This window comes from Taudactylus pleione, unplaced genomic scaffold (assembly GCF_031769625.1).
Source record: "Taudactylus pleione unplaced genomic scaffold, aTauple2 ptg001687l, whole genome shotgun sequence".
Taxonomy (NCBI): domain Eukaryota; kingdom Metazoa; phylum Chordata; class Amphibia; order Anura; family Myobatrachidae; genus Taudactylus; species Taudactylus pleione.
In genome coordinates, this window is record NW_028286084.1 from 626,761 (window position 1) to 698,849 (window position 72,089).

The window sequence follows — 72,089 nt, forward strand, 5'->3', positions numbered from 1 at the left end:
TGTGTCTCCTTTATTATATTGATATTGAATATTAATCCTTACACATCTCTATGACCTGGGTGTATTTTATACACTGTCTTTGTCGCATCAATACTGTTGAGTATTGTGCATTATTGTGAATGTATATTGTATTGTTTTATGTATATTTCGCCTTTCTCATAGGGATAATTATTCTCTCTTTCCCTCACATTTTCTTTTCTTACAATGTTCAGTGTTTGTTTGTCATGTGAGTCCAAGTTTATAATTTAATATTCATTAAAAGTTATATTTTAATTTTGCTTATTAGCTATAAGAGTGCTCTAACATAGAGTCTTGGATTTTATCCCGGGGGGGTGCCTAACCCTAAATCCCCACAGAGGTGCCTAATCCTAACCCCCCTATCCCTGGCTTACCTTCATACTTACCCACCATCTGGATGTTTGGGATTCCCGACCACCGGTATCCTGATGTCTGATGTCCATCTCGATATCTGCGTCGGCATTATGCACGCTCGGCGGGATTGCGGCATCTGTATTTCGACTTCCGGCAACCCGTCCATCGGAATAATAACTGCATCCCATTTGGGTCTTATTGCAACATAACCATGTCAGGAGATATTATATCCATTCATAAATGTATGGATTCCACGGTTTGTACCTAGCATTTTACTGCCCCTTATTCCTATTGCCATAAAGTCCGGACCACCTCTCTAATGTATAATACGCTGTTTCATAGCAATAAGTAAACTTAGCATGAATGGGCATGTTATTTATTTATTTTTTTAATCATTGAACAACACCTCTAGAGGAGGAAGCTGTCACCTAATGGTTCATGAATATTCATATACTAGTGAATAATCCTGTCAGAACAATGCAGAAAATGCACTATTATTATATGTACATATAGTGATAATCAATGATAAAAAGGTGGCACTCCAAGTCTGCTCTCAAATGGTGAAAAATAAGGTGCTTTTAATCGACGTTTCGGGGTCCAGTCCCCTTCCTCAGGACACACAATAGTGACATTATACATTGCAAACTTAAATACAAACAAAACAGAACTCACCCGCCTTTGTATTTGAGTTCTCTTCTACAGGGCTAATAGAGGGTGCAACCAATGCAACCCTGAGAAGCTGGTATTAAGCGTGCGCATGCGTGGCGCCACTGCCGCTCATGCCCATGCGCTGTGCCACCACCGCTCATGCCCATGTGCTGTGCCACTGCCGCTCGTGCACAGCACCACCGCAGCTCATGCTCTGGTCCTGACACCTACCAGAGTCATTGAGCAGGTGCCGGGACCCAAGCCAGCAGCAGCGGCAGCCCCCCTCAGGTAAGGGGGCAGGAGCCGCTGCTGGTGAACTATGTAAAAAGATGGGTCCTTCTGATGGAACAGACATGGCACGGTCGCCGTGTCACAGCCGGGAATATCCACTGACAAGGACGGATGCCGTGCCATGTCCGTGCCGTCAATGCAAGTCAGTGAAGTACAGTACATGTTGCTATGTTTGCTTTCACACACACCAGGTTTTCAATTATTGTGTATAATAAACTAGTATTATCTTTTTTTAGGGCTGCTGCTGTGCATGCCTACTACATTAAAAAACAAACCACAATATTAAAAACGGCTCAAAGCCGTTGCATGTGAAAGGCACTGATTGCCGGCAAAAAACCATCCGGCTTTGGACGTTTTTTGTGGTGTGTTGTATGTAAAATAGCCCATTCACATCAGTCCCTGCCCCAGTGGAGCTTACATTATATATTCCTTATCACATGCACACACACATACACACTAGGGTCAATTTTGTTTGGAGCCAAGTAACCCACCAGTATATTTTTGGAGTGTGGGAGGAAACAGGAGTACCTGGGGGAAACCAATGAAAGCACGGGGAGAATATATAAACTCCACACAGTTAGGGCTGTAGTGGGAATCAAACCCACAACCTCAGTGCTGTGAGGCAGAAATTCTAACCATTACACTGTCTGTGATGTGTTTAAAATGAGAGATTCCTCATCTGCTACCCAATATCATACCTAGGGTACTTATGGGGCAGGACAGGGTAGAGAGAGAGAGAGCAAGATAGGAACGGGTTTGTGTTATAGGAACGGGTTTGTGTTTTTTATCTATGTGATCTTGAGTCGCAATTCCGGACGCCAATGTGAGTATCTGGGGCGTATTCTGAGCTGGATTCATCTATGCCATCACAATGCTCCCAGTCCAGGGGCGGATTGGGCCGCCGGGAAGCCGGGGCATTTCCCACTGGGTCGGTCCCTTATTATATCTTTAGGGGCTGGAAGCGGCCCTTCCCTCACCAGCCCCTCTGCCGGCCCAGCTGCAAGCTGCCGCGATCGGAGCTCAGCTTTGATCGTGCAGCATTACAGCTTCCGCACATGCCAGCAACAGCCCCATTCCTCACCAACCCTTCTGATTAGACATCCCAGCTGCCACGATCGGAGCACAGACAGCTCCGATCGGGCAGCGTTACAGATGTCTGCACTTAAACAAATATGGCAGATGCCGGGGAGCTGCCGCGCATGCCCAACCTCTGCAGCTCCCCAATAAGCCCTTGCGGATGCCTGTCAGTCACTTCTGATGGCACCGCCTCCAGGCTGTCTGCGGCCCGCCTCGGCGCCTCCAGGACGAGTTATGTACACGCCGGCAGGGCAATGTAAACGCACGCATGGAACAGCAGCATCCTGCACACAGGTGCCGACAGGACAGCCTACAGACCAATTGTTACAGTAAGTAAACTATATTATTTATATCTAATATATGTCTGCCTACCTAAATATATATATATATATATATATACATATATTATGTATATATAATATGTACTGTATACAATATATATATACTGTGTGTTTGTGTATATATATATATATATATATATATATACACTGTATACATACACTGTGTGTGCATATTGTGACACAGTTAGGTTAGGGGGTCCCTCTCCTGGGTAGAGGACTCCTTCCTTACACACACACACAGCAGCAGGGAAGCAGCACACCAGTCTGGATGCAAGTACAAGCTGGTCGGCGCCAGTCTTTATTGTACAATGTCAGAAACATAAAGAAAACATAAATATAAATCCTAGCCCTGTTGGGCACTAACTTCACAGGTAGTTCCCTCACTACCAGAACCTGGCAGGGCCTAATGCCCTCGCCAGCAACAAAAGCACAGCACAACACTCACAGTTAGGTATCCAAGTGTCTCTGAGCAAACTCCCTGTCTGCTCTCCCAGGTGAGACAATCAGCCCTAAACAAACTAGGCTTATATTGGCCACTCTCAGGTGGAAAACTAACAATCCTGTTACCAGGCTGCGAGAACCAAAACCTGGAGTGGCCATGGGTGGAGCCCTCCCTCTCCTCTCACCCACAACCCCCAGGTCCCAAACCGGCTTTTCAAAAAGCCGAAACTCAAGCCTGCTACACTGCAGACTTTCTCCTGGGGGTTTAAAACACAAAAGACAGGAATCTGGGACAAGTATACCTGCCACAGACCACTTTACCAGTGATCCTATCACATATCCCCCCCCTTTGTTTCGACCTGTAGGGCGGAACAACTGAAGCCCCCAAACAATGAACGCGTGACAACGTGTCAGCATTGGCCAGCTGGCTTCCTGGCCTGTGTTCCACTGAAAATGTAAAAGTTTGTAACGCCAAGAACCATCTTGTAATTCTCGCATTACTGTCCTTATTTTCAGACATCCACTTCAGAGGGGCATGGTCAGTGATCAATTTGAACTTTCTTCCGACCAAGTAGTACCTGAGAGCCTCTAACGCCCACTTTATGGCCAACGCCTCCTTCTCCACTGTGGCATAGTTTCTCTCATGTACATTCAACTTTCTGCTAAGATAGAAAATAGGGTGTTCCTCACCCTCCTTGTTCTGGGACAGGACCGCTCCTATACCTACTTCTGATGCATTGGTTTGTACTATGAATTCCCTTTCAAAATTAGGAGTCATCAGGACTGGTTGGGAACACAACGCTACTTTCAACTCCTGAAAAGCTTTCTCTGCCTCAGGACTCCATTCTACCATGACTTTTTGTTTGCCTTTGGTCAGGTCAGTCAGTGGGACTGCCATGGTGGCAAAGTTGGGTATAAACCTCCTGTAGTACCCCGTAATTCCCAAGAAGGCTCTCACCTGCTTCTTATTCAGAGGCCGTGGCCAGTTTTGTATGGCATCAACTTTATTGAGCTGAGGCTTTATCAGGCCTCTGCCAATGGTGTATCCCAGATATTTTACTTCCTCCATGCCTAGACAACACTTTTTTGGGTTGGCTGTCAAACCTGCCTTATAGATGGAGTCCAACACTGCTTGCACCCTGGGTAAGTGAGACTGCCAATCAGGACTATGAATGACCACGTCTTCCAGATAAGCAGCGGCATACCGTCTATGGGGCCTTAGAATCCTGTCCATCATTCTTTGGAAGGTAGCAGGTGCCCCATGTAGCCCGAAGGGCAACATCTTGTACTGAAACAAGCCCTCTGGCGCTGAAAAAGCTGTCTTTTGTTTGGTGCTCTCGGTTAACGGTACTTGCCAATACCCTTTGGTTAGGTCAAGAGTGGTTAAATACCTTGCCGTCCCTAGTCTCTCAATCAGTTCATCCACTCTTGGCATCGGGTAGGCATCGAATTTTGGAACACAGTTCAACTTTTGGAAGTCATTGCAGAAACGCACACTCCCGTCGGGCTTTGGAATCAACACAATGGGACTTGACCATTCACTATGTGATTCTTCAATAACCCCTAACTCTAGCATATTTTGAATTTCTTTCGACACCGATTCTCTTTGTGCCTCTGGTAACCTATAGGGCTTTAGATTAACTTTAACCCCTGGGTCAGTGATGATGTCATGTTTAATGACCGAGGTTTTCCCAGGTACGTCAGAGAACAGCACCCTATTTCTAATCAGAAACTCCTTGACCTCTTGTTGTTGAATTGCCGACAGGGTTTTTGCCACTGTCACTTCGGGAACTAAGGGCCCTGGACTTACTGGAGGGTCTCGGACGGCCGACAGTACCGTTCTATCTTTCCAGGGCTTTAACAGATTTATATGGTATATCTGTTCCGGCTTTCTTTTCCCCGGCTGGTAAACTTTGTAATTGACCTGCCCCACTCTTTCTAAGATTTCAAAGGGCCCTTGCCATTTAGCCAAAAGTTTATTTTCCACAGTGGGAACCAATACTAACACTCTGTCCCCAAGAGCAAAGCTGCGTAACCGAGCATTGCGGTTGTATACCCTCTGCTGTGCCTGTTGAGCCGGTTCCAGGTGCTCTCTCACTATCGGCACTACCGCAGCAATTCTCTCCTGCATTTGAGAAACATACTCAATCACCGTTTTGTAAGGACTAGACTGCCCCTCCCATGTCTCTTTGGCAATGTCTAGTAACCCCCTTGGGTGTCTCCCATACAACAAGTCGAAGGGTGAAAACCCGGTGGAGGACTGGGGAACTTCTCTTATGGCCAACAATAAATACGGCAATAAGTAGTCCCAATCCCTACCATCCTTGTCGACCACTTTCCTAAGCATGTGTTTTAACGTCTTGTTAAACCTCTCGACCAGCCCATCGGTTTGGGGGTGATAAACCGAAGTTCTTAACTGTTTGATTTTGAACAGGCGGCATAAGTCTTTCATGACTTTGGACATAAACGGTGTACCTGGTCAGTTAGTATCTCCTTAGGTATACCCAGCTTGCTAAAGACATGAACTAGCTCTCTGGCAATGGTCTTGGTTGACGTATTGCGCAATGGGATCGCTTCCGGGTACCTGGTAGCGTAATCCATTATGACCAGAATATACTGGTGTCCCCTGGCAGACTTCATTAAGGGTCCAATCAAATCCATCGCTATTCTTTCAAACGGCACCTCTATGATAGGCAATGGAACTAGTGGACCCTTAAAATGTGGCCTGGGAGCATGATACTGACACTCAGGGCAGGATGCGCAAAAGTCAGATACCTCTTTATGAAGCCCGGGCCAGAAAAACCTCTGCATTATTCGCTCAGTGGTTTTCTCTACCCCTAGATGGCCTGCCGTTATATGACCATGGGCCAGATCCAACACTGTTCTTTTGTAGGCTTTGGGAACTATTAGTTGTTCCACAACATCTTCCCCCTTCTTAGTCACCTGATATAACAAATCCTGACGCATTGCCATGTGGGGATAGGACAAAGGACTATCAGGGTCTACGGGTTTACCATCAACTACTTTTACATTCTCCCTGGCTTTTACCAAAGTAGGGTCATTCAACTGCTCCACGGCAAAGACCTCTCTTCTGACCTCTAAATCAGGCAGACGATCACCTGGCCCAACAACACTTCCCACCTCAATGGGAGGCACATCAGTTGGCGGGCCACCGTCACGTTCCGCATTCTCTAGTTCGCCACCCATAGTAGAAAAAGGGAATAACTCTGACTCAGAAGAAACTCCCTCCTCCACTACATCGACAACCTTCTCAAATGGATCGGGGTTGTTCACCTCTGGAACAAAACGGCTTTCCCACAACTTCCAGAAGTGAGCAAAGTCTCTCCCCAATATTGCATCGTACACCAGACCATGCACCAAACCCACAGAAACTATAGCAGAGCCACATGGTGTCTCGATGTTCACCTTGGCCGTAACATAATATCGAGTATCCCCATGTATGCAGGTCACACCAACAGTTTTCCATGTATGCCTCAAGAGGTTCACCAGCCCAGCTTTTATAAGTGTCACCAAGCTACCAGAGTCTAATAGTGCCTCTACTCGGTTGCCATCTACAGTGAGTACAGACATGTGCTTATCAGTCTCAGCTTGCCGGTCAGCCGTACAGGCTATCTGTGCAAAGAAAGACCCCCTGCGGTAGACATGAGCAGTATCACATTGCATAGGTTCAGTTGTAAGTGCACAATTAGCGGCAATATGGCCGAAGCCACCACATCGGAAACACTGAGTCATATTAATGTCTAGTCGTTTACAGGGCAAGAACCTTCCCGGCCTGGCAGGCCTGTCTCCAGGTTCTACACCCTCAGTCTTAGGTACATTCCACCGCCCAGCACCCTTCTCCCCTGGAACAGTCTTACCAGTGTCTCTGGGAGTTCGCCGGTGCGCCATCGGGGCTCGGTGGGGCATACTCATCAGCTCCTCAGCCGCCATGTACCTCTCCACCAGCTCGACCAACTGGTCCGCGGACTTAGGGTCTGCATGGCTCACCCACTTGCGCAGAGTCACAGGTAATGATCGCAGGTACCGGTCCATCACGACCCTTTCCACGATCTGTGGTCCCGTCAGCGTCTCGGGCTGTAGCCATTTTGAGGACAGATGGACGAGGTCATGCATCTGTGAACGTGGAGGCTTGTCCTTATGGAACTCCCAGCGGTGGACCCGTTGGGCAGGAACAAAGGTGGTGACTCCCAAGCGAGTTAGGATCTCCTGTTTTAGTTTTTTATAGTCCTTGGCATCAGCCAGGCATATGTCGAAATATGCTTTTTGTGGCTCCCCAGACAAAAAAGGTGCCACCAGACTTGCCCACTGCTCCTTGGGCCAACTCTCCCTTTCGGCTGTTCTTTCAAATGCGGCGAGATAGGCCTCCACATCATCGCCCGAAGTCATCTTTTGGAGGAAGTGACTGGCTCGTACGGAGTGAGTGGTGGTGGGAGGACCAGTAGTAACATCTCTGGGCCGGGCGACCAGGTGCTGTACCACCTCTCTTATGGCCTGGCTGTTTTCCACTAAGGCCTGGCAGGTTTCCTCAATGGCGACCTGTTGTTGCCTCTGGGCTGTCTCCAAGGCCAACAGTTGCACCCTGGTAGATTCCTGCTGGACTGCTCTAGCTTCTTGCTGAGCCCTGGTAGATTCCTGCTGAAGTTTGTTTGTCTCCTGCTGAGCTGCTGTAGCTTGGAGCAAGGCTTTAATAATGTCCTCCATTTTGTCCCGGGGTGTAGGTTGGAAGCTGAACCTTGCCTCTCTGAGCATTGGCTGACACCTCCTCTATGGGACTCCAAGGACACAGTGTTATTTCCACACTCACAAATTGGGTGTCTGTCCCTTTAATTTTTGAATGGAAAGTTTTCCTCTTGCTGCAACTTCAGTGTGTGTGGTTGCCCGCATTCTCCACCATATTGTGACACAGTTAGGTTAGGGGGTCCCTCTCCTGGGTAGAGGTCTCCTTCCTTACACACACACACAGCAGCAGGGAAGCAGCACACCAATCTGGATGCAAGTACAAGCTGGTCGGCGCCAGTCTTTATTGTACAATGTCAGAAACATAAAGAAAACATAAATATAAATCCTAGCCCTGTCGAGGCACTAACTTCACAGTTCCCTCACTACCAGAACCTGGCAGGGCCTAATGCCCTCGCCAGCAACAAAAGCACAGCACAACACTCACAGTTAGGTATCCAAGTGTCTCTGAGCAAACTCCCTGTCTGCTCTCCCAGGTGAGACAATCAGCCCTAAACAAACTAGGCTTATATTGGCCACTCTCAGGTGGAAAACTAACAATCCTGTTACCAGGCTGCGAGAACCAAAACCTGGAGTGGCCGTGGGTGGAGCCCTCCCTCTCCTCTCACCCACAACCCCCAGGTCCCAAACCGGCTTTTCAAAAAGCCGAAACTCAAGCCTGCTACACTGCAGACTTTCTCCTGGGGGTTTAAAACACAAAAGACAGGAATCTGGGACAAATGTACCTGCCACAGACCACTTTACCAGTGATCCTATCACAATATATATATATATATATATATATATATAAATATATATATATAATATTTATATATATATATTATATACTGTATACTATATATATACTGTATACTATATATATATATACTGTGATGTATATATATACATATATATACTGTGTGTGTATATATATATTCACTGTATACATACACTGTGTGTGTATGTATGTATATATATATATTATATATATATATTATATACTGTATACTATATATATATATACTGTGCCATTTTAGATAAACTCACAATTAAGTACATATGGCGATATTACTAATAGCACCATGCGATTGCATCTTTCACCATTTCTCATAATACACACAATTGCGCTGTTAACTAGTCGCATATTAGCGAATGCATAAGATCCTATATGAAAACACTGTTTATTAGCTAAATGCGCACACATCTGTCCCAAGTTAACTAGCGTCCTTATATCAAACCCCGCATACTCACACATTACATATCTACATACAAGGTTCCATAAGCTTTAAGGTATAAGATTTAAGTTTGTTCATTTAGTATAAATGCTGTAAAATAAAGATCATTTGGTAACTAAGGTTTTATACATGATAAGTAAGCCGTGTTTGGTTTTGTACTGATGCGTACTCTTTCCAAAGTATTCCGGTATCATCGGTGGGGAGATCGCATCATGCATTCTCAACTTATGGACCGCAGAGACTTCAAGCAACAAAATGAATATAATATGAACAACTGTTAGGATGTTGCATGAGGCGGGAACCCAGAGACCCCCAGTTGATAGAGACTGGGTTGGGTCTATTTGAATTAGCCTGTTAAACACTCTGTAACAGATGTATCCCCCTTGGGAACCAATGGCGTCAGCAATAAACTTGTCTATTGTTTTGTCTATTCCGGGGAGGTATAAATATGTGTGCTCCAACACTGGGTCTTAGTCTTCTTGCTGAATGCTGATTGACGAAGGGGTTTCTTGCTGATGCCTAACAACTGGTCCGGAAGCACTGCGTATGTATACTGTACTTGGGTCTGTATAAATCCTTTGCGCCAAATTGTGTCTGGATTAATAGAGTGTAACTGACTGTACTTTTTACTTGAATAATACTTTGTGCTTTGGAACCACAGATTCCAGGTCTTAAGTCTTTATTTGCTGTATGACTGCGTACGCAAATTAGCGTCATCCTTAGAATGTATAGGCAAGATATTAGAAGGTATAGGAAGGAGTGTATAGAGGTTTTAAGGCAGTATCGTTAATATACTGTGTGTATGTATATATATATATATATATATATATATATACTGTATACAATATATATACTGTGTATATATATATATATATATATATACACTGTATACAATATATATATATATATATTTATATATATATATATACTGTGTGTATGTATATATATAATATATATATATATATACTGTATACAATAGATATATATACACACACAGTATATATATTGTGATAGGATCACTGGTAAAGTGGTCTGTGGCAGGTACATTTGTCCCAGATTCCTGTCTTTTGTGTTTTAAACCCCCAGGAGAAAGTCTGCAGTGTAGCAGGCTTGAGTTTCGGCTTTTTGAAAAGCCGGTTTGGGACGTGCGGGTTGTGGGTGAGAGGAGAGGGAGGGCTCCACCCACGGCCACTCCAGGTTTTGGTTCTCGCAGCCTGGTAACAGGTTTGTTAGTTTTCCACCTGAGAGTGGCCAATATAAGCCTAGTGTGTTGAGGGCTGATGGTCTCACCTGGGAGAGCAGGCAGGGAGTTTGCTCAGAGACACTTGAAAAACCTATTTGTGAGTACTGTGCTGTGCTTTGTTGCTGGCGAGGGCATTAGGCCCTGCCAGGTTCTGGTAGTGAGGGAACTACCTGTGAAGTTAGTGCCCCGACAGGGCTAGGATTTATATTTATGTTTTCTTATTATTTCTGTCATTGTACAATAAAGACTGGCCATGACCAGCTTGTACTTGCATCCACACTGGTGTGCTGCTTCCCTGCTGCTGTGTGTGTGTGTAAGGAAGGAGTCCTCTACCCAGGAGAGGGACCCCCTAACCTAACTGTGTCACAATATGGTGGAGAATGCGGGCAACCACACACACTGAAGTTGCAGCGAGAGGAAAACTTTCCGTTTAAAAATTAAAGGGACAGACACCCAATTTGTGAGTGTGGAAATAACACTGTGTCCTTGGAGTCCCATAGAGGAGGCGTCAGCCAATGCTCAGAGAGGCAAGGTTCAGCTTCCAACCTACACCCCAGGACAAAATGGAGGACATTATTAAACCCTTGCTCCAAGCTACAGCAGCTCAGCAGGAATCTACCAGGGCTCTGCAGGAATCCACCAGGGTGCAACTGTTGGCCTTGGAGACAGCCCAGAGGCAACAACAGGTTGCCATCGAGGAAACCCGCCAGGCCTTAGCAGAAACAGCCAGGCCATAAGAGGTGGTACAGCACCTGGTCGCCTGGCCCAGAGATGTTACTACTGGTCCTCCCACCACCACTCACTCCGTACGAGCCAGTCACTTCCTCCAACAGATGACTTCGGGCGATGATGTGGAGGCCTATCTCACCGCATTTGAAAGAACGGCCGAAAGGGAGAGTTGGCCCAAGGAGCAGTGGGCAAGTCTGGTGGCACCTTTTTTGTCTGGGGAGCCACAAAAGGCATATTTCGACTTATGCCTGGCTGATGCCAAGGACTATAAAAAACTAAAACAGGAGATCCTAACTCGCTTGGGAGTCACCACCTTTGTTCGTGCCCAACGGGTCCACCGCTGGGAGTTCCATATGGACAAGCCTCCACGTTCACAGATGCATGACCTCGTCCATCTGTCCTCAAAATGGCTACAGCCCGAGACGCTGACGGGGCCACAGATCGTGGAAAGGGTCATGATGGACCGGTACCTGCGATCGTTACCCGCGACTCTGCGCAAGTGGGTGAGCCATGCAGACCCTAAGTCCGCGGACCAGTTGGTCGAGCTGGTGGAGAGGTACGTGGCGGCTGAGGAGCTGATGAGTATGCCCCACCGAGCCCCGATGGCGCACCGGCGAACTCCCAGAGACACTGGTAAGACTGTTCCAGGGGAGAAGGGTGCTGGGCGGTGGAATGTACCTAAGACTGAGGGTGTAGAACCTGGAGACAGGCCTGCCAGGCCGGGAAGGTTCTTGCCCCGTAAACGACTAGACATTATTATGACTCAGTGTTTCCGATGTGGTGGCTTCGGCCATATTGCCGCTAATTGTACACTTACAACTGAACCTATGCAATGTGATACTGCTCATGTCTACCGCAGGGGGTCTTTCTTTGCACAGATAGCCTGTACGGCTGACCGGCAGGCTGAGACTGATAAGCACATGTCTGTACTCACTGTAGATGGCAACCGAGTAGAGGCACTGTTAGACTCTGGAAGCTTGGTGACACTTATAAAAGCTGAGCTGGAGAACCCCTTGAGGCATACAGGGAAAACTGTTGGTGTGACCTGCATACATGGGGATACTCAATATTATGTTACGGCCGAGGTGAACATCGAGACACCATGTGGCTCTGCTATAGTTTCTGTGGGTTTGGTGCATGGTCTGGTGTACGATGCAATATTGGGGAGAGACTTTGCTCACTTCTGGAAGTTGTGGGAAAGCCGTTTTGTTCCAGAGGTGAACAACCCCGATCCATTTGAGAAGGCTGTCGATGTAGTGGAGGAGGGAGTTTCTTCTGAGTCAGAGTTATTCCCTTTTTCTACTATGGTTGGCGAACTAGAGAATGCGGAACGTGACGGTGGCCCGCCAACTGATGTGCCTCCCATTGAGGTGGGAAGTGTTGTTGGGCCAGGTGATCGTCTGCCTGATTTAGAGGTCAGAAGAGAGGTCTTTGCCGTGGAGCAGTTGAATGACCCTACTTTGGTAAAAGCCAGGGAGAATGTAAAAGTAGTTGATGGTAAACCCGTAGACCCTGATAGTCCTTTGTCCTATCCCCACATGGCAATGTGTCAGGATTTGTTATATCAGGTGACTAAGAAGGGGGAAGATGTTGTGGAACACCTAATAGTTCCCAAAGCCTACAGAAGAACAGTGTTGGATCTGGCCCATGGTCATATAACGGCAGGCCATCTAGGGGTAGAGAAAACCACTGAGCGAATAATGCAGAGGTTTTTCTGGCCCGGGCTTCATAAAGAGGTATCTGACTTTTGTGCATCCTGCCCTGAGTGTCAGTATCATGCTCCCAGGCCACATTTTAAGGGTCCACTAGTTCCATTGCCTATCATAGAGGTGCCGTTTGAAAGAATAGCGATGGATTTGGTTGGACCCTTAATGAAGTCTGCCAGGGGACACCAGTATATTCTGGTCATAATGGATTACGCTACCAGGTACCCGGAAGCGATCCCGTTGCGCAATACGTCAACCAAGACCATTGCCAGAGAGCTAGTTCATGCCTTTAGCAGGCTGGGTATACCTAAGGAGATACTAACTGACCAGGGTACACCGTTTATGTCCAAAGTCATGAAAGAGTTATGCCGCCTGTTCAAAATCAAACAGTTAAGAACTTCGGTTTATCACCCCCAAACCGATGGGCTGGTCGAGAGGTTTAACAAGACGTTAAAACACATGCTTAGGAAAGTGGTCGACAAGGATGGTAGGGATTGGGACTACTTATTGCCGTATTTATTGTTGGCCTTAAGAGAAGTTCCCCAGTCCTCCACCGGGTTTTCACCCTTCGACTTGTTGTATGGGAGACACCCAAGAGGGTTACTAGACATTGCCAAAGAGACATGGGAGGGGCAGTCTAGTCCTTACAAAACGGTGATTGAGTATGTTTCTCAAATGCAGGAGAGAATTGCTGCGGTAGTGCCAATAGTGAGAGAGCACCTGGAACAGGCTCAACAGGCACAGCAGAGGGTATACAACCGCAATGCTCGGTTACGCAGCTTTGCTCCTGGGGACAGAGTGTTAGTATTGGTTCCCACTGTGGAAAATAAACTTTTAGCTAAATGGCAAGGGCCCTTTGAAATCTTAGAAAGAGTGGGGCAGGTCAATTACAAAGTTTACCAGCCGGGGAAAAGAAAGCCGGAACAGATATACCATATAAATCTGTTAAAGCCCTGGAAAGATAGAACGGTACTGTCGGCCGTCCGAGACCCTCCAGTAAGTCCAGGGCCCTTAGTTCCCGAAGTGACAGTGGCAAAAACCCTGTCGGCAATTCAACAACGAGAGGTCAAGGAGTTTCTGATTAGAAATAGGGTGCTGTTCTCTGACGTACCTGGGAAAACCTCGGTCATTAAACATGACATCATCACTGACCCACTGGTTAAAGTTAATCTAAAGCCCTATAGGTTACCAGAAGCACAAAGAGAATCTGTGTCGAAAGAAATTAAAAATATGCTAGAGTTAGGGGTTATTGAAGAATCACATAGTGAATGGTCAAGTCCCATTGTGTTGATTCCAAAGCCCGACGGGAGTGTGCGTTTCTGCAATGACTTCCGAAAGTTGAACAGTGTTTCAAAATTCGATGCCTACCCGATGCCAAGAGTGGATGAACTGATTGAGAGACTAGGGACGGCAAGGTATTTAACCACTCTTGACCTAACCAAAGGGTATTGGCAAGTACCGTTAACCGAGAGCGCCAAACAAAAACAGGAGATATGGTAAGAACTTACCTTTGTTATCTCTGTTTCTACGAAGTCCATAGGGTCCACAGGGTTGACCTTGGGGTTATAGCTGGAACAGGATCCATGGGCACCACACAGCTAAGCTTTTAGCTCCCAGGATGCACTTGGGTCCTCCTCTATACCCCGCCCCCGAGCCACAGGCACCTCAGTTGGTAAGCAGCCTAGGCCGGAGGAGAATATGGAACAGAGAGAAGGAAGACTGGAACACACAAGAAACCATACTCACAGCAATACGAGATGGAAAACCGGTGACCAGCCACACAGCCCATTTGAAGCCAGGTGCGTCAGGGCAGGCGCCCTGTGGACCCTATGGACTTCGTAGAAACAGAGATAACAAAGGTAAGTTCTTACCATATCTCCTGTTTTCTACTTCAGGGTCCATAGGGGGTCCACAGGGTTGACCTTGGGGATGTCCCAAAGCAGTTCAACTAAGGGCGGGGACGCTCCTGTGCTGAAAGGAGCACCCGGCGCCCAAAGGAAGCATCCTGAGGCGAAGGTGTCAAACGCATAGAACCTCAAAAACGTTTGAATAGAAGACCAAGTGGCCACCTTACACAGCTGAACAGCAGAAGCGCCACTTCTAGCAGCCCAAGAGGGACCCACAGAACGAGTGGAATGAGCCTTAACAGAGGCTGGCACAGGTAAACCCTCTTGTGCATAAGCCTCACAAATAACGGAACGAAGCCAACGGGCTAACGTTTGTTTGTTGGCAGGCCAACCCCTCTTGTGAAAACCAAAGAGGATAAACAAGGAATCAGACTTCCTAACCGAAGCCGTCCGGTCTACATAAATTCTAAGCGCCCGGACCACATCTAAGGAAGTCTCACCAGCTGAAAGATCAGGGGACTGAAAAGCTGGCACAACAAGTTCCTGATTAATGTGGAACTTCGAGACCACTTTGGGCAAAAACTCAGGACGAGTGCGGAGCACCGCTCTGTCCTGGTGAAAAATCAGGAAAGGAGGGCGACAGGAAAGCAATTCAGACACCCTCCTGGCCGAAGCAATTGCCAGGAGAAAAACCATCTTAAATGTCAGCCACTTGAGCTCCACCGCCTCAAGAGGCTCAAACGGAGGACCCTGCAGGACCCGTAGCACCACCGCCAAGTCCCAAGGAGCCACAGGAGGCACAAAGGGAGGCTGGATCCTAAGAACACCCTGGAAAAAGGTGTGAACGTCTGGTAGTATTGCAATCCGCCGTTGAAACCACACGGACAAGGCGGACACATGAACCTTCAGAGATGCAAGGCGTAAGCCGAGATCCAATCCTGACTGAAGAAATTCCAAGATCCTGGAAACTCTGAACACCTGAGGATCATAATGTCTGGACTCACACCACTGAAAGTAAGTGTGCCACACTCTGTGATAAATCCGTGCTGAAGCAGGCTTGCGTGCCCTGAGCATGGTACCAATAACCGAACTGGAGAAGCCCCGAGACCTCAAGACGGCTGTCTCAAGAGCCACGCCGTCAAAGACAGCCGACCCAGATCCGGGTAAAGGCAGGGCCCCTGAGACAACAGGTCCCGACGCTGAGGAAGAAGGTACGGAGCGTCGATGGAGAGGCTCCTGAGATCGGAGTACCAAGGACGTCTGGGCCACGCCGGAGCTACCAGCACGAGCATGCCGCCGTCCTGCTTGAATTTCCGCAGAACCCGAGGAAGCAGGGATAGCGGAGGAAACAGATACGCCAGGTGAAACGTCCATTTCACCGACAGCGCGTCCACCAGACTTGCGCCTGCGTCTCTTGTCCTTGACCCGTAAACGGGCAACTTGTGACTGTGACGGGAGGCCATCAAGTCCAGCTCCGGCAGTCCCCACCTGTCCACGAGTAGCTGAAACACCTCTAGGTGAAGCGACCATTCCCCGGGATGCACGTCGTGACGGCTGAGGAAGTCCGCCTCCCAATTGAGGACTCCGGGGATGAAGACCGCCGAGATCGCCGGAATGTGACCCTCCGCCCAAGTCAGGATACGAGACACCTCCGACATCGCTGCCTGACTGCGAGTTCCGCCTTGGTGGTTGATATACGCCACCGTGGTGGCGTTGTCGGACTGCACCTGTACCGCCCTTCCGTGAAGAGCGGGGCCGGACGACTGCAGGGCCCTGTATACTGCCCGCAGTTCCAGGATGTTGATGGGGAGAAGTGCTTCTTCCGCTGACCAACGACCCTGAAGCGACAAAGAGCCGGTCACTGCCCCCCAACCCCGGAGACTGGCATCCGTCGTGAGCAGGACCCAGTCCGGGATCCAAAATGGGCGCCCCTCGACCAGATGAGCTGTCTGAAGCCACCAAGCCAAAGACTGCCGAACGTCCGGAGACAACACCAGCACCTGAGAGCGGATCCGGTGAGGTAACCCGTTCCATTCTGATAGAATCAGCCCCTGCAGGGGCCGGGAATGGAACTGGGCAAATTCCACCATGTCGAATGTCGACACCATGGACCCCAGAACTCTCATAGCCGAATGGACCGACAGACGGCAACGGCTCAGGCAACTGTGTATCCGCAGCTGTAGGGAGGCGACCTTCTCCGGAGTCAGGAAGATCCTTTGCTGACGCGAATCCAGCAGGGCTCCCAAATGAACCATCCGCTGTGATGGAATCAGGGAGGACTTTTTCCAATTTATCAACCACCCGTGTGCTTGCAGGCAAGCGATCGTGGAGAGGTCCAGATACGGCAGCAGCCGTACATTCTGGTTCCGAAGATGTGCGGCCATGACCGCCATAATCTTCGTGAACACCCTTGGTGCCGTGGAGAGACCAAAGGGTAGCGCCCGGAACTGATAGTGGTGTTGAAGGATAGCGAACCTCAGATACCGCTGGTGTGAAAATGCTATCGGAACATGGAGGTAGGCGTCCTGGATGTCCAGGGACACCATGTAATCCCCCGGTTCCATCGCCAGAATGATGGAATGTAACGTTTCCATCCTGAACTTGGGAACTCTGAGGAATTTGTTCAGAGACTTCAAGTTGAGGATAGGGCGATGAGAACCATTGGGTTTCTGCACCAGAAACAGAGACGAATAATACCCCGTCCCTCGCTGTGATAGAGGAACGGGAACAATGACCCCTGCTTTCAGCAAGGACTCTATAGCCTCCTGAACCTGTAACGCCTTGGTCTTGTCCTGAGAAGGACTTGTGCAGAAAAACTGGTGGGGTGGTCTGTGCCGAAAAGACAGGGCGTACCCCTGGGAGACCACTTCTCGAACCCAGGCATCCGTGGTGGTATTGTGCCAGCACTGGGCAAATAGAAGAAGTCGGTCTCCCACTCTGAGGTCCCCCAGAGGGAGGCCCGTCCCATCAGGCCGCAGGTTTATCTTCCTGCTTGGAAGAAGGGCGCCGAGCACTCCAGGCTTGCTTCTTGGGTTTAGAGGCAGTCTTACTCGCAGACTGTCTCGGGAAGGACTGACCTTTCGCCTTACCCTGAACCCGAAAGGAACGAAAAGCCGAACTCCGAACCTTAGCAGGCAGTGCCGCCGAAGGGAGGAAGGCCGACTTGGATTTAGCCAGGGTGTCCACTATTTTGTCCAAGTCCGGACCAAATAGTAATTCCCCATTGAAAGGTAAGGCCTCCAGACCCTTCTTTGAATCAGAGTCCGCTCTCCAGGACCGCAACCACAAGGATCGGCGGCCAGACACCGCTGCAGCCGATACCCGCGAGGTCAGCAGACTAGCATCTAAAGAAGCTTCACCAATGTAAGAAGCAGCGTCCCTCATTAGTCCCAACAACGCCCGCTGGACATCCGGAGCGTCGTCTGGGAAGGTATCTTCCAATGCATTGGCCCACCCCTCAATGGCCTTGGCCACCCAGGAGATGGCCATGGACGGTCAGGCCACCGCCCCGGAGAGGGAGTAAATAGACTTTAAGCAAGTCTCAACTTTCCTGTCCGTGGGATCCTTCAGCGAGGATATCGACGGTAATGGTAAGGTGGCGCCCCGAGTTAAACGGGTGACATGGGAATCCACCGCCGGTGGAGTTTCCCATTTTTTACAATGTGCCTCAGGGAAGGGGTAATTAGAAGCCAACCGCTTCTGAGGAAGGAATCTCTTACTGGGCGCCTGCCAAGCTACCGCCATATGATCCGTCAACTGATCCGACAGGGGGAACACCGCAGAAGCCACCTTAGTTTTTTTGAAACTAGGAAACTTCGACTTAGGAACCGGTGCCTCATCCTCTATAAGAAGAATAGCTCGCACCGCCCTAACTAGTGCTCGCACATTAATGGACGACTTGGTATCCATTTCCTGGACCGAGGCGTCCGAGTCAGTGTCATCAGGGACCTCCCCATCATCTGAGGAACCCTCTGAGTCCGATACCTGAGCAGCCCGTGTCATGAGTGGGCGTTTTGAAATCCTAGAAGGCATGTCAGTCTGCAACATTGACTGAAAAGCCGAGGAAGCGGCCGCCAAATTTTGCACGGAGTTGGAGAGCACATCCACCCATGGTGGAGGAGTCGCCATAGGGGCCTGAAAAGGTACCACAGGCTGCTGCGGCACAGGGGAAGCCTGTATATACATAGGCAACCCCGCATAGGGACCTACTGATTGAGACCCAGGAGGACTCCGCAATAACTGCGGGACACCCGGGGAATGGGGGATGGTCGGCTGGGGCACCGCCCTAGTAGGGAGAGCAGTCGGGACCGACAGACGGTCCGCAATAGACACCAGCACTTGAGAAAACATCGCCCACGGTGGTTCCTGCGCCAGAGAAGGTCTGGATGGGCCAGGAGCCACCTGGCATCGACTACACAGGCCATCCTGTGACAAATCCTCCCTATCTACTTCTGCAGAACAGCGTCCGCAGGAGGCCAACACCGGAGCCACTGAGCGCTCAACCTCCTCGTCTGACATGACAGAATATATTATATATCTGGCACCAGGGTAGAAGTAAAACGCACTCACCGGGGTGCAGAACAACAGCCCATAATATGGCACTGAGTAGCACACAACTGTATGTGACGGACCTCACAAATACGTGATCTATATAAGTGAGGTCAGTAGAAACGCCCCTCCCCCACACACCTGTAGGGCTTGTAGGAGAAGTAAAGGGATAGGTATAAGCTGACAGTAAGTAGAAAATAAGCACAGACGGCAGCACTAGCAATAGTCACATACCATGCAGGAAGATATACTCACTGCACCTTTACACTACAATCAACCTGCCCAGATTCAGTGTCTGGGAGGGCTATAGTGCTGTGTACGCTGTCCTTAATCAGGGGAGAGGTACACAGGGGGACCGGTCCGCGTGCTCCCTGAGATCTGCGCTGCCACTGGGAAAATGGCCGCTGGGGACCTCAGAGGAGGAGTGGCCGTGTAACTGCAGCTCAGCGACGCCAGACTGCATGCTGAAAGGCGCGCTGAGCTGAGGGGAGGAGCCGCTGACAGGGAAGGCTTCCTCCCCTGGCTGGCCATAACCCCAGGGATGCTGGCTTCCCGCTTGCCCCTTTATCCCTGGTGGTCTAGTGGTCCCACGGGTTATGGGGGGGGGCCCGCCGCCACTGCCAGCAGCCTCCGGTCTGTCCCCAGGACCGGAGGCTAAAGGACTGCATTTAAGGCATTCCGCGCGCCGCCGCTAGCCAGCGACGCGCGGCTTACCTGAATCCCCGGCGACTCCGGCAGCAGTCCTGGGAGGTAGACAGAGTCCGGCTAGTACGGACTCTGCCCTCCCTCCGCGATCCCCAGATCAGTACTGGCGTCGCGGCGCCAGTCGGGGATCAGAGCGGCAGCGTGGGCGTCTGTACAGACAGCCCTTCACTGCCGTCTGTAGTAAAAAGATTAAAATAAATAAAATCTAACTTAAAATAAAAAGCTTCTGGGGGCTGCTCCTGCAGCCCCCCTGCGCGGAGACCGACTCCGGCCGGGCACCAGCTTACACAGAGGTGCCTGTGGCTCGGGGGCGGGGTATAGAGGAGGACCTAAGTGTATCCTGGGAGCTAAAAGCTTAACTGTGTGGTGCCCATGGATCCTGTTCCAGCTATAACCCCAAGGTCAACCCTGTGGACCCCCTATGGACCCTGAAGTAGAAAGACAGCTTTTTCAGCGCCAGAGGGCTTGTTTCAGTACAAGATGTTGCCCTTCGGGCTACATGGGGCACCTGCTACCTTCCAAAGAATGATGGACAGGATTCTAAGGCCCCATAGACGGTATGCGGCTGCTTATCTGGATGATGTGGTCGTTCATAGTCCTGATTGGCAGTCTCACTTACCCAGGGTACAAGCAGTGTTGGACTCCATCTATAAGGCAGGTTTGACAGCCAACCCAAAAAAGTGTTGTCTAGGCATGGAGGAAGTAAAATATCTGGGATACACCATTGGCAGAGGCCTGATAAAGCCTCAGCTCAATAAAGTTGATGCCATACAAAACTGGCCACGGCCTCTGAATAAGAAGCAGGTGAGAGCCTTCTTGGGAATTACGGGGTACTACAGGAGGTTTATACCCAACTTTGCCACCATGGCAGTCCCACTGACTGACCTGACCAAAGGCAAACAAAAAGTCATGGTAGAATGGAGTCCTGAGGCAGAGAAAGTTTTTCAGGAGTTGAAAGTAGCGTTGTTGTGTTTCCAACCAGTCCTGATGACTCCTAATTTTGAAAGGGAATTCATAGTACAAACCGATGCATCAGAAGTAGGTATAGGAGCGGTCCTGTCCCAGAACAAGGAGGGTGAGGAACACCCTATTTTCTATCTTAGCAGAAAGTTGAATGTACATGAGAGAAACTATGCCACAGTGGAGAAGGAGGCGTTGGCCATAAAGTGGGCGTTAGAGGCTCTCAGGTACTACTTGGTCGGAAGAAAGTTCAAATTGATCACTGACCATGCCCCTCTGAAGTGGATGTCTGAAAATAAGGACAGTAATGTGAGAATTACAAGATGGTTCTTGGCGATACAAACTTTTACATTTTCAGTGGAACACAGGCCAGGAAGCCAGCTGGCCAATGCTGATGCGTTGTCACGCGTTCATTGTTTGGGGGCTTCAGTTGTTCCGCCCCACAGGTCGAAACAAAGGGGGGGGATATGTGATAGGATCACTGGTAAAGTGGTATGTGGCAGGTACATTTGTCCCAGATTCCTGTCTTTTGTGTTTTAAACCCCCAGGTGAAAGTCTGCAGTGTAGCAGGCTTGAGTTTCGGCTTTTTGAAAAGCCGGTTTGGGACCTGGGGGTTGTGGGTGAGAGGAGAGGGAGGGCTCCACCCATGGCCACTCCAGGTTTTGGTTCTCGCAGCCTGGTAACAGGCTTGTTAGTTTTCCACCTGAGAGTGGCCAATATAAGCCTAGTGTGTTGAGGGCTGATGGTCTCTCCTGGGAGAGCAGGCAGGGAGTTTGCTCAGAGACACTTGAAAAACCTATTTGTGAGTACTGTGCTGTGCTTTGTTGCTGGTGAGGGCATTAGGCCCTGCCAGGTTCTGGTAGAGAGGGAACTACCTGTGAAGTTAGTGCCCCGATGTGGCTAGGATTTATATTTATGTTTTCTTATTATTTCTGTCATTGTACAATAAAGACTGGCGCCGACCAGCTTGTACTTGCATCCAGACTGGTGTGCTGCTTCCCTGCTGCTGTGTGTGTGTGTAAGGAAGGAGTCCTCTACCCAGGAGAGGGACCCCCTAACCTAACTGTGTCACAATATATATATATATATACACACATATATATTTTGTGTGTGGATATATACTGTATACAATATATATATATATATATTTATACTGTATACAATATATATATATATACTGTCTCCAATATATATATATATATATATTTATTTATATATATATATATATATATATATATACTGTGTACGTATGAATATATATATATATATATAAATATATATATAGTGATGCTGAATCGATCATGTTGGAGGCCATACTGTGATGAAATGCAACCTGCATATGGTTGGAGCAACTTTTGATGGCGTAAGCGATGGTGGCGTCTAAAGGTACACCAAGCAGTATTGCAGCATTTGTAGCGTTAATGCTGGGTACACATTTAACGAGCACAGTCTCAGTGATGGGACCAGCGGTGGTGTTGGGAGCAACATCGCCATAGCGGGTGCCATGCTGCATCGTTAGTTAAATTGAGGATACACACTAGACAATGTTCCCAATATGTCGTTCAATCCGTCCGGATAGGACAATATATCATTTAGTGTTTACCGGCCATAAGAGTAGGTGTCTCAGTCCTTGCAGATGCAGATGCACGGCTGTGCACCATTCAAGGGGTTAGTAGTAGCCGCAACTGTGTTCAATTTAGAATCAGGGCCTATAAAGAGGGAGAATCCCATTCCCTCAGACCCCGCCCTCTCAACAGAGCCCGCCCCCATCAGGGCTGCTTCCAAAAATTTCCCGGGCTGGTTTTCCATCCCAATCCACCCCTGTCCCAGTCCTCCGGCCACAGGGGGTAGTACTGCAGTAGAAACCTACCCCATGCATGGTGCAGAAGATGCGACAGACAAATGCACAGCTCACAATAGGACACAACTCTCGCTACACTCCCACACCACACCCACAGGACTCTTCTCGTACATGTGAATGCTCTGTTGCTCCTCAGTAATGCCCATTCAGCCTTTGCGTGTGCAAGGGGGTGTGGCCTCATGATGTGAAGCCACGCCCACTTATGTGTGCCACACTTGGTGGCATGATCGCATGTCACGACCCCCCTTTCTCAGCATTGACTCAATGGGCTTAGAGGCAGGGAAGAGGCTGGGGACCGGGCTGCCCAGCAGCTGCTGCTCCACTGAGTAAGCCAGGTTTGCTCAGCATAGCAGCAGCTGCTGGCAGCCCCCAGGTTCTACCCTGCCTCTCTCTGCAGTGCGGCTGCTCGGTGACACCATCCAAGGGGGTGACACTAAAATAGCAGAACATCTCTGCTATTTTGGTGTCACCCCCTTGGATGGTGTCACCTGGTGCGGTCCGCACCCCCCTTGTGACACCAGTGGATGCAGCCCTCATTCGTACTTGAGTGCAATGCTGAATCAGGCTCTTAGGGCTCTATTTACTAAGGGGAGATAAGGGGTTACAAATGCTAAAGGAAGAGAAAATCCCTGTGCAAACCGCTTCCCAGTATGTACTAAAGGGATTTTCTCTGCCTGCAGCCTGCCAGTGCTAAGTGTAGGCTACAACATCGCACTGCACCTGGGGCACTTAGGGTTGCCACAGACACCTATGGCAGCGCTAAGTGTCCCAGGTATTACTAATAGGAGATGTCACTTACCATCAGGTGTCTTCTCCAGCGCTGATACCGATTCCTACAGATGGCGTCAGGCACTCTTCCAGCATCTTTTCACTTGTTCTGTGTCTCACAAATGTTTTTCTGTGTGATCCAAACACCTCAATTCTTCGATTCGCCTGTCCATAACACTTTTTTCCAATCTTCCTCTGTCCAATGTCCGTGTTCCTTTGCCCATATTAATCTTTTCCTTTTATTGGCCAGTCTCAGATATGGCTTTTTATTTTTCAATCTGCTTAGAAGGCCAGCATCCCGGAGTCGCCTCTTCACTGTAGACGTTGACACTGGCGTTTTGCGGGTACCATTTAATGAAGCTGCCAGTTGAGGACTTGTGAGGCATTTATTTCTCAAACTAGAGACTCTAATGTACTTGTCTTCTTGCACCGTTGTGCACCAGAGCCTCCCACTTCCCTTTATACTCTGGTTAGAGTCTGTTTGTGCTGTTCTCTGAAGGGAATAGTACACACCGTTGTAGGAAATGATCAGTTTCTTGGCAATTACTCACATGGAATAGCCTTCTTTTCTAAGAACAAGAAAAGACTGCCGAGTTTCACATGAAAGTTCTCTTTTTCTGGCCATTTGGAGAGTATAATCGAACACACAAATGTGATGCTCCTGATACTCAACTAACTCAAAGGATGGCCAGTTTTATAGCTTCTCTAAAGAGCAAACCCATTTTCAGCTGTGCTAACATAATTGCACAAGGGTTTTCAAGGGTTTTCTAATCATCCATTAGTCTTCTAATGCGCTTAGCAAACACAGTGTACCATTAGAACACTGGAGTGATGGTTGCTGGAAATGGGCCTCTATACACCTATGTAGATAATCCTTTAAAAACCAGACATTTGCAGCTACTGTAGTATAATCATTTACCACATTAACAATATATTGAGTCTATTTTTGATTAATTTAATATTATTTTCATTGGAAAAAACAGTACTTTTTTAAAAAAATTTGGAAATTTGTAAGTGACCCCAAACGAACAGTAGGTTATATATATATATATCTCTCTCTCTCTCTCTCTCTCTATATATGCTGTATATATATCACAAACAAATGCCTTTAACTTGAGCTTGGATTATATAGATTCTATTTAATGAACCAAACTGCTACAATTATATGTAGGCTGCACGTCTTTGTTAGAAGGGTTCCTGAGATTTTTTTAAAACAACAAGAAAGGGAGGGCGCTGACGATAGCTTAAAAATAAATCATTCATATACAAGTGTATTTATTATATGTTATAAAAATCAGTTTTTTGGGGAAGGTTGAAACACTCCAATAATCCAGTTCAGTGACAAGGATGGATTACATCAAAACAATTTTTCCCTTTGTGTTTGACCTTGAGATGACCTTCTGGGTCCACGCCTTGTAGATGCGTCGGAATCGGCCAGATCGGGTAAAATATCGCCATGTGTGTAGGCACCTTTAGTTCCCTCCTTGGTCTTAACTGCAATAAAACCCTCGCACCAAGAGACACCCAGACATAACAGGCCAAAAGGCCACTGTTAGTAAGAATGTTTTTATTAAACATAAAAAAAATCATACCATAAAATACATTCATATTTTAAAATTTACATCACAAGTGATTTATAACAATGAGTTGAATTTTACACCGCTGGTAGGCAAACAATAAAAAAAACCACTGTCGCACCCTATGGTTTGAGCTCACACCAATGGAACTAAACCAAACGAACAGATCTAAGTGGTAATTTAACCCAAAACGTTTCGCCCTTATAAGGACTGCATCAGGGGTAACTTATAACAGAAAAAGAAAATGGGTGTATAAACAGTTGATGTGAGACATTATAGTATTAACATTCCCAGTTTTAAAACCTGAGTACATGTATCACTATTAGATTTCACAAGGCTAAGCCAAATTTAACTTCTCTACCTATTTCTAATTTTGCAGGCATCAGTGTACAGATCTAAACTGGGTATTACAAAGTCAAATCAGATATAACTTCTCTACACATACAGTATATATATACACATACACACACTCACATATACATTACTGCTTACCCCTCCTGGTGTCAGAGGCAGCAGCAAATGTTGGCCTAGCGCGATTCGCAAGTCTTTGAAGAGAGGGCAGAGCCAAATGGCAGGAGGGGCGGAGCTTAACCGCGGGCCGCGGCAGGCGGCTCCGTTAAAAGAGAAAAAAAGTTTCATCTGGGGAATGTGGCCAGGGGTCGGGGACAGTGGACCTCATTCAGAGTCAGTCGCAAGCGCCGATGCGCTCGTAACCGACTCGATGGTTAGTCCTGCGCACACGCAGTGGCTGCACTGCACATGCGCAAGCCCCGGAGCTACAGAGGAACTCTGTCGTTCTGGAGCTCGTTACGAAAGGGGCGGCTGTCGATGTTGATCGACAGCTTGCCCCGTTTGGTAGGCGTTCCTGGGGGGGTGGTTTCCAAAATGGAGGCGTTCCTTAACGAACGCCTACCGTTTTGTGGGTGGCCGCACTGACATCATCAGTGATGTCAGTGGGGAGCTTCCTGCTCCATCAGAGCAGAAAGCTCCCTGGGGCTTACGAGTGCCCAGACCCAACCTTAGGGTCTGGTCATAAGCCCCGATGGTTGCGATGGTGATCACCATCGCGACCATTGACCTGGTCGGTTGTTAAGCTGTGATCACCATCGCGACCATTGACCTGGTCGGTTGTTAAGCATTCAGAGAGAGCGATCGCTTCATTCGACAGCCTCTGAATGAGGTCCAGTGTGTGGGGGACCCCTATGTGTGGGGGCCCTGGGACAACCGCCATTGTTGCCTGCCTATTATCCGGCCCTGGTAACGGGCAAGTTTTCACACAACAGAACAGTTATCACCATACACAGAAACATTGCATTAAATACTAAATCTGCATACACACACAACAATTTAGTAAATGAACGATTTTAGTAAACGGTTTTCGTTCATTTTTTCAAGTGAAAACTTAACAAAAATCGTTCATTTACTAAATATAATGAATTCAAACTACAAACGTGAACGCGCATGAACGATAATCGTTCATCGTTTTAACTCAGAAAGTGAACAATTTTTACAACGATTGAACGATAAACGATATAGTTATCGATAATCGTTCAAAAAATCGTGTGTGTATGCACCTTTACAGTGACATTAATTATTTTAAAACAATGGCCAACCACAATGCATAAGTTGCAATGTCAGATTGTTGTGCCTAGAACAGTGCAAAATAGCAGCTAAGCAACCCTGGTATTTATATGGAAAAATTGGAACTGACAGCGATAAGGTTGAAGCAAAAACTGGCTTTATTTTTTTTTAACCCCCTTTTATCCTGAGCGTATTTTGCCACTTTTTGGTATGGTCATATTCCAACATCAATATTATGATGGAGCACACACACAAATTAAGGGAGGGACTTTGATTTCCTGAAAATAGCAGTAGTTTGCTTATTTCTCCTCAAACTGCAAAATCAATCTACCAAAAAATGGCAAAAAATTGGAATTTCTTCTTCAGGGTCTATAGGCTCCACAGGGAGACCTTGGGGTGTACGTGATGGATCTGGAATCCGGGCACCACGCAATTAAAAGCTTTCAGCTCACAGGATACACTTGGTCCATTCTCCTTATACCCGCGCCCGAGCCAGAGGCAATTCAGTTTCATTGGTGCCCGGCCGGAGTCGGTCACCATTATGCAGGGGGCTGCTTAGGCAGCCCTTAAGCTCTTTACTTTTATGATTTCTTTATTTTACTTTTACCAACTTAGAGGCGTATTCAATATGAAACATTAACTTCACTGCCGAAGTTAACGTTTCATATCGGAGTTTTTACCTGCGTTAAAGTATCGGGCACGCTCCCGCTTATCCCAGTATTAAAATTATCGAAAACGGGAACCTCCGAAGTTGGATTTGCGTAAAGTTATTATTTTCTCCATAAAAAATTAGTAAGACCCCCCCTAAAGTTGTAAAAACATGGGGGATCACTATGGGTACCCCCGTTTTAGCCTTTAAATGAAAGACGGGGATTTAAATAGCCGCATCAGGTGTTTTTTTCCCGACATTGAAGAAGTGTTGCAGAAGAGCACTTAGGTTATTTTTTTTGTTTTTTTAAGTGGTCCCATCAAATTTGGGGTACATGACAATGGGTACTAGCATATTTTTAAGTCCCTAAAGTAAGTTTTTAATAATTCTGCATTTGTGCACCTGCCGCTATAATTCTATTCTTCCAAACACCTGCCGCATACATGCAGAATAGCCCTGAACCTATTTCCCTATTGTTAAACAATTTTTTCCCATTTTTTTTTTCACCCCAATTTTTAAATTAATTTTTAGGGGTGTCCCTATTTTTTTTTAAACCCAAATTTATTTATTTTTAAGGGTGTCCCGATTTTTTGTAGGACATTTTTTTTTAACATTTCCTTTTAAGGGGACATTCCCAAAACTACAGGCTATTTTTTATAAGGCTACACCCCCAAACCCCTATTCTGCATTTTTTTCACTTGCTATACTGCTTAGAAAAATTATCCCTGTTTTTCAAAAAATGACCCTTGAGCCCATTTAAGGAAAAAAACAGGAATTTTCGGGAAATATGCCTGGGACCCCCCTAAAGATGTCCTGACATGGGGGATCTCTATGGGTAACCCCGTTTTTGCCTGCTTAAGAAAGTCAGGTTTTTAAATAGCTTTGCAAGGTGTTTTTCCCTGCCGCTGCTATTAGAAATCCCGTCTTCCTTCAGGTGTTAAAAATGGGGGTACCCATAGTGATCCCCCATGTCTAGACATCTTTAGGGGGGTCCCTAGAATATTTCCCGAAATTTCCCGTTTTAGTTAACCTGTAAAAAAAATTAATAAAAAATTACAAAAAAAATGACATAAGGACTCCCCCCAAAAGCCAAACCAGCCCCAGGCTTGCCAGCCAGTGGTGGTTTCTAAAAATACGGGGAACAAAATGTGTAGGGTTCCACCGTATTTTAGAAACCAACACCAGACTGCAGGGACTAGTGCTGGTTTTAAATATAGGGGGCAAAAATGACGTGGGGTACCCCCTATATTTAAGACCAGCACCAGACCCAACTGACCGGGGTGCAATGCCACAGCGCGGAGACCCAATCACCGGGGCTCCAGGTCCAAAGCATTACACCCCAAGTCGGTCAGCGCAAGCCGGTGATCTCGAGGGAGTCGGGGACCCCCCAAAAAAGGGTCCCCCCTCTCCCGAGCACCACAGGCTTACGCTGAAGCCTGGGGCTCATCCCCATACCCCTGGAGAGGTGGGTATGGGGGTAATAGGGGGGCCAAATAATGTAACACTATTGTACTTTACAGTGGAACTACAAGTGCCAGCATGCCTGCCATTTTGCACTTGTGGAACTACAAGTGCCAGCAGACATGCGGCACCTGTAATTTCACTGTAAAATAGTTAAAAAAAGACAAAACACACACACCGTGCCCAGTATATTTTTTTTAAGCCTGCACCCCTAAACCCCAATTCTGCACTTTTTTTCGACACCTATTCAATGGTGAAAAGTTATCACCGTTTTTTATCAAAGACTTTTCAAAACTGCGATAAGTCTTTGAAATTGAATACGGTGTAAAACTAAAACCAGTGATATTAACGCAAAAAAGTAAAAAAGTGCGATATTAACGCAAAAAACTATGTTATCGCACCCATATTGAATACCCCTGTTAGAGCAAATAGCAGCATGACTGCTACCGTGCGGGTCACCATGAGCGTTATGAATAAAGTGTCCCAAAAACAACCCCAGATGAATAAAGTGTCCCAAAAGCAACCCCAGATGAATAAAGTGTCCCAAAAACAACCCCAGATGAATAAAGTGTCCCAAAAACAACACTTTATTCATCTGGATTAGACTCTTCTTTTGACTACTGGCTGTAGGAGTTGATTGCAGGGGTGGTATGTTTTGGAATACTGGAGTCCATTTTACCCCCCTATCTGTCTTACTGCCTTATCATTGTTGATGATAATTTTAACTGTAGGTTTTTAGTATTTGGTATTATTTTTTTATTTTTGTGTTTTGAGAAAAGGATTAAAAACTCCATGATATAATACTTTGTCCTCCAAATCATCTTATACTTTGAGGGATAGCTGAAGGAGGATTTAGATTATATCACTTAGAACCTGTATGAGATCGTTGGAAAAGAAACCTTGATAAGCATCAGGATCCATCTTCAGCCCGTAAGTAGGGTACGCACCCAATGATTGCTTTACTGTTTTAAGGAATCGTGTTGCCATTGGATGAAAAGATACCCAGATAGGAATTCCCTCACTTGCAGTTATGTAAGTTGGGGTATGTAGCTTGGTAATAACTACACTAGAAATTGCTATCCTGAATACTCTTGCTGTGTGGAAGTATTTCCCCGAAGGACTATGGACCTCATTCAGAGTCTCTCATTAGGGCACTTTCGCTCGCTGGGAGCGATAATCGCACATCTGCGCATGCGTATAATTCGCAGTACGCATGCGCAAGTCATTCATTGCGATCTGATTTTGCTAGCTCACAAGCCACTTTCAGGCCGCTGCTTTGAGTGACAGATAGTGCCATTTGTGGGTGGTAACAGGGGAAGGTGCTTGTAAACGGGGGAGTGGTTGTGCGAATGCAGGCGTGTCTGACCACCCAAACGGCGTTTAAAGGGCGTGCATAATTAGCAAATTAGCGTCATCGCACACGTGACTTTGTTGTTTTTTAGCCTGAACTGCTCGCAGTGCTTTGGGTAGGTTAGGTCAACCCCTAGAGCTGCGAGCAGCTCCAATGGCCCTCGATGTTCATGATTAATCAGACTCTTCCCGGAGATGACGTGTGCTGAGAGTGAGAGGTTTTATAGTCCAGCGTACGCTAACTGCCGTCGCTCACTAAGACATAGAGGGCGTCCTTACAGTGCAAAGAGTGATCACTTGATTTGCATACCCGGCCCCTTTTTGCAAGCGACCGATCGCATCTTGCGAGAGACTCTGAATGAGGGCCAATATCTGAAAGTTTCTTTTTGTATGTTTTCTTATTTTTCTGATTCCTGGATACATGTGATACCGAGAAATTCAGAAGATTTAAATCGTACACGAAGGATATAGACTGAGTAATGAACCAAAGGAGACTGTGTTAAGTCTGGCCCTTGTTATACTCCTTTTTCTTTGTGCATTATTTAGTAGATATAAGTTGTATTGTATATCCAGCGCCTTCTTACACTCAGATTACTTCTATTTCTATAAATCAAGGGCCGGCTGGCTCGTCTGTTGAAGGGTGGTGTAACCCCCAAAGTGCAGTCCATCCCAAAAAAAATGTAAAAATATTTTTCTGTGTTTGTGTGTCCTTAGCCGCACGTATATATCAATATCACATAAATGGAGGACAAAAATTTGTCCAATAAAAATAAAATAGGGAAAGATCAAGAACCACTTCCTCCTAGTGCTGAAGCTGCTGCCACTAGTCATGACATAGACGATAAAATGCCATCAACATCGTCTGCCAAGGCCGATGCCCAATGTCATAGTAGAGGGCATATAAAATCCTAAATGACAAAGTTCAGGAAAATGACCTTAAAAAATACATTTAAATCATCTGAGGAGAAACGTAAACTTGCCAATATGCCATTTACGACACAGAGTGGCAAGGAACGGCTAAGGTCTCTCCCTATGTTCATGACTAGTGGTTCAGCTTCACATGACGATGGAAGCCCTCCTCCCGCTGCAAAAATCAAACGCGTTAAGCTGGCAAAAGCACAGCAAAGAACTGTGCGTTCTAAGCAGATATCACAAATCCCCAAGGAGAGTCCAAGTGTGGCGGCGGTTGCGATGCCTGACCTTCCCAACACTGGACGGGAAGAGGTGGCTCTTTCCACCATTTGCACGCACTCTGCAAGTGCTGGAAGGAGCACCCACAGTCCAGTTGCTGATATTCAAATTGAAGATGTCACTGTTGAAGTACAACAGGATGAGGATATTGGTGAAGCTGGCGCTGAGGAGGAAGTTGACGAGGAGGATTCTGATGGTGAGATTGGTTGTTTAAATCAGGCACCGGGGGAGACAGTTGTCCGTGGGATGACAAAGCCCATCACGGTCATGCCTGGGCAGAGGACCAAATATTCCACCTCTTTGGTCTGGAAATATTTCTATCCAAATCCATACAACATCTGTCTTGCCATATGTACCATATGTAAAGGTGGAATAAGTAGGGGTAGGGACATTAACCACCTAGGAACATCCTCCCTTATACATCACCAGCAGCGCATTCATAAGTTACTGTCAAATTCAGAAACTTTGGCTAAGATCGTAAGCAGTCCAGGGACACCTAAATCCCTTTGCTCTGTTGTATCCAATCGCCTGCAAACCACACCATAAACTCCTTCCTCATCAATTTCCTCCTCAGTCAGGATCGGAAGTAGTCCTGCAGGCCATGTCCCTGGCATGACTGACTCTCCTATCCGGGATTCCTCGGGAGGATCCTGCATTGCTACGCCAACTGCTGCCGCTGTTGCTGCTGGGAGTCATTCATTATCCCAGATAGGAAGTAGGAACACCACTACTTCTTTTACTAAGCAATTGACCCTCCAACAGTCCTTAGCGAGGAGGATGAAGTACGACAGCAGTCATCCTGAAGCAAAGCGGATAACTGAGGCCTTGACTGCTATGTTGGTGTTAAACGTGGGTCCGGTATCCGCCATTAGTGCAGTGGGATTTAGACAACTGATGGAGGTAGTGTGTCCCCGGTACCAAATCCCATCTAGATTCCACTTCACTAGGCAGGCGATACCGAGAATGTACAGAGACTTCAGAAAAAGTGTCCTCAGTGTCCTAAAAAATGTGGTTGTACCCAATGTTGTCATATCAGCGTCATATGCATCAGCAAAGGATAATTCACAAATGAGTTTGAGTGGTTAATGCGCACACACTCTCAGTGATAACACCTCAAATTTGGATATGTCAGCAATTCTAATCAATATTGCAGCCAAAACATAATCAGTTTGTCACGTTCGACTCAGGAGGATCTCCTATTGAGGAGCTGAAAGCTGAGGTCCCGGATTGAGGAAGGAATCGGAGGCGAGGGGCCTGGATGTATGTCCTCCTCATCCACAAGTATCGGATGTTGACAAGACCTGACCAAAGGTGTGGAGTCTAACTTGCTGGGAGGTGTTCGCCATTGACCCCTTCAAGCGGAATATGGGTTTAGCTGCACCCAGCAAGCAGGTCACAGCCCTTTGGTCAGGTATTTGATACAAGTGGGAAATGGAGGGAGATAACACTGATGAGACCCAGGAGGATGTACTTCTGGGAGAAGCACTAGCAAGGATTCTGTACCTCTCTGGTACTGTATTGGCACCGTAGAATAACTTCCAGGAGTAGTACACTGAAGGGCAATGAATAAGGCCCATTGAGGACCTGGACGCACCACTAGAGCAGGAGAGTGGCACTTAGGCAGGATTTGGATGTTGTACTGAGTACGCAGGCAGAGGACCCAGATGAACCGCTGGCACAAAAGAGTGACATTGTAATGGTACTTGGATGTTATTCTGAGTACACGGGATGAGATCCCAGATGCACAGCTGCAGTTGTACTCGGATGTTAGATGGAGTTCACGGGCTGGGAACTCAGACACACCACTGGCACAGGAGAGAGAGACTAGAAATGACTCGAGAGGGGAAAAAGCAAGGAACGTGGAACGAAGTGACGGCAAGCATACACCAGTAGTAGCGAGGTTGTACAGGCAACTTCCTGATGTCCAGAGCTCAGTTATATACCCTAAGGTAGCAGTCTATTGGAGGACAGTGTCAGCTGACAACAACCATGCTACCATTGGACGCAGGATTAGGCAGGTGATGAAGACTATCATGGCTTCGCCCGTGACGGCAACCTCAGTAACCAAGTCACAGAGCCACACATGGGAGTCGAAGTGAACCTAAGGCATATTCCTCAGCGCATCACTCACCACCGCACCTGTCATCTGACCGCTCGAGAAGTCAGGGGAAGTCGGTGCTGGGCTGAGTAACTGCCGATCCTAGGCCGTAACCTGACCCAGTTCTTCTATCAAAGTATAGAGATGAAAGGTACCCTCTATTAGCATCACATATAATAACTATAAATGGCACAAGTACATAAGACACTTAATAGAATGCTGGAGAATGATAATAATAAACTGTTCTTATAACTGCTGATTTCAAGTATTAAAGAGTTTTACAGTTAATACTTTGATATTTACTTACAATATGATCCATGACAACCATAGGAGTACACTTATTCACCAATGGTCACTTAAGGATACAGATGTTTTCAATAGGTCTCAATAGGTACACATTGTAACATACGGTATACATATTTCATAAACAAAAATACTTAAGGTTTCACATGTCCCATTAAGGCTTCTTAGACATGAACTAAAATTTCACAAAACCTACTGAATTTCTGCCACTCAAACTAAAAAAAATGATGAAATTCCAGTCTATGCAACATGCAGAAGATAGAGCTGCGCAGATTGGATAAGAGTGGGGTGGATGGGGGAGGAGACAGAGCGGTGTGGATGGTAGAAATTCAGTAGGTTTTGTGAAATGTAATAACCATCAGGGACGGGAGCAGTAAATTGGGCCACCTGCAAGGGAGAAGAGCAACAAAATGGTACACTAGCGCTGGTGGCGATTGGCTCACAGCAGTCATCTTTGAATTTAAAAAATGGCGCTGAGGTGCCATATTTTTAAATGAGCACGAAAATAACCTGAAGTACCGCTCATTGGCTGAGAGGTGGAAGGCTCGCCTCTCTCAGCCAATGAGCACTCCGCACCGGGATTTCTATAGTGAAATCCTGCGGCTGAGCCATCAATCAGGTAGTACTGTCCTTAGAGTGGGTCCGGGTATTTGTGTTTTTTTGTTTTGCCAAGCCCGGGGATGCTACATGGAATGAAGAGGACGTGATCCACGCAGAGGAGGAGGTGAGTATGGATTTTTTTATTGCAGGTACCCTATGGATATTCTACTGGACAAGTATATGTGATGGTTTCAGGGATACATAGGTGAGTATGAAAGATAGCGTGTGTGCATGTGTGTGCACATGTGTGTGCATATAGGTTATAGGGTGTAGCAAAAAACCGCACTGATCCCAATAATTTGAATCGTGACTTGAAAAATCTTGACCTTCCTTTTAATTATTCGGTGTGGTTATTCACCTATTCCTGATTATATTAGTCCTTTCCTATTTGTATGAAAAGGAATAAATGAGATGGTGCTACCCTGCTCACATAATATATACATGTTTTAGAAAAGAAGGAAAAGTCTGTGAGACTCGCGGGTGCACTCTAGGGTGAAACTTAAAGATGAGAGGGGAGGCTGGGCTGTCATTAGTACTGATGTTTACATAATGTTAAAAAATAACTTTTATTAGTATATCAATAAAACAAAAAATATGTAGTAACACAGTAATTAAAAAATATAGATATAGGACCTCATTCAGAGTTGGTCGAAGCGGCCGCACGGTCGTATAGAAAAAGGGGCCGGATATGCAAATGATGCACATGCATGTTGCGTCCCTAAGGTCGGATCGTTAGCTGGCCGACCAAGGGGTGTATGCGGTCGGATCGCTAAAAATACGCCCACATCTCGTACGCATAACACGTCATCTCTGGCTACATAAGGATTAATCGCGAGCATCGTATGCCATCGGAACTGGTCATAGAGCTAAAGGTTGACCTGACCCTCTCTTAAGCTCTACGATCATGTCAGTGTAAAACCTCCCCTGTCACGTGTGCCATGACACTACTTTGTTAATTATGCACTCCCTTAAAACGCCATTTGCATAATGAGGCACGCCTGCGTTCGGATCTCCACACCCCCGTTTTCAAGCACCTTCCCATGTTACCACCCACAAACGCCACAATCTGTCACTCAAACTATCGACCTGGCGGTGTTCAAGGAGAGAGAAATTTCTGATCGTAGCCGCTAGTTTGCGCACGCGCATTGCGAACTGTACGCATGCGCAGATAAGCGAACATCGGCTGCGTACGACCGTGCGGCCGCTTCGACCGACTCTGAATGAAGTCTATAGTGTGTATAGTAAAGAAAAGAGTGTGGATTAAAATAACCCTGATAAGGCCGCTGGGTAATGTAGTACTTATCCAGACATATTGTCTGGGTTTATTAATACAAGGGGTAAATGTATCTGCTCACTAATATCTGGCTTGAGTTTAGCTGTTTTCTGGAGCAGAGTTAATATGTTGTGTTATGCATCAATTGCAACATTAGTGTGCCTCTTGATACATTGTAATAACAATGTCTCTGATAGATATTTTAATTGTCTCTAAGTTCATACCTCTGTAGTGAGTATAAATCTGCATTTGACTATTTTGACAATAAACGAATCGAATAACCAACTTCGTCCGTTATTCAGTATGTTTTCTGTTATTAAACACACAATATATACTTAACCCTTGATTAGAAATAGATACCTGATAAAGTAATTGAGTTATTAAAGGTGATTGAATACTTCAATCATATGTTCTTTATAACTTGTTAATTGTGTCTACAATCATGTCGTTTAATTGCAGCACTCCAATTCCATACCATCAAAATATCATATCATTGGTGATAATAATTGTGTTATGATATTTGTCTGTGATTATGATCACATTATATACCCCCAATGTGTGACTTGTTTGTATAACCCCTAAAGCAAACCACATTTAATTGAAACAGAACCAAACCTGTTTTGTCCAGTATCTGATCGTGAGACAACAGGGTTGCTTGATATAGACATTTTTTCACGTTTTTTTCACCTCACTCACAATAATAATACATATTATTTTATTATTATATTCATTCATTTATTTTTGTGAGATATTAATTTCTTCACAGTATATATTTTTTATTTCACTATTTACTCAAGCACCATATATAATTATATCATGACACAGAGCACTTAATTCACAAGATACTTTCTATTCAACAAGTTAGTATTTTATTCACATTCATTAGATTATTATAATAATTTATGTATTGATATTATATATATAATAAGAATATTAGAATAATAATGATATCATATATAACTTGAACTAATAAAAATATATTTTTTTCTCACAAATACATCCCTTTTTTCACACTTATAACACCATTTAAAAAATATTAAGGTATAATAAATAACAATAATTATATACACTAATATTCTCATATCTTTATTAATTTAATAAATATTGTATAGATGAACAAGATATAATGAATATTGGATGTATTATTCCCATGTATATCTATAAAAAGGAACATATCAAATACATAATTTTTTACATGTTTCATACACAAAATTTTATCTAAACATCCATGATTTTATTTAGGTTCAAATAATTATTATGTTATGAACAAATTATTATGGAGGCATAATATAGGACGACCATTAATTTAAATGATCCATGTGTATTAATAATTAAGAAGATGATCATATATTGAAAAGAGATCATATCTACATATAATGAGTTTGAATACATACATCTATCATATTATTGAAGTTCCAATAGACACGCCCCCTAACTACGGTAGTCTGGGGGTGGCTATTTAAACGGAGTAAGGCTGAGCGCTTGGCTTGCCCTGAAGAAGCCGGACATCCGGCGAAATTTACATCAACACCTGAAAGCCCGCTGGGTCAATAGGACGCACGTGTCCAGACTGAAATAGTTTTACCTAAATGTTATAATTTGTTATTACCATCATACTGCTCTGGTACTCGTTCCGGGAACAGACGGCAGTGAAGCCGCGGCTAGTAGTGCTGATTACATGCATGCCGGAGAATACCACGAGACTAGGACGAGTGTGTCCATAAAATATTGTTTGAGACGAATACCCTTATTTACTCTGTGAAACAACCCACACATCACTATTATTACCTGCTGTATATTGAGCAGTACTGAAAGAAATTCATGTATAAATCAGTATAAATAAATTAATTTATCGATGTGGTGAGAACTACAATATAGTACTAGTCTATATCAAGCAACCCTGTTGTCTCACGATCAGATACTGGACAAAACAGGTTTGGTTCTGTTTCAATTAAATGTGGTTTGCTTTAGGGGTTATACAAACAAGTTACACATTGGGGGTATATAATGTGATCATAATCACAGACAAATATCATAACAAAATTATTATCACCAATGATATGATATTTTGATGGTATGGAATTGGAGTGCTGCAATTAAACGACATGATTGTAGACACAATTAACAAGTTATAAAGAACATATGATTGAAGTATTCAATCACCTTTAATAACTCAATTACTTTATCAGGTATCTATTTCTAATCAAGGGTTAAGTATATGTTGTGTGTTTAATAACAGAAAACATACTGAATAACGGACGAAGTTGGTTATTCGATTCGTTTATTGTCAAAATAGTCAAATGCAGATTTATACTCACTACAGAGGTATGAACTTTGAGACAATTAAAATATCTATCAGAGATATTGTTATTACAATGTATCAAGAGGCAAACTAATGTTGCAATTGATGCATAACACAACATATTAACTCTGCTCCAGAAAACAGCTAAACTCAAGCCAGATATTAGTGAGCAGATACATTTACTCCTTGTATTAATAAACCCAGACAATATGTCTGGATAAGTACTACATTACCCAGCGGCCTTATCAGGGTTATTTTAATCCACACCCTTTTCTTTACTATACACTCTATGGACTTCATTCAGAGTTGGTCGAAGCGGCCGCACGGTCGTACGCAGCCGATGTTCGCTGATCTACGCATTCATACAGTTCGCAATGCGCGTGCGCAAACTAGCGGCTATGATCAGAAATTTCTCTCTCCTTGAACACCGCCAGGTCGGTAGTTTGAGTGACAGATTGCGGCGTTTGTGGGTGGTAACATGGGAAGGTGCTTGAAAACGGGGGTGTGGAGATCCGAATGCAGGCCTGCCTCATTATGCGAACGGCGTTTAAAGGGAGTGCATAATTAACAAAGTAGCGTCATGGCACACGTGACAGGGAAGGTTTTACACTGACATGATCGTAGAGCTTAAGAGAGGGTCAGGTCAACCTTTAGCTCTACGACCAGGTCCGATGGCATACGATGCTCGCGATTAATCCTTATGTAGCCAGAGATGACGTGTTATGCGTACGAGATGTGGGCGTATTTTTAGCGATCCGACCGCATACACCCCTTGGTCGGCCAGCTAACGATCCGACCTTAGGGACGCAACATGCATGTGCATCATTTGCATATCCGACCCCTTTTTCTATACGACCGTGCGGCCACTTCGACCGACTCTGAATGAGGTCCTATATCTTTATTTTTTAATTACTGTGTTACTACATATTTTTTGTTTTATTGATATACTAATAAAAGTAATTTTTTAACATTATGTAAACATCAGTACTAATGACAGCCCAGCCTCCCCTCTCATCTTTAAGTTTCACCCTAGAGTGCACCCGCGAGTCTCACAGACTTTTCCTTCTTTTCTAAAACATGTGTGTGTGCATGTATGTTTTAATACATTTTTACTTTCAACAGTGTGTGTGTCTTGTGTTTCTTTTAAAATTTATTTTGCTGTGGAACTACAGGAACCTGCGGGCCCATAATGCCCCGCATGCTGGTACTTGTGGTTCTCCAAGTATCAACATGCGAGGGAGGCATGCTGGGACCTGTAATTCCACAGCAAAAGACAATATTTGCACTATCATCAAATGTATCACACTATTCACAATCAACACGGCACCCACCAATCCAGGGGTGCCGGGGATGGCTCTGGGCTATCAGCCTGGGCCTGGGGTGCCCTGGAGAGGAAGACCCCTTTATTGGGGGGTTCCCAGCTCCCCAGGGATCCCTGATTTGGGCTGATTAGTGGTCAGGGGTGATGCTGTGGCTGGGGGTCCTGGTGAAAGGGCTCCCCTGGCTGTGGCATTACCCCCTCCCCCACTAGAAAGAGTCTGGTGCTGGTTCTGGTAAATACAGGGGAACCCCACACATATTTTCCCCTGTATTTCCAGAACCAGGACAGGCTCAGAGCCCAGTGCTGGTTGCGCTGAATACGTCATTTGTCCCCTGTATTTTGGCAACCAGGACTGGTTCTGAAAAGCCCAGTGCTGGTTGTGCTTAATACAGGGGACGGGGACACCTACATTGTTTGTAGGGTACAAACAATGTAGGTGTCCCCGTCCCCTGTATTAAGCACAACCAGTACTGGGTCTCCATAGCCCGGGGCTGGTTGTTCTTTTTGGTGTGGGGGGGGCACGCCGTGTTTTTTTTCTTTTCACACAGGTTACATTTTTTTTAAACACAGAGGCACAGACGGATCTCACTGATCCGGTCCGTGCATATGTGTTCATTTATTTACACACAGATGCAGACATCTGCTGCTAACGCCCGCTACCTCCCCTGGGTCCTACAGCCTGTACCTCTGCCGCCTGCACCACCGCTGCTGCTAATGCCAGTTACCTCCCGTGGGTCCTGCAGCACGCACCACCACCGCCCGCATGCTAACGCCCGCACCGCCGCTGCTAACACCCGCTACCTTCCCCCGAGTCAAACCGCCGCTACTGCCTTCAAAGGACAGCCATCTTTGTGCACCCAAGTAAAGCCACAGTGAGTACACCCCCTGCTGGAAGCACCTACTGAGTTGAAGCACCCTATCTGTATAATGGCCCATTTGTGATGTAATAGTTTAAAAACTGTAACTTTCTAATTTACCTGAACCCCAAAAGCATCTACCCTGTAACAATAGCTACCTAATAAGACAAACCCCAAGTCTAAATTTGCCCTGTACCCTGACTTATGCCTTCCCAAAAATCCCCCATAGAAAACAGCAGAAAAGTGGCCCTAATTGAGAGTGTCAGAAAAAACAGACTATTGGAAATTTAGATTACTCCCAAATCCTCATTTTTTATGTTTTTGCCCTGAAATTTGTCATGCAGCACCGAGCGACAGTTCTACTTTTCCGTGCCAGATTTCAGCTCAGTACTTCCTATAGCTTTTGAGATGTAGCACATTAAACACTATGCCTCCCCTCGGGATTTCTCTATGGGAGAATTCCGTTTTTTTTAATTCACGACTGAGCCCTTATTCAGCATATTGGAGCTAAGTCAGCAGAGGAGGGATGGTAAAGCTGTACACAAGCAGCTGTGCAGTTCCGTCCTTGCAAATATGCAAATGCAGTAAGAGGTGTATGACACCCCCTGCTGCATTTAAGATGCTTTTCGGAGCAACTGTCCCATAACCGCAGCAAAGATTAATTGATCCGTGTGTGAACTATCCCCCGCTGCGAGTTGGATGCTTAAGTATCCCTCGCAGCAAGATCAATACTAAATTTTCGGAGGCCATACAGCCCAGGAGGATGAATAGGCACCATAGTCTTTCTATTTTAAAAAAGGATTTAATTCATTAACATTTTAATATTATTTCTTAAAATCAATTTACATATAGAAATACATACATGCATGTCTTATAATATAATGTAGATAAAACATTAAAAAAATCACTTACAAATAAAAATATTTTCAATTTAAATAAGTGTAAAAAACAACTGACTTCTTTGGGATTTGAATCTTAGTCATTCTCCCTACCAGTCCTCACCTTTACCACTACCCCATGGCGATGGCGCGACAAAACCTGAAAGAACTAATTCTTATCATAGATCATCTCCTAAACACAAACTATGTAGCGTATAAACGATGTATAATACCTTTCCCCAAACTTAATTATTAAAATAATTTTTAGGATCACCCAGTGGCAAGACTTACCATCAGGGTTCCCCCTGAGAAAAGTAACAGAGATAGATCCTATTCAACAGGCCATCCCCTTATATACTATACATATTCATGCTCCCAGAGGACATCCTGATATATAATAATAATGTATATGGAGTATATGGAGTATTAGACACATCAGCTGGTATTTACTTATCCCAAATAAGATAAATTGGGTTTAAGTCGAGAGACTGTGCGGCCACTCCATGATATGAAGCCTACCATCTAGTTTTATTCCTCGGAAGGCAGTTCTGAGATAGCCTGGACATATGTTCCAGGTTATTGCAGTAGGATAAACTCTTGAACAATTAGGCGCAGACCAGAGGGTATTGCATGGCACTGCAAAATGCTGAGGTCACCCTTGTGCTTCCAGGTGATAGTAACTTCATGCAAGTTGCTGACTTCCGATCCAGCAAAAGAGCCCAAGACACACTAGTTTCCTACTCTATATATTGACAGTTGGTGTCACAGGGGTTATTTACTAAGCTAGCCGCTGCTTTCTGGTGTGTTTCAGCCTGAAATTTAAATGGTCAATGCTTTTACTACAAAACATGGAGCATGGTGCTATTAAAAGCATTGCCCTTTTAAATCTTTGGCTTAAACATGTGCGGAAGTGGCTATTACAAGCTGATGCTTAGTAAATAAACCCCACATATTGATGAACCATCCTTTCATTTACTCTACATCGTACAAAACCCTGCATGACGAACCAAAGATTTAACATTTGAATTCATCAGCCCATAAGACCTTCTTCCAGTCTTCAGTAGACCACTGGTGGTACATCATGGCCCAGGCAAGCCTCTTTGTCATTGCTGCAGAATAGCTGTAAGTTCTTAGCCCATTGTTTGTTCCCTGAAAAAGGTGTTTTCTTATAACTCTGATATTCACATTATTTTCCAGCTGTTTTTGCTAAGTTAAACTTTTTTTCCTTATCCTGTAACAGCTCCCCGCTTCCCTCTGTAAGGTTATTAAGTGGACTTGAATTGTGAAAATTTCAATTAAAACTGAAAAAAAAGTGATGGTGTTGTACATCTTTTGATCTCTAACTATATTGTGCCTGCAGTGCAATATGGCTTGTCCAGGTGCAACTGCAGAGCGATTCCTGTTTTTTTGCGTTGCACCCAACTCTGCAACAGCCCCAGAAAGTTTTTGAGGGATCACAGGAATAGAGATACAGTAGTTATTATTTCACAATTTCCTATCTTCGGACACTAGTGCAGGGTACACACTTTGCCGACTCACCGATCACACTGACCGACCAATTTTGGTGAGCATACACACTTACTAATTGGCCACACAATGGCCCCCATTTATTAATGAGTTTTATCACCAAAACGAGTGGTAAATGTCACTATGTATGATAAATGGTGCTCCAGCCAATCAGCTCCCAACTGTCATTTTTCTAACAGTTGACAGTTGGCAGCTGATTGGCTGGAGCACCATTTATCATACACAGTGACATTTACCACTCGTTCTGGTGATAAGACTCATTAATAAATGAGGCCCAATATGTCTGGCCATAGAAACCAGCTGTGATGTCATTGTCACTGGTTCCTGTGGCCATCATATGGGTTGGACGGCCGTGTGTACACATGAGTAGATGTGAACAATATCTTCCAGATATACTGTATCATTCATAAACATATCATGTGTACACATGGACAGATACACTGAACAATTTATAGTTTATCTGTGTACAAACAATATATTGTGCAGTGTGTACCCAGCATAAGGTTTCTCTATTATGTCAATATTTAAATGAATATGAATAATTTTATGTATAATTTTACTTTTACAAAATAAAAGCTGAGTGTAACCTGTGTATCCCACTATAGCAGCCCATGTGCTTTGTTCTTTTTATTCCATTTAATAATAAGTGAAAGTCAGGGCAGAGAAGGGAAGAACATAGGAAAATGGTCTCAGAAGTACTAGCGGGATCCGGGAGAGTTATATATCACAGCAGCCAGTACAGACAGACAGGTATCACCTGACTCTGATAGGCAAAATAAGTACAGTAATTACATATGAGATTTGGGTGACACATTGGACACAGCCCCAAAGATTCCCATCATAGTGCTTGGGACAGGGCCCACCAGTAATTTATATAAACATGGTTGTATTATAGAGACTGTGGGTAACAGGCAGTGACACTGGGCCTACAGCAGCTGGTGATGTCACAAAGCTGCTTTATGATGTCATAGAGCTGCTGGCTCAGTTGTTTATCTGCATAAGATACGTTTGTGTGTTTTCACCTATTGAAGTGTGAAGGCGATTTTATTCGTGTTTAGCGAATTTTTCTTTATTTTTCCTGATTTTTCTTGAAATGAGATCAAGAAAGAGGAAAAGGCGACCGGATAACAACAGGTCTGCTATTAAGGAGAGTAGTAGGAGTAATAAGGAGGATATCTGTGTGGGAACAGGAGACTTTCCCAATATCACAGAAGGAGGAGATATTCAGGGGAGAGAGGACCATCAGTGTGAGAAGATCCAGCAAACTGAGGTGGCTTCGAAGAGCCAGGCTAGATCACCGAAGCAGCCAGATGAGGCTCCAAATAAAAGGCTCAAGTTAGACAGCACCATCAGTAAAAGAGCCGCTATAAAGAGACCCTCAGACAATACCGGGGAGAGTGACACCAATAAGAAAAAGAAAGAGGAGGAGCTGAGACATGACAGCCCAGGAGAGGGACCCAGTGTGCCCATCATAGAGCTCACAGCTCAGAGAGGCAAGAAAAGATCTTATAAAAGTGAGGTGACTTCGAAGAGCCAGAAGAGCCAGGCTAGATCACCGAAGCAGCCAGATGAGGCTCCAAATAAAAGGCTCAAGTTAGACAGCACCATCAGTAAAAGAGCCGCTATAAAGAGACCCTCAGACAATACCGGGGAGAGTGACACCAATAAGAAAAAGAAAGAGGAGGAGCTGAGACATGACAGCCCAGGAGAGGGACCCAGTGCGCCCATCATAGAGCTCACAGCTCGGAGAGGCAAGAAAAGATCTTATAAAAGTGAGGACCCAGACCATCAAAAGAAGTTTAAAAAGGGAACAGCAGGTAAAAAGATTTTTTGCTTGAAAACACTAATAAGGGGGAGATGTATCAAACCTTCTAAAGATAAAAAGTGGAGAAGTTGCCCATAGCAACCAATAAGCTTTAAAATGACAGAAACTGATTGGTTGCTATGGACAACTTCTCTTTTTTTCTCTTTAGAAGGATTAATACATCTCCCCCCACATGTAATGTAATAGAGAAGTAAGTGAGGTATAAGTTAGTACTTACATGGTAAGTGTGGCTCCTGCACCTCCTGTGTGTAAGCGCTGAGCATATGGTTACAGAGCGAACAGGTCTGACGTAATACGGTGACATGATAACGTACATAACGCTCTCGTGTCCCAACTGTAACTCAGGTCCTAAATGCACAGCAAACACGTTACAGCTAAATCATTGTGAACTAGCAGCCAAATTGGTGCATTTCTGTAGTAACACTGATCTCTCTAATTTTATTACTATGGAAAGTTCTATTAAGATTAAGACTATAAATATTTGTTCAACTTCTGGAAAATTTGTAATAAATCTGAAAATGTGGAGCTTTGTACAGACTCCATCACCCTAATATTATATGTAACACCTACAAACTCTGCCCTTTACACTCTCCATTGTGTCTAACCCTTAATAAGGCTTATTCCCACATAGGCGCTGATGTGCGCTGTTCTCAGCACAGGGAATTTTAAAGCATTTTACTGCACTATTGCGTTATTGCTGCCGTAAGCATCAGTGATGGGGGAGCTGCTACACTGTAAGTTTATTCTATATGTGATGAACATAGTAAGAAAACACTAAGCCTGTACTTTTAAGGTGGTGTGTAAATGAGGCCTAACAGGCAGGGCTGTAACTAGCTATCCCCACTGATACCCCCTTACTCTAGGGGGTAAAATTGCTACAGTAACAGTTTTTAGAAGTGAGTTTTAGAAGTGATGTTGCCCATAGCAACCATTCACATTCTTTCCCTATCACGTAACTCTCTGTAACACCTTTATACCTTGTTATTACTATTCTACAGTACCTGTGCTGTTGTTACATTGTCCTATCCAATGCTGGCAGCTATTTTTTATTATTTACATTTATTTAATTAGTTTCTTTTATACAATAACAATAGATAATTAGGCAACATAACAATATTCTTACCAGATACTATGTGAAAATAGGATATAAATACTTTCTATGCTATAATTATCTCAAACCTTTAAATGAAAGATGCCAAATATCTATGTTTATATCAGTCAATAAATCTGATTTCTCTTTATGCCACAAGGTGTAAGTGGGACCCCTCCAGCCAGCCCCCCGGAGACATCGGCTGCCCCTCATATACTGGAGCGTTTAACCTACCACAGGATTATTGGAGAGGGCGGTTTCGGGAAGGTAAGTGATCAGTACAGATTTGGTGACTTACCTGTAAACACTGCAGCAAATATAAGAGAACTTCTGATGACTTAAGAAATTTACTTTAATAACTATATCATATAATTATCTATCATTACATGCAGATGGATGCTTACATTGGGAGCTCTCCATTAAAAATACAATGGGGCCTATGTAACAAGGCAAATTATACAGTGGCACATTCCCACACTTACCTCCATATATGGTTTTGGACTGTTGCTTAGCGCAGCTGACAGGGGCGTGGCCAGTGAAGGAATCAGGGCGGAGCTAGGGCACACATGCATGGCAATGATATTAGTTATGCAGCCTGGTGTAAAAGGCTGGAGCAGTTTGCATTAAGACTCATCTTAGGTGTTTACAGAACAGTCATCAAATAAGCTCACGTCAATGTCCTCCTTGTGTACAGGCTATTCAGAGACTATAGGGGCTGAGAAGCTGGTGATGAGTGTACACACCCAAAAGGATCTACTAGATGTGGAGATTGGGTCATCTGTAATAAATATTGGACACAAGAGATCTCCTACAATGCTGGGCTCATGGAAGATGCTGGTCCCTAGTACATTTACCTATAATATAGAGGTTCCCTAATTCCCCCATTACAGTGCAGCTTTTAAGGATATCCATGCTTGAGCATATGTGACTTAATTAGCACCTCAGTCAATTTTGACTCTTAGAACCAATGAAACGGCATCACCTGCTCTGTATTACTTTCTATGTCACTTCCTGTGCCCTATTCCTTACTCTCTGTCTCATCCAGGTACTGCTGGCATCCCACCCCAACAGCAGAGAGCGACTGGCAGTCAAACTGGTAAAGAAGAGAAGTCTGCTCAGGAGTAAGAACCCTATTTTTATAGAGCGGGACATCCTTCAAGTCACCGGCAACAGCTCCTTCTTTACCCATGGCTATGCCACATCCCAGACCCCGGTAAGAGTCTCTGTCATAATTGTAACTAACCTCTGATTAGCAGCTTGTGTAATATAAGACAAATATCACATAACGGGGAATGGAAAAGAGGGAAAAGAAGTCTCTGTCTGGTGCACACAGGCAACAAGGTAAGTATTATGTTAAAACAACTTTTATTATATTATTGAATAAAGTGTAATTATGTCATCTCCAACATGAGAAATAAGTGAAATAAAAACAAGATAGAGTGTGTAAAGAAAATAAAGATGTGTTTAAAAAGATTGGTTTGCTGGTGCGTTTCATTTGTGCTATGTATCAATACCCTGCATAGTAATACAAGTATAGGTGGAGATTTAAAACCAATAATCAGTCCATCCGGGGACTTCTGTGAAGCACTGAATGTAATTTATATAATACTAACTAGCCCTACACCCACAATTATTATCATGCATAATGTATAGTGGCAAATGAACAGCACTATATTCTAGACATATTTTTCTGATCTGCTGATATAATATATGAAGGAACACGGAGATATCATTGTGCAAAGACTATTGTACAGACGGACGATCGACAACGATAATGATATTGTTGTTCGATCTACCGGGTGTGCTGGGCGATCGATATTAATCATCCAGCACACCATGTACCCACCAACGACTATAACCTGGTCGATATCGACCAGGTTGGCCTGCATGCACGGGCGATGATCAATATCGACCATATGTGCCCGCGCATCGCAGTTCATTGGTTATGCAAAAAATGCCCGATATGAACGATAACTATATCATTGAAATCATTATCGTTCATATCGTCCATTTTTATCGTACCGTGTGTACGCACCTTAAGAACACCTGTAAAATTATTATAAGAGCAGACTGTCCTAATAGGGATATACAGCCGGCAATAAATACCGGAATATTATAGTATCAGGATTTTCACAGTAAATAAAGATATCAAATAAATCTGGGTTAACAACACATTTTTTTGGGTTATAACTTAAGGAACCAATACCAGGATCGGTGTAACAGCCAATCAGAACCCCAATCATAGGGTAAATAGTCCTTGAACCAGGGTCTGTATAATATGTGTGGCATATAACTGTTTGAAAAAAAAACAATACCACAAATAAGACGCACCAGCAAAGCAATCTATTTACACATCTTTATTTTCTTTACACGCTCTATCTTGTTTTTATTTCACTTATTTCTCATGTTAGAGATGACAACATTCATTTTATTCAATAATATAATAAAAGTTAAGTTTTAACATAATACTTATCTTGTTACCTGTGTGCACCAGACAGAGACTTCTTTTCCCTCTTTTCCATTCCCCGTTATGTGATATATGTGGTAGCACCCCCTCCTATTGAACTTTCTAATAAATGTAATATATTATTAAGTATACACCACTGATATATATATATATACTGTACCGATATAGGACCCGGCATAATTCCAATGACACATTTTGTATGAAGCATTATTCTGACACAGATGTTTATTATCCTAATTCTGTACCTTTGTATAGTATATGGGATCCTTCATCCCGTGCCCCTCACTGTCCAGCACTGACTCAATCACTTACCCCGTGTCCTGTGTGCATTATATATGTAGAGGCCCATCTCAGACAGAAGAAGAGCTGGATACAGCGTATACATTGGGCCTCATTCACATCACTAGTGGTGACTGAGTATTACTGATTATCATCTGCTGTGTGTCAGAGTAATGTCCATAATGTAACTTATATCATGCTCTCTGCCTCTTACACAGGAACACGTCATCTTTATCATGGAGTAACTGAGTGGGGGAGACCTATTCCAACTAATAGAGAGGCGTGCCCCATTAGGTGAAGCCACTACCAGGTAAGAGAGAACATGGGTATATTATTATTAATATTGATATGACATCCCTGCACCTGGACTGCAGTAGGGTCCGGCCTATGCGGCCTAACAAATCCAGGCTGGGCCTTTATAGGTGTCCATGGTGACAGGTCTGTGTATAATACAGAGTCTCCTGGACACAGGGGCTCCATTGTGTTACTCAGCCATACAGAGAGCATGTGTGATAATAATATGTCACGTGTCACTCTTATACTCTGATACTATATCAGGGGGAATGTACTATCTCATTATTGGTCATTTTACTTTTTAAATATTTGCTATTAACATTTATTTTCTTCCTCATCAGATTTTTAACAGCAGAAATCCTTTGTGGGCTCCAATTCCTGCACTCAAGGGACATTATCCATAGGTAACTCGTTATTTCTAATGATCACATACAGTAACCCCCTTTATGTAGTTACAGTATAGCTATAATGATGCTGGGGGTCAGGCTATAGAGAAGTGTCTCTGCCCTTTTCTGCAAATGGGGGATCATTCATTCTTGAGTTACATGATATGTAGGGCGAGGTTCTTGTGACTGCTTCACACACCCTCTTATCTCCCTCTTTATCCCACCACATACATAGTGGCCTATTTATCATAGATATCCCCTGAAAATACCAATTTTTGTCTGGCACCTGTAAATATTAAGGATTCCATAAATGTATGTATGGGGGACCTCAGCACATATTGGGGATATCTGCTGCAATCCCCCATTTTTGATCACAAAAGCAGCCCCCATATGTTTCTATGGGTGCTGTATACATGCTGAATTTACCAAGCTCTGGAATGGGAAATATTATGGAGCTTGGCCCCATAAACTAACACCAGGGACATAACTAGATATTTGAAGGCCTCATAGCAAAAGTTTGTAAGGATCCCTATGTACCACCCAATTGTGAAAAATTTATATAACTCATGTAACTTTGAGAAGGGAGATGGGCCCCCCTAAGCTCAGGGCCCCATAGTGGCTGCACCCATTGCACACTGTGACGCTGACATGGTTCTTATTGTGTCTCTGGGAATCTTCCTCTGCAACAAACAAAGTTATACAGCTGGTAGTTGTCTGACAGGCAGAACTTACACTCATTCTCCTCACAGGGACATCAAACCGGAGAACGTGCTTCTGGATGCAGTTGGCCATGCCAAAATCTGCGATTTTGGCCTTGCAGTGAAGAACACCAGTGGCCAGGAGATGTTAGGAGTTGCCGGGACGATGGGTTACATGGCCCCAGAGGTGAGTAACAGATTCATTGTCTACAACATCTTGGTTCTTAATGATATCTAAATACAGTGTCAGATTCATAGATGGATGCAGGGTCTGATTCAGGGATGGACGCAGGACTGATTCAGGGATGGACGCAGGGTCTGATTCAGGGATGGACGCAGGGACTGATTCAGAGATGGGTGCAAAGCCTGATTCAGGGATGGATGCAGGGTCTGATTCAGGGATGGACGCAGGGTCTGATTCAGGGATGGACGCAGGGTCTGATTCAGGGATGGACGCAGGGTCTGATTCAGGGATGGACGCAGGGTCTGATTCAGGGATGGACGCAGGGACTGATTCAGAGATGGACGCAGGGACTGATTCAGAGATGGATGCAGGGACTGATTCAGAGATGGACGCAGGGTCTGATTCAGGGATGGACGCAGGGTCTGATTCATGGATGGACGCAGGGGCTGATTCAGGGATGGTTGCAGGGTCTGATTCAGGGATGGATACAGGTTCTGATTCAGAGATGGATGCAGGGCCTGATTCAGGGATGGAAGCAGGGACTGATTCAGGGATGGATGCAGGGTCTGATTCAGGGATGGATGCAGGGCCTGATTCAGAAATGGACGCAGGGACTGATTCAGGGATGGATGCAGGGTCTGATACAGAGATGGATGCAGGGCCTGATTCAGGGATGGATACAGGACCTGATTCAGGGATGGATGCAGGGCCTGATTCAGAGATGGATACAGGGCCTGATTCAGGGATGGATACAGGACCTGATTCAGAGATGGGTGCAGGGCCTTATTCAGAGATGGATGCAGGGTCTGATTCAGAGATGGATGCAAGGCCTGAGTCAGGGATGAATGCAGGGCCTGAGTCAGGGAGGATGCAGAGTCAGATTCAGAGATGAATGCAGGGCCTGAGTCAGGGATGGATGCAGGGCCTGATTCAGGGATGGATGCAAGGCCTGATTCAGAGATGGATGCAGGGCCTGAGTCAGGGATGGATGCAGGGCCTGAGTCAGAGATGGATGCAGGGCCTGATTCAGAGATGGAAGCAGGGCCTGAGTCAGGGATGGGTGCAGGGCCTGATTCAGAGATGGACGCAGGGCCTGATTCAGGGATGGATGCAGGGCCTGATTCAGAGATGGATGCAGCGCCTGATTCAGGGATGGATGCAGGGTCTGATTCAGAGATGGACGCAGGGCCGGATTCAGGGATGGACACAGGGCCTGATTCAAAGATGGGTGCAGGGCTTAATTCAGAGATGGAGGCAAGGCCTGAGTCACGGATGGATGCAGGGTCTGATTCAGGGATGCATGCAGGGGCTGATTCAGAGATGGGTGCAGGGACTGAGTCAGGGATGGATGCAGGGTCTGATTCAGGGATGATTGCAGGGTCTGATTCAGGGATGGATGCAGAGTCAGAGTTATATGGCATTGCATAGCCACAGAGAAGCAGCTGTGTAATACCCTACAACTGATAAGCTAATGCAGCAGGAGGCATCTGGTGTACATAGACACTTCCTGTCAGCTTTGCAGATCCAAGTGCTGCATCCTAAGATGCATCAGATGTTGTACGAGACCACTATCCAGCTGAGTAACCTTGAGGTTACTCTCATTGTCCCTCGCAGCTCTGTAGCCAAGGCCAGGAAATCAGCATTGGAAGATGAAGACCCTGGCCCATTCTCTGGAACAGAGGCTGGACCCACACACCCCCCACCGCCAAAATGGCCACAGCCTGTGAATCAGGCTGCGGATATGGAGATCTGTAAGAGATCTTGCAGTAGGAGATTGGTGCATGTGCAATACAGATCCTCTCAATACAAATCTAGATGACTGTGACATTTGCATATTTTCATACAGCCGTTGCATACACATGTGTGTACAGAGATGCCCACCAGCCAATGTCTTAGATCCACCGCTTACATACAAAAGACGCTACATCGGTCAAAGAATTGAACTACTGAGCGACCCTATGGTGTTTCATAATGTCCGTCTCAATTAAGAGGCTGGGGCCAGTCCAACTGTAAACAAATGCACAGTGGCTGACTAGGAGGTGCCCAGAATATGGTGGGGACATGCCTGTGTTTTGTAGCCACCCCTTGTTACTTCCCCTAAATAGTTGCTATCTGTTACTTTGTGAATAAATCCTCACTGAGTCGGTTGTCTAAAATCAATCACCGCGTGTGTGCAGTGCGGCAGTGACACATGGGCAGTGGCAAAAATCAGTCCACTGTGTCTGACATCAACACTGCATTCACCTCTGTATTAGGCCCATAGTCACATAGGGGTCTAATTATTAGGCAGTGAAGTGGAGTTTTTGGCCAGAGAAAGAGGATACCACTGTAATATGCGGCGACATGGAATGCTAATGTGCATGGGAACATTGCTATTTATGAATAGACCCAATCATTACAATGTTCAATTAGCATAATTATGTAGAGATAAAAAAAGGAGAGAGGGCCCTGCTCTCACGATCTTACAATCTATAGGGGATATGGGTGGACACAATAGGGGGCAGAGGGTAAAGTAGAGATGGGCAGAGACTGTAGAGGTAGTAGGGAGGGTAGTAGGGTAGAATGAAAACAATACATGTAAAGGCTGGGAAGCAGGTTAAAGACTAATGAAGTGAGGGAGGGAGTTCCAGGGGTTAGGAGAGGCTAAGAAATCCTGACTGTGAGATTGGGAAGTGGTGATCAGGGAGATTAGCAGAGAGATGAGGGTGGGAGGAAGCATGTGAGGAGATGAGGCTGGAGATGTAGGGAGGAGGTGTGGGTGAGAGCTTAGTAGATGAGTAATTTTACATTAATAAACATATTTTACTAAAGAGTAAAAGCCTATACCAGGAATGATTCAGTAACAATATATAGTAGTCAGTACAGTGTATGAATGGCTTCCACAGGGTATTCATTCCCCAAATGAGTCTTATGACCCTGTCGTATATACAGTCTGGGAGCTCTCACCCCTCTTGATCCCATTTTCATATGTGAATAGCTTCAGAAAAGATGGCCAAGCTGTCCTTCCTCTACTCATTTGCCTCTGTTTGTTTCGGCTTTCTATATAATATTCTCTTACACTGTCATTACCATTACAGTTATTTTAATTTAGTAATTTATTTCTATCACATAAACCCTCAGCTGAATGCTGTCTGTGTAATTACCAGTATATGTTCTTTGACATTCTTCCTTCCATCAGATCTCTCAATGTGTACATACAGCAGAGCTGTCAGCATAACCCGGTGCCTCCTGCCCGGTTGGACAATGCACTAACCATCCATTTCTCCATCATGTTTTCACAGATGCTTAGTCGGGATCCATATGATGCCATGGTAGACATTTTCTCGTTGGGTGTCACAATGTATGAGATGGCCACAGGATACCAACCCTTTTATTGTGGTGAAGAGAACATTAAGGTTGCACGATCTGTCCTCAATGATGACCCAGTCTACCCAGAGGAACTAAGTCCAGGCATTATCAACATCATGAAGCGAGTGAGTATGCAGTATACAGGCTTATCACAGGGTCAGGAGATTATACAGTCACAGGGGAAATGCACAGGTCTGAGAACATACATTAATACTAGCATAGGCAGTCAGCATGCCACCACATAGTTATAGCTACAACTCTCATTTGTAACTACAGTAACAAGGTGGCAAGGGTGACTAGTGTGCCCTGAGAAGATTGCCCCAATTTAAAGGGAGCTATCATGAAGCTGTAATTGGTTTAGGCTTTGAGTATTATTATATTGATTATTTTCCTAATGGTTAATTAACTGGGGAGAAAGTAAGGCCTGCAGGGAGCTGGGCTACATAGGCAGTCATATTATCAGTGGCAGGAAAAGGGAAGCACTTAGCAAATGGGGTGGAGGACAGAGCCAAACCAAATAGCTGCCCAAACCTGGGTAACTCCCTGTAAGGGTCAGCATTGTTCTTCCATATTACATAATGAAAGTATACAATAAGTAAGTGAGCAGGTCATATGTTATGGAACAATAGAGACAGATGGGATGTAGTCAGGATATCCCGACAGCTACTTCCCGACATGGGACTAAAAATAGGCATCTATATCCCAACGCCAATCATTAGCCCCACTACTTAATCCCGATACCCAACTCACCGGATGCAGGTAAGCTGTGTGCCTTAGCGTCTAGCTGTGGGGGTGAGGGTTATGCTTAAAGACCCCCGCATTGACTAGAGTTAGGCACCCCCCTGGGAGGGTTACGGTAGGGAAAAGGGGGGTTAGGATTAGGCACCCCTAAGGGGGCATAGGGTTAGGCACCACTGTGGGAGGGTTAGGTTTAGGGTGTGGGGATGGGGGGTTAGGTTTAGGCACTAACAGAGGGAGGTTAGGGTTAGGCACTAGGGGTAGAGGATAGGGTTAGGCACCCCTAAGGCAGGGTTAGGGTTAGGGGGGCTGAGGGCAGGGTTAGAGGACTTACCTGCTCCTGTCAGGAGTCTGACCGGTCGGGCTGCCGCTGTCGGTATTTGATCCGGCGACTAAACAGCTGCCGGCATTACATACCGATTCCCAGACAGATAAGTAACATCACAAATATTTATATTACTAGAAGAATAGCTGTTACCTTGTATAAGTCACCAGCAAATGTAGTTGTCATTTATCAATATTTTATACATGTCATCCTGAGAATAAAGTACCATAAGGAAAAGGTATGACATTGGTCAGCTAGTGCTTATCTGCCATTAACACTCTATACTTTCCTGTTTATTTTATAGTTCTTATGCAAATGCCCATATAGGAGGCACCACCTATACCATAACATCAGAGGTCATCATTTTTTCTGTCCCATTAACTGGGAAGATCTAGAGGCTGGCAGGACATCTCCCCCATTCAAAATGCAGCCCGTAAGTATATGAACAGTATAGGAATGTACAAAGTCCAATTATCTCGTAGATTCTAAAAAAGTGTAGAGAGGACCTGATTCATTACGAATCTCAATTGCAACAGCGTACACAGTCGGGCGATTGTTGTGTACGGCATATGCATTGCTGTGCGCAATGGCTACATTGCAATACACTGCGATCACGCCGAGCATGATAATCCATTGCAGAGTGATTGACAGGTAGTCAGCGTTTGGGGGTGGTGACGGGGGAGTGGTTGGGGAAACATAGGCATGTTTTCCATTTGATTGCCGTTGCATGGGCATGCATAAATTAGCCACTACATTGGCATATGCAGCTTGTGTACATACTGCGTGCGACGAGGTTAGCAATTTCTGAGTAAGGTCAGACCTGTTGTAATTCTGAGTGAGGGACCGATGTTACTCAATATTCCCGAAGTATACACAGGACTGCGAGGTATCAATGATGTGAGATAGCGGTAGTGGGCGGCAGTGGGCGTCTCTATGCTTGCTGTGTGACGGCATTGTGATAGCATTCATTCACATATTTTCGCAGCGGGTCTGTGTGCGTAATCGCAGCTGCGATCGCAATAGCGATCTGTAGTGAATCAGGCCCAGAGTACACAATACCTGATGCTTAGTATACCAGATTCACTAAAAGAATATTATAAGGGACTTCACAGTCGCTGTCACTTTAAGAGAGATGTGGACCCTCTCTCTATATATATATATATATATATCGGTACAACATAAAAGAGAGAAAAGGAGCTTGGACGTCCTATAGTTATATCATTCAGAAAGGTCTGAATATAATTAAATTAAAATACAATTTATTGTGTGGCAGTTAATAAACTTATAATAAGATATATAGCACAGGCATATTCATGTGGAACTTAGGAGCTCATTCAGAGCCGCTCGCAAGCGGCCCGATGGTTTGTGCACGCGCATGCATCATTCTGCACGTGCGCGAACTACTCTGTGCGATCGCAGCCCGCTCTCTCGCCCAGCAAAGACAGCCCAGTGAAATGAGTAACAGGAGAGGCCGTTTGTGGGTGGTAACTGGGGCTGGACACTAATAACGGGGGAGTGGAGGTGTGAACGCAGGCGTGTCTGAGTGTTTCAATGCTGCTTTTAAGGCGTGCATAATTAACAGACAGCGTCATAGTACTCGTCACATGCCTGTTTTTTACACTGAAGTCCTCGCAGTGCTTGTGGCAGGGTAATGAAACCACAAGCGCTGCGTTCACTACCTATGGTCCACAATGTACCAATGTTTTAATACACTTCCCGGAGATGACGTGTGCGCTAGTGGGTGTCCCTACATACACTAATGGGTGTCTGCATACACAGAGCGATCGCTTGCACAGCCAAAGTGGGTGTGCGTATGCTTTTGCGAGCGAGCACTTCCCATGCCGTCACTTTGACAAATTTGCATACGCTGGATGCGAGCGATCGCATCTAGTGAGCGGCTCTGAATGAGCTCCTTAATGCATTAAAACAGAGAGAAACATTGTTACAGAGTATCTACTATTTGTTGCATTCAATAGTAAAAAGTCTGGGCTGATGACAGTCAATTCATAATAGCGCGGTGTGGTTGGGTAGAACTAGGGACACTTACAATACGGATAAATTACTGCAGTGAAAATTTTGTGGTCAACTGCAGAATGAGGAGAATATTTTGTTAAATGTTTTTGAAATTCCATTAATCTCTAAAGCTGCATACACACACAACGATTTTGTTACCAACGATTTTATGAACAATTTCATGAACGATTTTCGGTCAGATTATAGGTGCATACACACAACGATTTTTTGAGCGATTATCATTAACGATATCTTTTTTCGTTCAATCGTTGTAAAAATTGTTCACTTTCTGAGTTAAAACGATGAACGATTATCGTTCATGTGCATTCACATTTGTAGTTTGTAGTTCAGTCAGACTGACCAACTGAACAATTTTCATTAAGGGAATATGCAAAAATCGTTTGTAGTTCAAAAAAATCGTTCATTACACTTTAAAAAATCTGACGGATAATCGTTCATAAAATTGTGGGTAACAAAATCGTTGTGTGTTTATGCAGCTTAACAAGTGGGAATTCTCTCTTCAACTTTGCCCCTGCTGGTGAACCTGAGGCATTACAGGGCTATGGCAGGTTGCCAGTGTACTGACCTTTGTATACTACGCTAGAATCTTAGATCTCCTTTCAGTTATTCTAAGAGGTCCTAAAACCTCTCTTTGCTAGTAATTCATATGCAAAAACATGAACACTATATGTGTATTATTAGCTGTATATGTTACTTTAAACCAATTTACTGCAATATTCTTCCTTTCACATGCATGGATATTGTATAAGTGCAGGGGCGTAACTAGGAATTTGAAGGCCCCATAGCAAAAGTTTGTAAGGGCCTCTATGTACCACCTAATGGTGAAAAATGTATATAACACATGTAACTTTGACAAGGAAGATGGGACCCCCACAGCTCTGGGCCCCATAGCAGCTGTGCCCCTTGCACCTAAGGTAGTTATGCCCAGGCTAAAACCACTCTACAATGTAATTATACAGCAATCCAAAGTCAGTGAGGCATCTAGTTACTGCTATACATATATCTGCCACCTAATGTGCAGTTTATAGTTGTATCTAATATATTAATATATTGATTGCTTATATAATCATGCAACATACAGGTATAGCATAATATAGTATAGTAAGCAGAGTTTGCACATTACCTAATTATTCTTCATTATGACACAGTGACATAGAGCCCAATTACTGTGCATTTATTTTGTGTTTACATGACAAATCTAATTTGTCTCCTCTTCATAGACCCCAGTTACTATGCTTAAAGATCGTACACTGGATGACTTAATACCACCGGAGACATCAGAGAAGCCAGTGATATCTGAAGAGGAGCAGCACCGGTTCCGTGGCTTTTCCTTTGAAAGTCACCGGTGGAAAACCATGGACAACCAGTCATCTGCATAACTTCTTACCTCAGTCCATCACAGCAATTGTAATCTGCTAAATACCAACATCACAGCACTAACACCTGGTAAGTACCAACATCACAGCAATAACACCTGCTAAGTACCAACATCACAGCAATAACACCTGCTAAGTACCAACATCACAGCAATAACACCTGCTAAGTACCAACATCACAGCAATAACACCTGCTAAGTACCAACATCACAGCAATAACACCTGCTAAGTACCAACATCACAGCAATAACACCTGCTAAGTACCAACATCACAGCAATAACACCTGCTAAGTACCAACATCACAGCAATAACACCTGCTAAGTACCAACTTCACAGCAATAACACCTGCTAAGTACCAACATCACAGCAATAACACCTGCTAAGTACCAACATCACAGCACTAACACCTGCTAAGTACCAACATCACAGCAATAACACCTGCTAAGTACCAACATCACAGCAATAACACCTGCTAAGTACCAACATCACAGCAATAACACCTGCTAAGTACCAACATCACAGCAATAACACCTGGTAAGTACCAACATCACAGCAATAACACCTGCTAAGTACCAACATCACAGCAATAACACCTGCTAAGTACCAACATCACAGCAATAACACCTGCTATGTACCAACATCACAGCAATAACACCTGCTAAGTACCAACATCACAGCAATAACACCTGGTAAGTACCAACATCACAGCAATAACACCTGGTAAGTACCAACATCACAGCAATAACACCTGGTAAGTACCAACATCACAGCAATAACACCTGCTAAGTACCAACATCACAGCAATAATACCTGCTAAGTACCAACATCACAGCAATAACACCTGCTAAGTACCAACATCACAGCAATAACACCTGCTAAGTACCAACATCACAGCAATAACACCTGCTAAGTACCAACATCACAGCAATAACACCTGCTAAGTACCAACATTACAGCAATAACACCTGCTATGTACCAACATCATAGCAATAACACCTGCTATGTACCAACATCATAGCAATAACACCTGCTGATTAACAACAATACAGCAATAACACCTGCTAAGTACCAACATCACAGCAATAACACCTGCTAAGTACCAACATCACAGCAATAACACCTGCTAAACCAACATCACAGCAATAACACCTGCTAAGTACCAACATCACAGCAATAACACCTGCTGATTAACAACAATACAGCAATAACACCTGCTAAGTACCAACATCACAGCAATAACACCTGCTAAGTACCAACATCACAGCAATAACACCTGCTTAGTACCAACATCACAGCAATAACACCTGCTAAGTACCATCATCACAGCAATAACACCTGCTAAGTACCAACATCACAGCAATAACACCTGCTAAGTACCAACATCACAGCAATAACACCTGCTAAGTACCAACATCACAGCAATAACACCTGCTGATTAACAATACAGTAAAAACACCTGCTGATTAACAACAATACAGCAATAACACTTGCTGATTAACAATACAGTAATAATACCTGCTGATTAACAACAATACAGTTATAACACCTGCTGATTAACAACAATACAGTAATAACACCTGCTGATTAACAATACAGTAAAAACACCTGCTGATTAACAACAATACAGTTATAACACCTGCTGATTAACAATACAGTAATAACACCTGCTGATTAACAACAATACAGTTATAACACCTGCTGATTAACAATACAGTAATAACACCTGCTGATTAACAACAATACAGTTATAACACCTGCTGATTAACAATACAGTAATAACACCTGCTGATTAACAACAAATACAGTAATAACACCTGCTGATTAACAACAAATACAGTAATAACACCTGCTGATTAACAACAATCACAGTAGTAACATCTGATGCTCACCTCCCCACTTCTGCTGTTGTGGCCACCACAGGTTCTAATTGGAAGTAATTCTAGATTCACCAGTTGTTCATCATCACCAGGTGCGTTTGGCTCATGTCAGCTGCTGTCACCAAAGAGCGATAGTTCAGAGTCTGTCAATAGAACAAAGTTATTAGTGTGTGTTGATGGTTTTTTTTATAACAAACAAAGGCGGGCGACCATATACGGGTGTGGTATAAGAGATAGACAGTAATTAGTTAGACAATGTCTAGATAGACACCAGATGTTAGACAGTCAGTAGTTAGACAGGGAAAAAAGTTAGACACAAACAAAAGTCAAACACACTAAAGTTAGACATGTAAAAAGTTCGACAGGTACAAAAGGTAGACAGGGTCAAAAGTTTGATATGAAAATGGTTGACACAAATATGGTCAACAATTTTTTTATTGGCCCTAAACTTCACCCTAACCCTAACCCTCCCTCCTGGTGCCTAACCCTAACCATCTGGGTAAGGACCTAACCCTAACCGTGGGGGTAAGCGCCTAACCCTAACCCTCCAGTAAGTGCCTAACCCTAACACTAAACCTAACCCTAACCCTTAAAAAAAAATAATTAAAAATAAATGTGTCGACCATTTTTGTGTCGATCTTTTTCATGTCGAACTTTTGACCCTGTTGATCTTTAGTACCTGTCCAACTTTTTACATGTCTAACTTTTGTCTGTGTCGAACTTTTATCCTTGTCTAACTATTAACTGTCTAACATCTGGTGTCTATCTAGACATTGTCTAACTAATTACTGTCTGTCTATAGTCCTGAACCCCCATATAATTCTGTGCAGTAATGCAGATGGGGAAAAATGCTTGATATAGTAGAGTCTTTATAGTAGAGACCAGCATCATTACTGTGCATGTAGTAATTACCACTTTGCATTGTCACAATTAGGTGGAGATGTATCAAACCTTGTAGAGATGAAATACCAAACAATCAGCCTGTAACTGTATGTTTAATAACAAAGGGGTTGATGTATTAAGCCGTGAAGTGATTGGAGACGTGGCCCAGTGTAGAAGTTGCCCATAGCAACCAATAAGCTTCTGATTATTATTTTATAGAATTTTCTAGATAAATGCTTCATCCGAACTGATTGGTTGCTATGGGCAACTTCTCCACTGGTCCATTTATCCATGCTTTCCACTGCTTAATATATCAACCCCAATGCCTGTATAACATCACAATTTGTGTTTTGAAAATTAGAGGGATATATATATCTCAAATACTGAAGAGAGAGATAAAGTGGAGAAAGATTAAGTAAAAGTTTTTTTTTACAATATGACTTTTTTGTTTCCACTTTACAGGATAATTATCCCTTACCGGAAACCTCTACAGGAGATGGATCCAACTTGGCTGTAATCAGTGTGTCACCCTCACCCTCACTTTCCGGCATTCAAGATGGAGGTGGATTTAGGGGGCTGCTGTCTGCCTAGACGTGATGAGCCTTGAAACCAAAAACAACATGCAAATATTTGATAATGGAACAACGTTCAGTGGCAAATGCAGGATTTGCAAAGGAGGGTTTCCAAATACTAGGTTACACAATCAATGACAAAAAAAAATCTAAAAGACTGCAGACACACACACACTGACACAGACTACAGACACACACTGACACAGACTACAGACACACACACTGATACAGACTACAGACACACACACACTGACACAGACTACAGACACACACTCACACTTACAGACACACTCACACACTGACACAGACACACTCACACACTGACACAGACTACAAACATACACACACACTGACACAGACTACAGACACACACACTGACACACACACACACACTCACATACTGACACTGACACAGACACACTCACACACTGACACAGACACACACACTGACAAAGACTACACTGACACACACCTCTCACTTAAAAACATAAGTAAATACAGCTCTGGCATCATTACACCCCACATGTTATACACAGACCTGCAGTGCAGCTCGAGTCCAGGAGAGACTGCCGGCAGTAAGATCAGATCTCTGTCACCCGGCAGCAGCTCCCTCTCAGCCTCTCACAATGCTGGTGCTGCCATGTGAACTGCCTAGGAGGGACTGTGCGCTGCCGCTGCAGCTCCCCCTACAGCCAGCACAGTATGACAGCAGGCACAGTTGCCTGAGCTTCTCTTTTAAAAAAAAAAAAAGTTCAGCTGCGCAGCGATGGAGCAGCTGGCAGGGGGGGGTTTCTAGGTACTCAGAAACCCCCCCTGCGTGCGCGGGTGACATTGATACTCTCTAATGTTGTTTTGTAGACAATCTCTATAATAAATGACTTTATAGCATAATGCCTGTCCTTTCATCATCAGGGTGTAACAGCTGCCTTTCAGGAGGTTGTCTTCTAGGTGGAGCTGAAAATAAACAGTATATGAGTACAGTATTAGATGTATGTGACACATACTACAGCATAATGTGTCCCTATCATTATTGTGTAATTTAATCTAAATATGGGGCCACAACAAGGGGGGGAGCTAGGGGGGCATGTGCCCTGGGCACCAGACTTGAGGGCACCGAGCAGAGGCTGCCAAGGAGGGGGGCCCCAGGTAGCTGCATGGGGGAATCCCAAAGCCGCACATTGGAATCAGCAGGCAGCAGCCTCAAGTGGGCGTCTTAAGACAGGCTGGAGGGCATCTACATACACAAAGTGATCGCACGGCAAAACAAAGTGAGCATGCTTATGCCTTGCGGTGCAATCGCCTGCCGTGCTGTCACTTAGCCAAATTTGCATACACTGGGTGCGAGCGAACGCATCTAGCGTGCACTGCCGGCCAGCCGGAGAGAGAGGAGGGACCCCCGGATGGAGACTGCATATAGGCCCCCTTCTCTCTTGAAACGCCCCTCTGTGCAGCCTATGTATTGAACAGTCAATTTCTGTCCACTTGTTTTGTTTAATTTGTTTAATTGACCGATGTGTATACCAAGTCCAGTGTGTAGAGGGGATTGTGTGGTCTTATCGGTAAGCCGGGTGGTTGTCTTGCACCCGCTGGTAGAGAGAGCTGTGTCCCCAGTGCACACTACTGATGAGCTCCTTTCGGTGGTAATTCGCTTCCCGGGGTCACTCCACACACTTCCTGGTTTGCAGTGGAGTGTTTGGGGGTGTGTCCAATGCGTTTTGCATGACCAATCACATTGTGCTTCATCAGGGACTTTGGATCTTGCATACAGGGGGTATGTCTATTTGAAGGCTGTAATTGTTTTTCATTGGTCACGTTAAACATACAAAGTAAAGACGAGAGGTTTCCTTGAAAAATTATACACCCGAACTTTGGGGTTTCTGAGATGAATGAAGTCCCGGCTCGGATCACTTTTGGGGTTCCAAGCAGAACCAAGTCCCGGCTCGGGTCTGCTGTAACTCGGTTTTAAAAAGCGGATCTATGCTTTTGGCTTGCATGTAAACAGGTCCAAATGACATGATTTTAGCTATTTTAAGAAATCCAAAACCGAAATTGGACCAAAACACTTGAGGGTGGTTTTGCCAAGACCAAAACAAAAACAGGTGGGTCCATGCATACATAGACCCATAAATGTTTTAAACAAAGGTTGTAGCTCTGTCTGAGGTCAAGAAGAGTAATAAGATTCACTAATTCTAACTCTACTTATTATTACTGCTTACAAGTCGCTTGCTTAATTCTTGAATCAAATAAATGAGTCAAGACCACAATGTCTCTGGTCTTCTGGCAGACCAATTATCTGTGACTACAGCTGGTGCAGTATATTCTATGCTGAAATATTATGTACAGTATAGTACATGACAATTTGCCAAGTGCTTTGTTTTGCCCGGCAAGGTGGTGGCATTTTTGGAGGAACACAATTTTGTATCGAAAAGTTTATGGAAAGGAGATAAGGGACTAGAGACTGTAAATTTTAGGCACATTTCTTGCTTTGCATAAGGGTAATAACACTTACATTGTACGCTGAATGTATGTGGTCAATTCGACTGCAGGCAAATGCCGACATTGCCCACGAGTAAGTTGAGCATATGCCACCAGAGCTGTAACTAGGGGTGTGTGACGGTGTGGCAGCACAGAGTGTAGGGCTCTGTAGGCGGTCTCGTCACCACCCGACGGCCCTTGCTTCTGGCTAGCAGGGTGCCTGGAATTGCAGCCAGTATTGCTGCGGCAGTGCCGCCTTTAGCGTCCTTTTGATGTTATAGGCAGGCACCTTGCCATAACTTCAGCTGCCCGGAGCAACTTCAAGACTCTCTGTGCAGTACTGCAGTCCTGGGTGCCAATGGCCATACCACCCCTAAGCACAACGTCTTAACATCAAGACCAATGGGGGCGGGTACAGGGTGTTCAGAACCCTTGTTATGATTCTGTAAGATGCACTTACAAAAGCGCGTGCGAGAAGGGGGTTATGCAGCCCAAGGGTGCTGCAAATAAAAGTCTTTCAATTTTGGGTCGTGTAACCAGGGAGATATGATGTGCCATTGTTGCCATTTCCACTCTATTGACACAGTACATCCTGGGCATAACGCACTATTGAATCGACCCTTAAGTTGGCAGAAATCATGTCTTGTACTATCCGGCATCTTGCACCTTCAAGTTGCACATGTAGTATAGAAAGTCCTGAAGTTCTCTCCCTTTCTTTAATAGCTCAAGTTTTAAAAGATTCTACAAACGACAAAGCTCACTTTGATGAACAGAGTGGATCTAAAGGACAGGAGGCTGATCATTAATGTGACGTATACATGCAGAATTGTTCCACCACCAGATGAACCAAGACTTATCACTGTTGTGATTTGCAGTGTGCTTTGTGATTTAGGTGTACTATATAAACAATTGTCATGATAAGGTTTATACTCTATATTATTTGTCTGATGGTATTGTACTGTATACTATATAATACTAATTACATCACTGGACTCTTCTGCATCATATGGATAAATTCAGAATGTCCTGCATACATCGTGCATAGGTGAAGCTGCAGCTATCACAAGGTATATGTAGAACAGCATACAGTACACTCCGGATTGATGCCAGGCATAGGTCACATACACTATGTTTTAATCATTTGTTTTGGCTCTACTATGGGGCATAAAATGAACAACTGATGTGGAAAGAGGTGTCTCTCTTGGAACATTGGGGCAGGGGTACCTTCAAAATGTTGCTATGGGGCAATCAAAGTTTTGGCTACACCACTATACACATGGCGATGTCATGATGTACATAGAACAATGACATCTAAGCTTTCCAGCCATACTGTACATGAGGCTCCTCCATGATGGCCAAGGCACTGAAAATGGCATGTTAGTAGACCAAGGGATTCATTTATTAAGCTGCAGTTTGTGTGGTTTGATAACTACTATAAGTTACACACATTACTCAAATTAACTGGACAACATAGAGAAAGCAGTATATAGCTAGGGTCTCAGGAACCAGCACAACTACACCTAAACTCAATAGCACCAGAGTCAATCAGGAGGATGAGTCCATCCTGGGGCCAAATGTTCCAGCCAAATAACTACTTCTCGAGTAGTGTCAGGAGGAGCAGGACCACCAGCCACCAAATACATCCGTGCCAGGATGAACATGGAGAAAGGAGATAAGAAATGATGGAGACAATGGTTAACTGGAGTAAGCTGGGACAAGGACATCCACCCATATGATATGACCACCCACTTTTTCAAGAAAACCGTGGGACGCAAAACAACCATCATGTCCGGTATTCCAGCAAACTGCTTGTTGTTGCAATACAATTCCCGCTCTATGTCGCATAAGTTACTTTGCACAGCAGAAGGATTTGAGTTCCAAAAGTTAGGTCTCTATGGGGGACCATGCAACTGCCAGCCTCGATATGCAGGCCACAGTTTCTCCCACTCATTCCACACCTCTCCCAGGCCATCTGAAATTCGTTGCACATATTTGTCCATAGCATCGAGCACCTCCTGATGTGATGGCAGGTGGTGTAGATAGGATATCACTAGAGGCATCTGAGGGATTCTGCGAGGACATCCTGCCCATCCACTACTAGATGCGTGGACGACGGCACGGTTATGACATAGTAATCACGCCATCGTCCCCCTAGGGGAGAAGTGCATACACTGAACGTTTAGAAGTTCAGTGTATGCAGATCAATCATCCCCGAACATGGCAACCTGACGGCGGTCGTCAGGTTGACCGTCATGTTCGGGGAATGATAGATGTTAAAAAAGTCCAGCGAGCACGCACATCGTTGCCCGACTTGCGGCCAATGACTAAGCGATTGAGCGATAACGACGGTCGTTATCGCTCAATCGCTAGGTTTAATCGCCTAGTGGATGGGCACCATAAGTGTGTAAAACTGGCCAACCTGCCAACTGCAAAGGAGTGATGATATTCCCCATCAGGATAGGCATCTCAAGAAATCTGTGGGAGGCAGTTCAAAGCGCAGAAATATATACAGAGAGGTATAGATTCCCTAGGTGATGAATAAGGAGTGCACTCACTCAAATCCAATGAATGAGATAAATAATCCAGCAGGAAAAACACAAATGTCAAACAATGTACAGGAGGGGAGAACTGCAGGGTAATGAGGCAGCAAGGTGCACCCCTTATATCGCTGCAGCAATATACATTCACCAGAGCCAAGACACCGACAGCGCGCCGCAGGAGCAGGTACGTTGAGGAGGCACCTCCAAGTGACCAACCAGGATTCACTGGGACCACCACACCACACAGGATGGAGAGCAAGTGCGGGGGCCAGCGGGAGCTGCAGGGAGTCAAATCCAAAATGGCACCTCAGTGTCTCCCGCACGCTAGGGCTGATCGTCCGGACGAGTCAGCAACGTCCAGAGATCTCAGGGGACATCTTCAGCATCTCACACAGCCCAGAGTTCAGAGACAAACACTGCTGCAGCTGAAAACACACTGCCCAGGAGGTCAGAAACTATATTTCCTGTATCAGGGGGAGTTCAGGCAGTAGGTAGAGGGTTAAGGAAATGCTCCAAGGGCATAATGAAGCAGGATAACTAGGCTGGAGAGCTCAGGAACATATGTCCTACTTCATGTCCATCCAGGTCACGCCCCTCCCATGGGAGACATATATAACACAGTGAGTGACAAGGTCACATGGCAGATGAGGGGCATATTGGAGGCCTAAATGCAGAGGAATGGGCAACATCTAAGCCTGGTCAAGGCTTCTTGGCAGGCTAACAATATAGTGCAGTATGTGACAGTATCACATATATTATTGGGGAAGGCCCCCTGGGACTATAACTACATGTTTAGAGATAAGTCCATACTCTGTGCCAGGTGACAATTTATGAGGGTAACCTGTTTTAGGAAGTTAATGTCTCATGGGTTATAATTTGTGCCAGGTGGGGAAATGTTTCTGAAACCCGAAGCGACCACATTATAATGTCCCTGGAAAAGGATCAGGTGCAGGCAATGGGTGGTTAGAGTACATAGACAAGTCACATGGACAAGCAAATGAGCAGGTAGCTGAAAGAAATGACTAATTTATTTTCTGAATATATGCAATAAACCTGCTTACAGTCCTTCTCTGCTCCTCTGATAACCCTAATATTCCATCTACTCTACCCCCTATTCCCACAATACAGCTCCGTGTCCTCTTCTGCTCCCATTCTAACCCTAATATTCCATGTACTCCTCCTACTAGTAGCTAAATTGTTAAAAAAATATATATATTTGGTGAGTGCAGTGGATCAAATGTCACCCCAGTTTTCATTCACTACTTGTAGAACAGCACAAAACTTTTTAACCTTTTTGTGACATGCTTCGCAATTTTGTTGGTGTAACTCCACCTACTATTGCTTGTTGCTTTAGCCTTGCCTATCACCAATGTCTCCATGTATAGTGATGTACTAATCCTGCCAACTTTGGTTTTGGGTCCGCTGATTTGGTGCTGACCATGTGAAGACACTTCTAGACATTTTTCAAAGGTCACTTTTAATCCCCAAACCGCCCCTGACCAATCCTGTAGGAAGCTCGAGTGCAGAGATAAAAATTTGACATACAGTACTTCTCTGCATGCTTTCCTACTCTACAGTCTCTCAGAACAGAGATCCAAAAAGAAGTCCTGTATGCTTATGTGAGAGAAATGTATGCCAAGAGATACTTGATGATAGATTAAGGTCTGAACTTAGCTATTCTAATTACCCATTCTCAAGAGAAACCCCCAAGAATAATGGCAGAGTGTGCAGTATCCAAGTTAAGACCAAGGGGTAAATATACTAAGATGGGAGTTCTATTAAGAAGTGATGTTGCCCATAGCAACCAATCAGATATTATCTTCTAGAAGGTGCTAGATAAATGAGAAGTAGAATCTGATTGGTTGCTATGGGCAACATCATTTCTTAAATAGAACTCCCATCTTAGTAAATTTACCCCCAAGTCTTCTAGACAGCCTTGGACAATTCCAGTAGCTGACCAGGTAGTCCGCCAAGACCATAACTGTTAAATTGTCCAAAGCTTTTAGTAGAGTTGTGATAACAGAGGGCCTGATTCAGAGCCGGACGCTATTTGCGCTCGCTCGTTCAGAAAAAGGGGCTGGCTATTTAAATTGACCACTCGCTCTTTGCGGTCTGTTGACGCCTCTATGTTTGAACGAGCGAACAAAACATGCGCTCACTATTTTGAAAAAAACATCCCCTGGCCGCTCGCATCATACGTCATCTCCGCTATTTATTAGATTAATCGAGTACATCGAACGGCGTATGAACTGCTCGCTATTCTTGTGGTTGCATTTTCCTACCGCAATCATGCGAGCAGTTCTGGCTAAAATACAACCAAGTGACGTGGTCAATGATGCTGCTTTGTTAATTATGCACACCCTTAAAACGCCCGTTTTGACCGTTTGGCACGCCTGCGTTCGGCTCTCCACTCCCCGTTTTCAAGCACCTTCCCGTTACCACCCACAAACGCCTCATCCTGTCACTCAAATTAGCAGGCATTCGCTATTTTGCGAGCACACGATTTTCGACCGCACTGACTGGTTCGCGCATGCGTATTACAACCCATACGCATGCGCAGATGTGCGAACATCGCTCGGAACGAACGAGCGGCCGTTTACGAGCGGCTCTGAATCAGGCCCAGAGACACTGTAATGCAGAGGTTCCCAAACGCAGTCCTCCAGGCTCCCCAACAGTTCAGATTTTCGAGATATCCGTGGTTTAGCACAGGTGATTTAATTAGAACCTCAGTCAATTTGATTTAACACCTCTTCTCAACCATGGATATGACTATGTCAGGGGCGTCTTAAGACAGGAGGGGGCTCGTGTGCATTTCCCGTCCGGGGCCCCCTCCTCTATCAACGGTGGCTGGCAGCCGACTGACATGCTCGCCGGCCACCACAACATAAGTAGACTCTAGGCACTAGAGTGTGCCCCGAGTCTACTGTGCAATCGCCGGAAAAATGACCGCGGTGGCCATTTTCCGGCGTTTTAAGCAGCGCTGAGACATCCAACGTGGGATTTCGGAGAGGTAAGTTTAAGATAATATGGGTGCAAGGTGTGCGGTGTGCACCCATTACAGATACGCTCCTGAACTATGTAAATGTGATACCTATGATCAGAGGAGTAAAGGAAAAGAGAGACCTTAAAATGAAGTGTGATAGAGTGGGATTTATACAGACAATACACAGTGCAGGAATGGTTATCCCCAAGATGTGAAGTGTATGTTAAATTTTATTGCAACAGACAAGCTACTGCATCAAGTCTTTAATAAAAAAATTTCTTTTACTGTTTTCAAAATTATACAAACTATTCTATGATCTATATTGGACCATCATGAGTGCAGCAAGACTGTTTTCAAACTTGCAACTTTTCTACATTTATACAGGGGTGTGAAGAGTCTGAGGGGTCTATTTACTAAGCAGTGTTAGGAGACAGAGTGAAAAGTGATAAGAAAGTGATAAGGTGCCAGCCAATCAGCTCCCAACTGTCATGTCACAGGCTGTGTTTGAAAAATGACAGTTGGGAGCTGATTGGCTGGCACCTTATCACTTTCTTATCACTTTTCACTCTGTCTCCTAACACTGCTTAGTAAATAGACCCCTATACATACTATACTGTTACAGATTGGGACTGAAGACAGAGTAAAGGACCCTACCTGTGGATCACACCATCTACTGGTGAAAAAAGGGTTCTACACCTGGAACAGGTACAGACCTGGAAAAGAATGCTACCGTCAACATAAATCAAATCTATATTCATCTCTCCCAGCTCAACTGCTATCATTTGGCTCTTGTTTGAAACTTGAAATTGAAAATAAATCATCAATACAAGGAATTGCTGAACTGTTCATTGAAAATCATGAACTTTCCTCAACATCTCCAGGAGATCATCGCACATCTCCTGATGATTCCAGTCCCTGCTGCAGCAGCCGAACCTTCTTTCTTATAGCTGTAAATGATAAAGAGCCACATTTGGAGTACTATGGCAAAAGAACCACTCTGTGGCCAGGCTATTATATCTGTTGAAAATTCTCAAGCATGCTCCTTTGATATATCAGAGGCAATAGATATGTTTCCTAATGTAGCACCTTGTGAAAAGGAGAGCTGAACTCTGTGATATTCTGATATTTTGTACTGATGCGTAGACTCCATTTGTATTTTTCCCCTCTACTTATTTCACCACTTTTGCAGTTTTGGATAATACACAGTGATCTATCGGAATAGTTATATTCTTTTTCAAAATTCCAAGTCTAAAATTACTTCCATTTTTGGTTTTTGGGAGGGGTGGAAGTCACAGGCCTACAAACACATTTTTTACACCTCAAATATGATGCCCACTGAAAATTTACATCATGACATCATGGAAGTAATTACATCATGAAATCACGGAAGTAAGGGGCTGGCACTTTAGCAGAACGGAGCAGTCCGTCTGTCACGTCCAAGCAGCGTGGAGCCCTTCCAAGCACCTCAGAGGCCTGAGCTGGGAGCCTTGGAGCCACTGGTGCAGTGGAGGTGCCATCCCTTCTGTCTTGTGCACTGGGCAAGGGCACTGATTGCACGCCCCTAGTTATGACTGGTCCTGCATGGCAGGGGCAAAATACAGCATCACAGAACCCCTTGGCAAAATATGTGGGAACCCTAATGCTGGTGCACCCTCCCGAGTACCTACTTGGGTCTTCTGAGTAAATTATTGTGTGAGCAAAGTGTTATTTAGCATTGCTTGGAGTAGTCCTGGATATGGGGTTAGATGCAGGAGTCCAACATCAAGGCACAAAATGGGACTCAAGGGAAGAGGACCAATCTCTGCCATCACAGAGCTGGAGCAGGTTGAATATATATATGTATGTGTATATATGTATATATATATATGTATATATACAGTCAGGTGCATAAATATTGGGACATTGACATAATTTTCATATTTTGGCCTCTATTCACCACCACAATGTCTTTGAAATGAAACAAACAAGATGTGCTTTAACTGCAGACTTTCAGATTTAATTTGAGGGTAATTACATCCAAATCAGGTGAACGGTGTAGGAATTGCAACGGTTTCTATATGTGCCTCCCACTTTTTAAGGGGCCAAAAGTAATAGGACAAGCTAAACAATCCTAAATCTAACTTTCACTTTTTAATACTTTGTTGCAAATCCTTTGCAGGCAATTACAGCCTGAAGTCTGGAACGCATAGACATCACCAGACACTGGGTTTCATCCCTGGTGATGCTCTGCTAGGCCTCTACTGCAAATGTCTTCAGTTCCTGCTTGTTCTTGGGGCATTTTCCCTTCAGTTTTGTCTTCATCAAGTGAAATGCATGCTCAATCGGATTCAGGTCAGGGGATTGACTTGGCCATTGCATAACATTCAACTTTTTAGCCTTAAAAAACTCTTTGGTTGCTTATGCAGTATGCTTCCGGTCATTGTCCATCTGCACTGTGAAGCGCTGTCCAATAAGTTCTGAAGCATTTGACTGAATATGAGCATATAATATTGCCCGAAACACTTCAGAATTCATTCTGCTGCTTTTGTCAGCAGTCACATCATCAATAAATACAAGGGAACCAGTTCCATTGGCAGCCATACATGCCCACGCCATGACACTACCACCACCATGCTTCACTGATGAGGTGGTATGTTTTGGATCATGAGCAGTTCCTTTCCTTCTCCATACTCTTCTCTTCCCATCACTCTGGTACAAGTTGATCTTTGTCTCATCTGTCCATAGGATGTTGTTCCAGAACTGTAATGGCTTTTTTAGATGTTGTTTGGCAAACTCTAATCTGGTCTTCCTGTTTTTGTGGCTCACCAATGGTTTACATCTTGTGGTGAACCCTCTATATTTACTTTTGTGAAGTCTTCTCTTGATTGTTGACTTTGACACATATACACCTACCACCTGGAGAGTGTTCTTGATTTGGCCAACTGTTGTGAAGGGGTTTTTCTTCATCAGGGAAATAATTCTTCTGTCATCCACCACAGTTGTTTTCCGTGGTCTTCCGGGTCTTTTGGTGTTGCTGAGCTCTCCGGTGCGTTCTTTCTTTTTAAGAATGTTCCAAACAGTTGATTTGGCCACACCTAATGTTTTTGCTATCTCTCTGATGGGTTTGTTTTGATTTTTCAGCCTAATAATGGCTTGCTTCACTGATAGTGACAGCTCTTTGGATCTCATATTGAGAGTCGACAGCAACTGATTCCAAATGCAAATGTCACACCTAGAATCAACTCCAGACCTTTTACCT